The sequence below is a fragment of the Streptopelia decaocto genome, assembly GCF_964273445.1.
Source record: "Streptopelia decaocto genome assembly, chromosome: 19".
In the NCBI taxonomy this organism is placed as follows: Eukaryota; Metazoa; Chordata; class Aves; order Columbiformes; family Columbidae; genus Streptopelia; species Streptopelia decaocto.
In genome coordinates this window covers 2,034,297-2,097,835 of record NC_138674.1, presented here as the reverse complement: position 1 = coordinate 2,097,835, position 63,539 = coordinate 2,034,297, and the positions used below count along the sequence as shown (strand labels likewise).

Below are 63,539 nucleotides of genomic sequence, written 5' to 3'. Positions count from 1 at the left end.
ATCTCTCCCACCCCAGGGCACCATTCCCGGGAAGAGCAGGGACCTGATGCTCTTGTGACACCTAATGGCAGTTGCTGTTATCGGAGCGAGCGCTGTCCCAGGGAGGCTCAGCTTCCCGTGGAGCCACAGCTGGGGGGACACTGGGACCCAGCCCGGGTGGCCCCGCTGAGCCCGGACGGGGCTGCCAGAGGCGTTTGGGAGATGGAGATACTGGCCCTGGAAAGACGAGCCCAAGAGCTGTTTATTTATACCCTGTTACTTACAGAAACGCGACTGCGCTGGTTCACTCACCGCCCCCCAGGGACTGGGGAACCCGCCAGTCACAAAGCGAGGGGTGCGGAGAGCTGGGAATCATTTGGGTTGGAACAGACCCTCAAGATCATCGAGTCCAACCATTAACCCATGTGAGGTGGTTCTGAGCAGAACCAGGCGGGTTCAGAGACAGGAGAAACCCCAACTTTGCGCTTCCATCCCCCCCACGGGCAAGGGAAGGGGGAGGCGGCGGCAGAGTGCAGGTTTTGGGGAATTTAGCTACCAGACCACACACCACACTCACCGCTACTTCTGTTCCTGGGAAAAGAAGCAACGGGTGACACGGCGCAGACATGAGCAGCACCCACGGGTGGCTGCGGGAGGGATGGGGAAACTGAGGCACGGAGCAGGTACATGAGCGGCCCGGGGGACACCAGCCAGTGCCACCGCAGCTCTCGGGGGGAATCACGGGCACTGGAGGAGCCAGGCAAGCCCAGGAGCTGGGAGAGCATCCTCTGGGCTGGACCGGGCTCGGGGGACGCAGCCCCGGGGCCTCCTCGCTGCCCCCCCATTTCCATCCACCTTCAGGTCATTTTCCCTTCCCGAAGTGGCTCTTTGCAGGGCGGCTGGCAGGGGGGGCACCGGCTTTAAGTGTATGTGATGGATAATTCCTCATTACCTTAATGCATTTGCAAGCTGGGATAATTGATGGATGTTTAACAGGATGCGTTTCCGACAGTCGGCTGGAGAAATGGACTCCCATTACTCCGCAAATGTTTCTTTTTACCATTGAACTCCTTTGTTTCAATTGATCCTCGCCTTTCCCATCACTCGTTGCTCATTAATAATCCCCAAAGCAGCTGCTTCCCCCCCTTGCCAGCTCAACCTGCGATGCCGGAGGCTTCCGCGGGGGTTTGCAGGCAGATCTGGGCATCGCTGCAGGTCTCTGCTTTATAATAAACAAGATTTTTTCCTCCCAAAGTGTGGTTAAACCTGACTAAGAGCAGGGGAAGGACATAGCGGGGGTATCACCCGGGTCAATCAGAGCAATGGAAGCTGCTTATCCAGGGTGGGGGAGAAATTTGGGCTGAGCCAGGCCTAAGGGAGAGGTCACTCTTTGGGGCTGGTATCAGGCTAAGCCAGGCCTGGAGCTGAGCCCTGCTCTACCCACAGTGCTGTTATCTGCGGCTCCCTCTGCTCAGGAAGGGCAGCCAGGGGGGTTATCGGCGCTGCCCGTCCCCCCGGTGAGGGGTCCCTGTGTCCCCACCCTGCGGAGCCACAACGGGGGTCTGGGCTGGGGGAGCACCCCGGCTCCCCACCCGCTGCGCTGCTGGCCCGGAGCAACCTGACATCGAATTCCTCTGGGAGTCCTGCAGTAAAGCCCTTGGCACGGCTGGGGCAGATGGGGGGGCTCCTTCCTCGCTGGTGTCACCCCGGGGAGACTGCAGCCCCTGTGCCCTTTTCCTGACCGCCAGGGGGTCCCGGAGGGGCTGTTCTCCCCGTGATGCTGAGCTGTTCCCACTCCCCATCCTGGTGCACCCCAAACCCACCGGTTCCCTCAGTGCTCCCCCCACAAGCTCAGACTCACCAACCCCAAAACATCCCCATTCTTAGCCGCTCTCACCCCCAAACCTGGACTTGGGGCTCACCCCACCTCCTCTCCCCAGTAGCCTCAGGTCCTGCACGACCATTGCTCACCCCCTCACTTCTCCTTTGCATTCCCCGCCCCGAGCTGCAGACAAACCTCACAGCACACGGCAGGAGCCCCCACCGGTTACCCACAGCCATCTGACCCCCCCGCAGCATCCCTGGTCCTTCCGGCGCCGCTTTTCCATCTGCATCTCACCCGGGATGAAGCAGAAGAGCCCGTGGCACAGGAGATGAGCAGCTACAGGCCTGGTTTGAGATAGAATTACAAAGGAAAAAACAAAGCCCAGAGAAGGACAATCAGCTGGGGATGCTCAGGGTTAATATAGCCCCAGGGTGGGGGGATTGGGATGGATCCAGGACAGCTGGGATGGGGCAGGGCTGAGACCCACAGCTGGGGTGGGGGTGTGGAGATGGGGGGCCCAGAGGAGATGTCCTCGCTCTGGGGGGCGTTTGGGGCTTCGGGGTGCATGGACCAGCCCGGTGGAGCCATTGTCACCCAGATCAGAGCCCCGTCCAGCCTGGCCTGGGATGTCTCCAGTTCATCCACCGACTCTCTGGCCAACCTGGGCCAGGCTCTCACCGCCCTCAGGGCCAACAATTCCCTCCCGTAGCCGCCCCACGGCTGGTACTTGCCCACAAGGGGCATTTCCAAGCCAGGACCAGGCTGCACCGTGGGCAAACCCGGGGGGTCCCGCCGAGCCGCCAGCCGTGACTCTGATCCCCTCCTGAACTGCAAAGCTGGTCTTAAATCATCGCGGGAAGGCTGGTAAAAGCCTCGGTGCCTTCAAGCATGAAATACAAAGCACTCACCGCCCCTTTCAGCCTCTTCCCCGAGTGCCCGGCTCACCGCATGAAACCTTTTATACCCCCCTCCCCGTTTTTCCCCGGCAGCCCGGAGAGCGCCAGCGAACCACGAGCAGCACCATCCCCAATTGCTCCCTGCTTTTATTATTAAAAAAAAAAAGAGGAAAACCAAGGCTGCGTTTACCTTTCTCACCTCTGAAATAGCGTGGAGGGTGAGGAGGAGGGATGGGAGGACAAATCCTCCACCCTTGACCCTTCCCTGGTGTTTCACCCCAAAGCCAAACGTGCGGAAGGGTTTGATTTGAATGGGAAGGGCTCAGGGAGGCATTTTGCAACAAGGGAAGGACCAACTGATCATGGAATCGTAGAATCATTTTGGTTGGAAAAGCCCCTCAAGATCATGGAGTCCAACCATAACCCAGCCCCGGCACTGCCCCATGTCCTGAGAACCTCCTGTCCGTCTGTCCAGCCCTCCAGGGATGGTGACTCCAGCACTGCCCTGGGGAGCCTTCGGTGGGGGAGAGCAGGCGAGCTCCCTGCCCTCTGCCAGCATCTTTCATCCCAGCACAAACGTGCTCACATTTAAAGCGTAATTACCGCATGAGTCAGCCCTTTGAGCAAACACCCGATGGCTCCATCCCTGTGCACCCCAATTCCTCCTGCAGCTCCCCCTGTGCCCCCCAAATCCCAGGGATGTGGGGTTTGGGGGGTGCAGAGCATCGTGTCCAGCCCCTGGGGACGGTGATGCTGGCGAAGGGGCCGTGGTCCAGCATCCCGGGTTGGCGCTGCCGGCGAGCGCCCGGGAGCAGGGGAGGGCCGGGCGGCTGCGATTATTCAATCTGGAGCAACCCTGACCTGCTGACAAAGGCAGAGTTATTTTTAAAAAGCAGCCACTCAGCAAAATTCGCCTCCGCCGCCTGTCCTGTGCTGCCCGCGGGAGAAACCCGTCCCTGCAAACGCGCCTCCTGGATGCCCGAAACGAGGGGCCGGAGCGCGGGCCCTGCCCCGCACCCCCCGGCCCCCTCCCCGGGCTCTGCTGGTGTTTTGGGATGTGCCACAACCTGCTCCCAGCGCTGCTTCCAGCCCCGTGTGTGCGGTGAGCCCGGGGCTCCCGCTGGGGTGGAGAGGGGGGTCCCCCATGCATCCCCCCCGGGCTCCCCAAAGCATCGCCCGCTCCCTTCACCCCCCATTGGGTAGGACCTTGGCGCTCCCACCTTGCAGCCTCCCCCTTTCGGCCCAAAAAGACCCAGAGGGGGTTTAATTCCCACTTACTAGTGTGGGGGGGCCCATTCCTAAAGGTTGTGCTCCCCAGCCCCACTCACCTTCACTGCCCCAGCGCCCTCCATCCCTTTTATTGCCATGATGTGAATTAATACCCATTTCCTGATGCTTTTATGGTTTCCTCCCAAATGGCTCTTCCATCAGGGAGATATTGGGTTACAGCAAATAACCGCAGTGAGGAACCAGCCCCAGCTCTGCCCGCTGCTGATCCCACCGGTGCGTTTGGGCACCTCTGGTCCCGCTCTCCCCCGACCGGTCCCTTCCCCAGAGCCAAACAGACGCTGCCAGCAGCAAATGACTCGCTTGGGATGGTGGGAAACACCCAGGACCCTCCTGGACCCTTGCACGGGGGTGAGGGGCTGCCTGAGCCCCCGAGATGTGGGGATTCAGGGGTGGCCCCAGTTTCGGGGCGGTTTCGGGGTGCCTGGTTTGGCTGCTGGGGCTCCTGCCTCGTCTCGCTCCGAGCGCACACACCTCTCGGGCTGGTTACTGTAGAAACGAAATTAGTACAGGGAGGGAATGCAATCCCAGAGCTAATTAAGGTAATTACAGCTTCACACCAGCTGCTCACGAGGCCCAAGGACCTTCTGTAACTTGTGGAGGGGCTCAGCCACTTGGGGGGAATTTGAACTCCAGCTCCGGGGGCTACGAGACTTCGGTGGCGCTTGGGATGGGCTGTGTCACCCGCCACCGAGGGCGACGCGGAGCTGGGGTGATGGACGACCCCAGATGTCCCAGCCCCATTGCAGCAGCGGGCCCCAGGCTGGGTCTGGGGTCCCTGGGGATGTTTGGTGCCCAGGGCATCCCGACAGATGTTGCACTTCACGTGTCACTTCGGCTTTTCAACCGGGGACACGCTGACCCGGCGGGGAGGGAAAGCGCAGCCAGGTCGGGGTCACCCCTGTCCCACAGAGTCACCCTGCGTCCCCAGGGACTGAGGCTGGGGGTGCGGGGGGGGGCAGGACGCAGGGCTGGGGGTGCCAGGAGTGTTTGGGGGGGAACATGGTGCTGGAAAATGGGACATCTGCCCCCGCGCTGCATCAACACACTGGGACCAGTGCACACCGGGGACAACGCAGGGATGGGGTGACCATGGCACTCAGCGCGGGGCCACCCCGGCGTTTGGGGGACAGGAGCAGCCGTGAAATGTTACAACCTAGCGGGTGCCTTCCCACAAAACATGGGTTTTGGAGCCGATTCCCAGCAGCGGCCCGGGGCGGGAGCCAGGGGAATGTGGCCAAACACGTTTGTGCCATGGCCGAAACTGGCCGGTGTCCTGGCTGCGGCGTGGGGACACGACCGCCGTGTGCCGCGGTGGCGGTGCCGTGTCGGCGCCGGGAGCGGGCGGTGATTCACCGCTTACCAGCACGTTTGATATTTATGACCCAGCTTCACTACGGGGCCGACATGAAATGTGGCGCAGGGAGGGGGGGAAATAAATCCAGCGGCGGCGCGGGGGACGGCAGCATCCCCCGTGAAACCCGATGGGTTTCCCCAGCCGCCTCCCCCCGGCGCTTTCTCCGGCTGCTGGATTTTGATGGAGGAAAATAAACGCTTGCAAAAAAATCCCTCACTCTCTCCTGGCTTGTCCCCGTTTGCCCTGAGCTTTGGCAGCTCCGCCAGCACGGGCTGCGATGCGGCGAGAACGGGGAGGGAGCGGGGAGGGAGGGGGCTCCCCCGGGGTGCTCAGCATCAATGGGGCGATGGGACTGAACCATGACCCCCCTCCAGCAAGGGACCCCCCTCCAGCATCCCGCTGCCCATGGCCTCGGAGAGTCCGGCCGCGATGTGGAGCTGCCCGAGGTGCATGAGAACTGCCCCAGCTCGCTGTGTGTGAGAGGCGGGAGCGGGGGCTGTGCGGTGGGGAGGTGGGAGGGAAGGTGACAATCCCTGTCCCACCCCGGGGAGGGTGGTGTGGGAAGAGACACAGCGCTGGGCTGGGGCTGGACCGAGGGAGGGGGACGGATCCAAGGCAGGATGGATCCAAGGCAGGATGGATCCAAGGCAGGATGGATCCAGGCAGCAGAACGGATTCAAGGCAGTGGGATGGATCTGGTGCCAAGGGAAGGAGCCAAAGAAGGACGGAGTTGGTGCGAAGGGCCGGATCCAGCGCAGAGGGCGGGGTCGGCTGCGGGAGGCTGGTTCTGCCGCAGGGGATGGAGCTGCTGCAAAGGGACGGATCTGAGACAGATGGATGTGACTCACAGTGACACGAGCACAGGGGTTTGTCCTCCCCCAGCCCTGCCATCAGCACGGGCCCGATCCCCTCTCCATCAGCATCGCAGGCAAACGGGCCCATCGTCCCCCAGCAGAGCCCCACCTGTGCCTCAGTTTCCCTGCGCAGCCCGGGGGGCAGAGGCTGCTCCGTCCCCATTTCCCTGCACGATTCCATCTGTCCATCCACCCTCCGGCATCTCAGCGAGGACGGGGGCTCCGACCTCCTCCCACAGCAGCCGGAGTGATGTGGGGCCGGCGTGAGCCGCCCCCCCGGGTTATTTATAACCACCTCCAAGTGCCGGTGTGCGGCGGCAGCTCCCGGGGATATTTTTAGCTCGCTGCAGGGAATCACGGCGGCGGGAGCAGCGAGAGGGAGCGATGGAGAGGTGCCGCAGCACGGAGCCCTGCCAGCATCCCTGCTCTGAAAGCCCCTGCCTGCAACGCCCTCCCTTTTCGGGGAGGAACCCCCCCCCGGGATGGCTGCAGGGTCATGCTTGGCCTTGGCATCATCGCATCCCTTAACAGCCTCCTGGCCCCCGAGGGACCGCGTGTCCCTGCGGCACCCGCTGCAAAAGCCATCAGAGGCAGGGGGGCTGCGCCCCGCACGGGCACCCCGGGGGTGCGGAGGGGGGTGGCGGCGGGGGGGCCGCGGGGGCTGCGCTGGCGGTGCCAGACGGGAAGACACGAGGCGAGCGGCGCTGTCTGCATCCATAATGGCCTCGCTGCCGCCGCCACGTCAACCCCCAGCGCCGCCGCGGGGACCCGGGCGAGGGCACCCCGGGGTGCAGCTCTGCTCCCCAACACTCACCCCAGCGCCACCCCTGCCCCCCGCCCCGAAAGGGTGCTCTGCAGCACCCGTGCAGCCACACGCACGCACACACACACACATGTGAACACACACACACACACACGTGCATCACCGGCACAGCAAGGACAGGGCATCCCTCACCAGCTCAGGGGACAGAGGTGCCACCCAGGCCGTGCGGAGGGACCCCTTGTGCCACCCCCCCATGCACAGGGATACCAAATGCGCCACTGCGACCCCCCCTACAGCCAGTGCTGGCAAAACCCCAAATTTGGCAGCCCCCAAGGGCCACTGCAGAGCATCTGGTGTCACCCCAGGCCTCAGGCACCCGGAGATGGGCACCCAGGAGCAGAGCTGTGCACCCCAGTCCAGGGACAGACAGACACCCCAGGGACAGACAGACACCCCAGGGACAGACACCCATCCCCAGAAGCGGCGCGTGGGGCTGAGGTGTGAAGCGCCGCCCTCCCATTCCAACCAGTTTCCTGGTTTATTTTCTCCCCGATTAGATTCCAGCTGGCAGGAGGCGCCTATAAATATACATAAGGGCTCATTTACATGCCAGTTTATTCGGGAGCAAATTCCACAGCTGCCTGGCAGACGGCGCGGTGCAGCGGGCGGGAGTCGTGCCCGAAACCAGCCGTGCCTCAGTTTCCCCGTCTGCAACCCAGGCTGGGGTGGGAACGGCTTTCCCCGCATTTTTTGGCGATCTATTCCTGGAAAGCCCAGGCTGTCATTATCAGGGCTATTTATAGCATGGTAAATGGGTTATTAATATAATTATTTGCAGCGTGGCAATGGGTAATTGCCCTGGGTGGGGGTGACACGCCGTGTGTGAGAAGGGGACGGTCTGAGCCCCAATCTGTCACCAATCAGGGGAAAAACTCACCCCCAAACCCCGGGGGGCATTGGGCTGTGCCTGGCAGGCAACGGGGTCCTATGGCAGAGCTGGGGGGGTCGCAGCTGGTGTTGGGGGGGGTTGGTTTGGCGCTGCCGTGGCCCCGGTGCTGGAGTCCAGCTCTTGTTTCGATCATTCTGATGAGCTGAGTCACAGCTGGGGTGCTGCTAATTAAATGTATTTCTTAATTAACAAGATCACAGAGAAGGGCTGCCAGCCCGGCTTGGCTCTCAATCACGGCTGACAGAGGCAGCTGCGGCCACCGAGCCCTGTGGTGTCATGAGTGTCCCCGTGCTCAGCTCTGCCCCCCCAGCAGCCTGTTTCTCCGCACGCAGAGGCCTGAGGATGAGGAGGGTCACGCTCAGCATCCTCCCACCCTGGTGGGCTCAGCCCCAGGCTGTCGCAGACATGGGGTGCAGCGAGTGTGTGGGAGCTCAGCAGCCCCCGCTCCTGCCCTGTGACTCAGGGCTGCTCCACGTCCCTCCCCCCCGCCTGAGCCCCGCCCCAGCCTGCCTATTAATATTCATAATTAGCCCCCGTAGCTGCTACTCACTGACCTCAAAGCACAACCTGAAGTAACCCACGTCCCGATGGGGAAATCTCCGCTCCCCACTGGATGGGGAAACTGAGGCACGGGAACTGGGGCAGGAGCGGCACCAGCAGCTTTCCCTGCTGCCCCGTAGGGCCTGGGCAGCAAAAACCACTGAGGAGGTGCCTACAGCGTGATGGTGATGCACGGAGAGTGGGTGGAGAGGGTTTTCCTGGGAAAAAAGAAAAGAAGATTAAAATAAACGAATAAATAAATAAATAAAGATAAAATAAAAATAAAAGGAACAAAAAAAATAAATAAAAGAGCCCATTCTGGCCCCCCCAGCCTGAGCTCCACCCCACGGCGATGGGTCGATACCCCTGTGGGAAGCGGGGGGCTGCGCTCGGGGGGGGTTTCGCGTGGGCAGCCGTGGTGCTGGGGCTGCCGCGAGGTTTGGCAGTCTGGTCATGTCCTGCCGGCGAGAGCAGCAGGACTGAGTCACGTTCCAGCGGCAGCGGTGACTCACGGCCGCCCCAGCCTCCCGGGTGCAGCCGGCACATTGCAGAGATTCCTGGATGGAGGCAGGAAAATGAAATTAAATAATAACAACCGCCAGCTCAGCCCTCCCCAGCTCTCCCCCCAGCTTTTCCTTCCTCCAGCCTCCTGCAACACAGGCGCAAACAGCGAATTCCTGCGCCACCGGGAAACACCTCCCGCCTCGGCAGACACCGAGATGCACGACCTGGTTCTCAGCTGCACGAAACGCCCTTTGCCAGCAGCCTGCGGAGACCCCGAAAAAGAGGGGGAGCTGCACCCCCAAAAGCTCCCCCCAGCCTGGGGGCACCCTGGCAATGGTGTTTTCCCAGCATGGTGCAAAGGGGGTGCAGCTGCGTGGATCCTGGGGTCCCCCTCCTGCTTTTATTGCTCCTGGGGGGTTTGAGGGGGATGCAGAGCAGGATGGGGGCACGCCAGCCCTGAGCTGCCACAATCCTCACTGTGTTGTTTTTTGTTTGTTTGTTTGTTTTTTTGTTTTGAGGGGAGGATCATTACAGCTATTTTGCATCATTTAATATCCCATCCTTAAATCCCACACCCAGGGGTTGCCCCCAGCCTGGGGGAGATGGGGGTCCCTGGTGCCCCCCACAGCCCTGGGCATGGCAGGAGGAGGATGGTCCAGGGATGGTTCTGCCAGCCCAGCTCCTATAGAACCCCATCGCGGGTGTTATAGAGTATAAGCCCCTGCATCAGTGATGCAGTCCCTGGAAACCAGCCCCTATAGAGCAGGAAATCCCATCCCACAGCAGAGCGCAGCCCCTATAGGCACCTGCAATCAGCAAGCGAGAGAATATACCCAGTAGAGCCATCCCTATAGAGAAGGAATGCCTGCCCTATAGAGAAACCCCCATAGAACCTGTCCCTACAGATGAAGAGCCTCCAGCACACAGAGCAGTTCCCAGAGCAGCCCTGCATGTCAGGGGGTTCTATAGGGCCCATATGGGCCCCATGCTTGGGGGGCACATGAGGGACGTTCCTGGGGAGCAGGGGGTGACCAAGGGACATCAAAGCCTCAGCAAAGTGGCGGCTGCACCGGCGTCCGCTCCCCTTCCCCGCTGGCTTTTGTCACCAAAGGGTGGCCCAGCCGGCGCAGCTGCGGCGAGCGCCTTGCGCGAGGTTTTTTGGTCAGTGCTTACAAGAAGAGGCAGCGGGGGGGGTCTGTGGCCGGGGGGGATTCCGGTAAGTGGCCTCCGAGCCTTCCTCATTCTCGAGAATAGGAAACTGCGTGACTTCTCCACAGGGTTTCGCTTTCTGCGCGGGGAGGCGAGAGGCCAAACTGCTCCGCTTGACCATCACTGCGGCGCGGCCAGGGGACTGAAAAAGCACGGGAAGGGAAAAATCCATCAGTGGGTTTGCTGCAAGTTTTAGATGCAAAAATCCCTTTATTCTTTTTTTTTTTTTTCTAGGGGGGAATCTCAAAACCCCATGAGTTGGGTCTCACACCAACTTGTTTTGGGGATGCTCAGTACAGCCCTGGTGCCCCATGTCCCCTCCATCCCTGTCACACACACGGGTGCTGCAGCAGGATGGTGGTCCCTGAAAGGGGTGGGCAGGAGCCGGTAAAAATAGCACCCAGGTGCCCTCTGCCCCAGGAGCGATTTTTCGTTCAGTAAACAGGAAATCTATTCTTAGGCCCATTCATGAGCTGACGGCAGCTCCCGCTCCGGGCGTGTTTTGTTCCTCGGTGACACAGGGTGACGCCGAGGCGGCCGCTGCGCACAACCTGCCAGCCCCACGGGCTTCCCCGGCTTGCTCCTTCCCTCCAGCACCTCTTCCCAGGGGCGCTGGGGTTTCCCCTGAGCAGGAGGGGGTGGTGGGAGGTGAGGGCGGTTTTGGGGTGATGCTCTTTGCCTGTGGGCTCAGCCCCACGTTGGTGACACCCCAAGGGGCAGTTGCTTCGGCAAAGCTCTGCCCCCCACACCCAGCTCCTCTCCCCATTCCTTGATGATTTTCTTATGTTGCAGGAGGTAAAGCCACCAGGGTTTATCCTTCCCTGGGCTGAGCTGGGTAGGTCAGAAGGATGATGCTCACGGGTTTCTCCTGGCGCCACGAAGTGACAAAGGCTGTGGGTCACCTTTACTCGCCACCCCTTCCCCCAGTGCTGTCCCCATTTGCAGTATTTGGCCCCAACTCACTTCCCTTCCTGCTCATTAAGCCCAGTGACACCCCCGGGCTCAGCCTGAGGCTGCTGGGCTGGAGCCCTCTGTGCCTTCCGGGCCCCCCGCACAGGGCTCCCCCAGGCCATTTAGCCCCTGGCAGGCTCTGAAGTGGCATCTTCTGCTTGGGCAACATTTTTGAGGAGTTACAGGATGTGGAGAGAAAAATGTGGGGCTGCAGCATCTCCCAGCATCGCTGCCCTGCACCAACACCAGCTGTGGACCCAGCCTTGTCCCCAAGTGTCCCCTCCCTGGGAAATGGGTGACTGAGGGAAGTACAAGGGTAGAAGGTGCTTGTGAACAGGATGGGGTGCAGGGAAGGTCAGGGTGGGCAGGAGTGCAGGCTGGGGGTGTCTGTGGGTCAGGGTTACCCCCACACCATGGGACTGCAGCAACATGAGGCCAGGACTGGTGACAGGCTGGGACAGGGACACCCTATACCCAGGACTAGTGTCCTTGAGCTGGGTGAGTGACAAGCTGGGTCCCTATGGGGTGTCAGATTAGGGGATGTGGAGTCCCAGTGAGAATCCCAAAGCACGCTCCAGAAAATACACCCCCCAAAAAATGCTCATTGGACTGCACACGAGGGTTTCAAGGAGGATTTATCACTGCAAATCCAATTCCTCAAATGTTTTCACAACACCGAGCATCCCTCTGCACCATCCACCGCCCAGCCAGGCTCGGGAAGGCTGAGGTGTTGCTGCCCTCGGGCGGCAGCCAGCGGCAGGGCACGGTGGGGTGCGGGTTCCCCAAAACCCCCCGGCCCTCCCGTTCGGGTACCCTCATCATCTCCATCCAGTGCAGAGAGCAGGGAGGGAGGGGAACTGGGGGCCAGGCTTGTCCGTGTGGTGGCAAACGTGCCCCTTCCTCACCCTTTTTGTGATGAAAAAACAAAATGTAGAGAAGTTGGGATCTGCCGTGAGCAGGATGGGCCAGGGGAGTTTTGACACCAGAAAAATCATCTCCAGAGCCTCTACAATGAGAAGAGAAATGGAGGAGAGTTAAAGACTTGCTGGGGAGCTGTGAGAGAAAACCCCTGGGTCTGGCACCCACGGGGAAGCCACTTGTGCCGTGGCTGCTGCCCTCCCCTGGACACAACCCGAATGGCCCCAAATGCTGCATAAGTGCCTGTGACACGGTCGGGCCCTTGTGGGGACAGAGGGACAGCCAGCCGACTCCTTTATTGCTCCATGACAGCGGGACTGGGAGCTGCTGGGACCCGTAGGGATCTGACAGCTCCCCTGGTCACTGCAGGTCTCCCTGGGAGATGCTCTAGAGGGACCATCCTTATCCTGAACCACCTCCCACCGCCCCACTGACCTCCACAGACCCTGCAAGGGCAGATTAATCCCTCTCCTTGCTGGAGAAGGGTCAGTCCAAGAGGTTTATCCGAGGGCACAGGGCAGCTGGTGAAAGAACCCAGGTATCCTGATGCCCGTGTACAACATCAGGGGCTGAAATTTCCCCCCAAACCCACCCCTCAGTCCCTACAACCAGTCAGAGCTCTTACTCTGTGCATCGTCCCGGTACAGGGACTCAGGAGGTGGTTTTCAGATATAATCTTTCAGGAGGAGTTTGTAGCATGGGATCCTCTGCACAGGTTCCAGCATGTGGTGCTGCAGCGTCAGGTTAGTGCAGACCTTCCTCTTCTGGGGAGAGAGACAGAGACAGAAACAGTGACCATGGCAGCTCCCACTGCTTCCCCCTCGCAGGGAGATTTTGGGGAGTGCTGCTGCAATCCCCCAGCCTGACCTGGATGTCAGCAACGAGCTCCTGGACGGGAGGCATTTGAAAGAACGGAGGCATTTGAAGCTGAGCCCCCGCTGAGCCTGCTGTTCCTCCCTCTCGTGCTCCGCTTGGTGCCTGGCAGCCATCTGGGAGAGGCTGCTGGGGGATACTGGAGGCTGCTGGGCTGCCTGGTTGCAGGAGCAGTCTGGCCACGCAGATCCTGCTTGTGCCACGAAGAAAATTCCCAGCCCTGCCATGGGGCAATCAGTGCGATCACTCATCTGTTCGCCAGCGCTGATGCTGCTCTGCTCTGCTCCAGCCTGGGCGCTGAGAGCCCGCACGTCCTCCCAGGGGGGCAGGATCCAGCCCCTCTCCTCCAGTGCCCCCTGTTGATGTGGTGCATCCCCGTCCCACTCTAGAAAAGCACGGCTCTGCCGCTTATCCCACCCACAGGCGTTTATTTCCCTCTGCGGTGCTGGCACAGCTCAGGCTTTCCGCCTGCGGTCACCACGGAGCCAAAGCAGGGAGCCAGCGGCCTCGGGCATGAGGCTTTGAAAGCCAAACAGCCCAGAAGTGTCAGCCAAGGAGAGGGTTTGTGTACGTGGTTTTGCAGAGGAATAGGATTTTTTTGCTGGTTTTCCCTCTTCCCTTTTCTGGCAAAGACAAGGAAAATGGGTCCAGAGCGGGCACAAGGGAGAAGCCCACAGGGCACAGGCCATGAAGGTGACAGCGAGTTGTCACCCAAGAACTGGTCCCTGGGGTAAATGGCTCTGGGTAGAAACTGGGAAGACATCCACTGCCAGCTTAAACCCACTGCTGAGATCTGACAGGGAACTTCTCTCTTTCTATACGTGCTGACTTGAGCTAAACTGTTTTCTTTCCCAGAAAACTCATTTCCAGGTTCCTCAGCTTCCTCCAAAAGTCATTAAGTCACTTTTATTTCCTCTAAATCAAACTCCCGCTTCACAATAAACAACAGACACACCACGGTGGGGAAATGGAAGCAGATCAAATGCTGTAAATGGTTCCAAGGCAACATCATCACAGGCCAAATTTCAACTGTGGGACCATGGGGACAATTAATTTGCTCTGGAGCCACCCGGAGCACACAGCCCTGGGGCAAAGTGTGCAGTGGAGGTGCAGGAGAAGCTCACAGGGCACTAGGAAATCTTGTCCCTCTTTAGGAAGCGCTGCAAAACTCATCTGCCCAACCGCCCAGACTCACCCCAAACCTCAGAATTACTCCTGCACCAGGGCCAAGGCAGATCAGAGCGACCATGTTGTCTGCAGTGCTGTTTTATGGAGGTGCGAGGCAGTCCAAGGACCTTCTCTCACCCTCAACGCCATTCTTCCTCTTCCCTTTCCCAGGAGACATCGCTGCAAACACCCGGACAGCCCGTGGCTGGTGCTTGGAGCTCGGATCCTCCCAGCTGCTCAAGCAGCCGCTTCCAGTGAAGGCCCCTGCCCACACATCTGCAAACTGAACTCCTTTTCCCCAGCAGCAGGGGAATTTGCCCACGTTTTGGGGGGAATTCGGCATGTGCTCCAAGCAGCAGCACAACCAAGGGTGCGTGGGGCAGGAGGGGTGTGGGGGAGCCCAGACACGGGGCGCGCTGGCCCGGGGTCCCCTCAGGGCCACGGCTGGGCCGGGAGGGCCCTGCGGTGATGGCAGGAGGGCCGGGCAGGGGCTCGGCAGCCCTGCAGGCCCCACAGCCCGGGCCTCGGGTGCGTCCTGCTGCAGCCCGCCCTCCGAGGAGAGCCCTCGGGCAAGCAGAGCGCAGGGCCCGGCCCCGCACCGCTGCCCGCCCGCCTCCCCGTCCCGCCCTCGGCCATGGCCGCCGCGTCCCCTCCCTCACACCGCGCCTCCAGCCCCCCTCCCGCAATGGTTCCGCCCGCATCCCCCCCCGCCCTTCACGCAATGGTTCCGCCCAGCGCGGTGGCGCAAGGCGCCTGCGGGCAACGCATGCGCAGTGGCGGCGGGGCCATGGCGGCGGAGGCGCCGCTGCCCCCGGCGGCGCGGGCGCCCCCTGGCGGTGCCGCGGGGCGGGAGGCGGCGGCGGCCCCGGGCGGGGGGGCGGCCCGGGCCGAGGGCACCGAGGGGCTGTTCGTGGTGCTGGGAGCCGGGCTCACCGCCGCCAGCCACCCGCTGCTCTACGTCAAGCTGCTCATCCAGGTCCGAGGGGCCGGGGGGGGGTGGGGGGGGTCACCGGGAGGAACGGGAACCCCGTGTATAACGGGGGGTCGGGGCCCCGATACCATGAAGGGAGGGGGACATCTATATAGTGCCCCTCTGAAGGCCTCTCTGAGCCGGGGGCCGCTGTATGTACAGCCCCACCTGTTTATAACAGGATGCAATGGGGTCACCTGTATAATGGGGGGGAACACCCCTATATATTGGGGCAATGAAGACCCCCCTGCAAGAACCCCCATGTATAACGGGGGTGAGGTCACTCTGTATAATGGTATCACTGGGAGGGCGAAAGCAGCTGTAAAATGAGGAGATCTATAGGAGGAGAGGATACCCGCTACAGCAGAGACCCCCTATAGAATAGGAAGCCCTATGTGATGAAGGGATGAGCACCCTTGTACAACGGGGACTCCTTTAATACAGGGGCGTGTGACAGCAGACGGGGACACCCTGTAGAGTGGGGGGCCCCACAGGACAGGGGGTTGGGGATACCCTGTGCAATAGGGACTCTATATGATGAGGAACAGGAAACCCCTATAGAACAAGCATCCTGAGAACCCTTCCGTAACAGGGGCCCCTATAGGGATGTGGGGATGTGGGCAGGGACTTGCTTACCAGGTTTCTCTTGCAGGTTGGGCATGAGCCGCTGCCTCCAACCGTCGGCAGAAACGTGCTGGGAAGGAAAGTCCTGTACCTGCCCGGCTTCTTCACCTACGGTGAGTGACCATCCCAGCCCAAAAATGGGGCTGGGAGACTCCGGGCCAGCCAAGCCAACCTCCAGCAGTGCTCCTGCGCTCATCCTGTGAGACGTAAACCACTACAACCAGTTGAAAAACCATCAGATTTACCCACCTGTTGTTGGGGACAAGGAGGTGGTGGCCCCAGCGCTGGTTGCTCTGTGTTTGCCCCACAGCAGAGGGTCCGGGGTGGGGTGGGTTTGGGTGCTGTGGGTTTGTTGGTGGGGGGGTTTTGCATGTGTTGGAGAGGCTGTTTCCTCTCATCTATCCTTCCAGATTAGTTATGACAGGGAATACTTAAGGATTCTTTGCATCCTATATGAAATTTATTTAGGATTGTTCTAATAAATCACTTACGGTGGGACCGCGGAGCGGCTGCTGTGCGGCGCTGAGCTCCGGCACGGTTTTGGCTGAACACCGGAGGCGTTTGGGGCGCTCAGCCGGTTCCCCACTGACAGCAGCCTGGTTTTTTCTTCCCCAGCCAGACACATCGTGGAGGTGGATGGGAAAAGAGGCCTCTTCCGCGGCCTTACTCCTCGCCTCATCTCAAGCACTTTATCAACCATCACCAGGGGGAGCGTGAAGAAGGTAAAGGTCGGCTTCTCTCTCCATAAATCAGTTTGCTGGGCCGGCCAGTGCTACCGCAGCGGAGCCCGGGAGCCGTGGCTGCATGTGGAGGAATAATTTGCCCATCACCTCTCTCCATCTCCTACGGGCTTTGAATTCTCCTCCAGGACAGGAGGAAAAAGGTGCCCGTATCCCTAGAACTTATTTTTTAAACAGTTTTAATTTAATTTGAACAGTCAGTTTTATCTTCTGTAAGCAGTTTCATAACCCATCTCTTCCCCCGTTTTACTTGCCATCCTTCCTTCTCCTGTGTTCCTTCTTGCCTGTTTTTCTTCCCCTATCTCAAATGCAACTGCTCGTGGTTTCCTCCTGTCCTCAGACACTGAGGGTTTGTGGGTCAGCGTCTCCATCACTTTTGACTGTGTTCCTTCTCTCCCCACTCAGGCCTTTCCACTGGAAGACATGGAGCACGTTTCTAACAAGGATGATGTGAAGACCTCCCTTAGGAAAGTGGTGAAAGAGGTGAGAAGCAGATATTGAAAATCAGGGAGATCACATTGGGGATGTGCCTGGGGAGCAAAGGAACCTTAAACTGTAGGTGAAGTTACTTGGAGAGAAGCTCTGGGTGAACAGGCCATGTATTTAGTAGCCACTCTGTGTCCAGCTATGAAATCTTTTGTAGGAATAGAGGTTTACCGTGAGCAACAGATCTCAAAAGAGGGACCCGCGGTGTGTGTTGTTGCATGGAGGGAAGGGGCCTGACCTGCATGGCTGGAGAAACGCAGCTTTTCATCCAGTTGTGGTTTTCTTCTCCCCAGACCTCTCACGAGATGATGATGCAGTGCATGTCCCGGCTTGTCTCGCACCCGCTGCACGGTGAGTCCTGTCCCGCAGCTCCCTCCGGACTGAGGATCACCCCAAAACCCCTATTTACTCGATGCACTTCTGTCAGAAACAGCTTTGCACAAAGCTGCAGAGCAGACACAGGGCTGCGGGGTTGCTTGGGGAGACTGATGTTTGGGGTGGCCTTGGGGACCAACCCATTCGAGCGGTGCTCTCTTCCCATTCATTCAGAGCTTGTCCTAGAGATCCCACTGGGATTAGGGCCAGAAATCCTTCCCATCCCATACAAACTAGGGGAGGGCACCGTTTCCTAACGAGTCTCGCAGTGATAAGGACCACGGAGAGGAGCTGGAGATGAAGCCAGTCGAGGGGAGGGAGGGCAGAATGGACAGGTTGCGTTTTCCTTTGCCTCCATTACAACCCAAACTGGATTTGTTTCTTTGCCAGCCCTGTGTTTCTTTCCTCCTAGTGATCTCCATGCGCTGCATGGTCCAGTTTGTGGGCCGGGAAGTCAAATACAGGTGAGTGGCTGCAGTTCGGAAGGGTTTGGCGAGTTCCCAGAGCCGGGACAGGGTCCTTGGGCTGAGAATCAGCCTAATCAAACCTTTTTATGTGTCATGGTTGCGGCACGTGTATCCACTCACACAAAGCCAAGCAGAGCTCTTGTGGCTACAGCATTTAAACCATTCTCAGTGAGCTGAGCGTTGTCCCAGGCATTTTTGCAGACTGGGAGAGCACAGGCATGACCCTCCTTGAGGGGAAGGAGCAGGACGGAGCTGCCCGCTGCATCACTGGCACGACGGCTGGGGGCTGCAGAGCCCCGTGGGATGGAGATGGAGCGACCCCTGCACTTGTACAGCTCCTGTCCTTTCTTGCAGCGGCGTGTTCAGTGCCATCGGCAGGATATTTAAGGAAGAAGGGATCCTGGGATTCTTTGTGTACGTGAGTTGTTGTTTTGATACTTTCTCCTGTCATCCGAAGGCGCTGATCGCTCTGCCGGCCTCAGAGTTGCGCTGAGCTTACTCTTCTGAATAGTAAATAATAGTAAAGGCAGCTCCAAAGTTTCAGGAGGGATTATGAGGCCGGATGCCTTCAGCTCTGCAATCAGAAGATTTGGGCCTCCAGGTGGAATGTGAGCTCATCAAGAGGTGACCAACAATCACAGGAGGTCTCACCCTGTCCTTCCCTGAGGGGAAAGGCCCAGGGGTCTGCAGAGACCCCATCAACTGAGTGTCACCGCATCTTCCTTTTGCAGCCCACAGCTTCTCTGCAGCCCCAAATCTCCTCCGTTAAATACAGATTCCTCTGGGATGTTCCCTGTGCGCAGCGCCCGGCATCCCTCCCTGTCCTCCACCTCCTGAGGAAATAATGTGAAAGGAGCCACTGCATTCCCTTCCTCCATGTAAAATAAACACCGTTAGTGGCCTAATTAAACTTAATAGTTCACAGGAAAGGCTTTAACACAACCCGGAGCGTCTCAGGAGGGCTCTGAAGTTAAACATGCTCTACAACCCCAGTAGGAAATCACACATCTGTGAGGGGACCATAAACTGCATCTGTAGGACCAAACCACAGCAGTTCTTCTAATGCACCCAAACGCATCCACTCCCTAAAAATCATTGCACTGCGCTTGTTTTGCACGGCGTTCTAACCTCTACATGGCTATAACAGCGGCACACGCTCGCTCTGGGTGCACGTCTGGCTGGAGATAAAGATTCTCAGGGGCTGCACTTACCTCGCTGCCCCTTGTGTCTGCAGCAGTCAAGCCGGGCCAAGATTTGGGGTAGAACAAAGGGACATGGCTGAGTCGTGCCCAAACAACAGATCCCAAACTTCCTACTCCAGAGCATCCCTGGCCCAGAGTCGCTGGCAGCACAAGCAGGACCGTGTTTGAAGGCCAGGAGAGCTCTTCCCCAAAATCTCCCCTTTTCCCTTCAGCTCTTCACAAAGTAAAGATGCATTTTCGGGGGGTGAGGGCGGGCTGGACACCTTGGAAAGCAGCACGAGGACCCTTTTACACCTCACTCCCCTCTTTGCCATTGCAGCGGTTTGGTCCCTCACGTCCTGGGGGACGTCATCTTCCTCTGGTGCTGCAATCTCCTGGCTCACTTCATCAACACCTACGCGGTGGACGACAATGTGAGTGGGAGCGCCCGGTGCAGGGTTTGGGGGCTCGTACCGAACACCTGCAGCTAGAAGGAGTTAATGGGAAGCTGGTGGCTGATTTAATACAAAGGGACACTGGGATAAAACGCTGTAAAAGTGCTAAAGATGCCGCGTCTGCTCGGGGCTGCGTTTCAGCTGCGGTGTAGGGGATTGGGTTTGGTGGCAAGTGTTCTCCTCGATTCTCAGCTGGGATGCAGCACGGTTACCGTTGCTTCCTGCCCCACACCCATCGTCTTGGGCTCAGAGGGGTGTCGTGTAGTGACAGTGACAGGCTGCTGTCACCCACCTGCTCCACAGTGGCTTTGGTTTCTCTTTCCAGTTCAGCCAGGCATCGGTGATCCGGAGCTACACAAAATTTGTGATGGGGGTACGTAGAAAAACGTGATTTCCCCTCTTCCTGCTGCTGTGGGGCGAGAGCTCGTGGTCTGGGGACAAAAGCTGGTCTGTACTTTATAGTCAAATATAACTTTGCCGACATGCAAAGGCTGGAACTAGCTTTCTTGACACAATGAACACCGGTTTTCTGTGCTTCCAGATCGCCGTGAGCATGCTGACGTACCCATTCCTTCTTGTGGGAGATCTCATGGCAGTGAACAACTGTGGGTATGTCCGTTACATGGAGATCTAAGGCTTTCCCTTCCTTTCTTCCAGCCCCTTGTTGTCTGAGTCCTCTGCTAAGGATCGTAAAGCTTTCATACAGAACCATAAACTAGATGGCACCTCGCAGAGTTGGCTCATTTCCTGTCCCAGGTTGCTTATAATTCTAGATCAGAGGGCACAGACAGGAACAGCATAAAAGCTCAAGTGGAGAGAAATTGGGAGAGTTGTGTTGGTATGGTTGGATCCGAACTAGATGGGCGGCAGAAGGGATGACGGGGACCATGCTGGCTGTGGCACAGGACCGAGCTGGCTTTCCCAGTCCCACTGCTCCAGCAGTCTGCATTTGTGCTTGTGGGATTGTGTAACGTCTCGATATTTGCTGGCTCTCAAAGGTGTAGTTACAGCATAGAGTCCTGGGCTCTTAACATATCCAGGTAACGCTCCTTGTTTGTACACTCCAGGGGTAATTAAATTACACGATCTGTTGCATTGTAAATAACGAACTGGTCATTTGGCCTTCAGCCCGGCGCGGACACGGCTTTGTGTCCTGGTTTACACTTAGCGCTGCTCTTGTGTTACCTGTCTGGATAACATGACATCGGCACAGACCGCTCAGCTCTCTCTTGTTGCCGTGCAGGTTGCGCGCCGGCCTCCCCCCCTATGCTCCCGCGTTCACATCCTGGATCCAGTGCTGGAGGTACCTCAGTGCTCAGGTGAGCTCCGGGCTCCCTCTGCTCCGTCCCTCTGGTTCTGGCACCAGTGCCCGGCAGTACTGGTCACCCCATTACATACCCCGAGCTCGCAGCCTGGGAACTTTTGGCCAATGTATTTCCCAGAGCAAAGCGAGGTGGCTCTGCCCTCTCTACCAGTCACCCCGGGGAAGTGCCCAACCCCAGCCCTCGAAGGGCTGAACCCCTCATTTCTCCTCCGGGGCGCTGGGGCCTTCAGGGGGCACAGGTCGGTCTCTGCTAAGCCAGCTGCAGGTCCCGGCTGGGTTTTGGTGTCACGGTGACGCAGGACGGCTGCGCTGACGCTGCGCTCCCTTCTCCGCTCCTCAGGGGCAGCTGTTCCGCGGCTCCAGCCTCCTGTTCCGCAGAGCGCCCGTGCCCGCCGCCCGCTTCCCCATCGACTGACTCCTCGGCAGGGACCGCTGATGAACTTGGACTCCTCTAGAAACCCCAAGCTTGTTTCGATATATATATTTTTTTCTTTTTCAATCCAAAAATCCATGGTGCCAGAGCAAGACACCCCCTCTCCAGCAAGACCGGCGACAAATTGCCTTCTGGAGATCGGGCTCCAGGCTCCAGCTGGACCAAATCTCCATCCTCATGACTGTCTCGACCGGGATGTGTATCAGAGCAGAAGGACGTTGTCTTGTCTCTTTGATCCAGGTTGTAGCTCTGGAATCACTGGGGAGGTCCAGAAAACCAGAAGATGTCCAAACACTAAACGATCCAGCCGTGAGATATGGGGACAGAAGGTGGTTTTGTTCTGCCAGAGCTCAGAAGCAGCAGATCTGAGGTTGCCTCGCTGGGATGGCATCGCCAGCTGACCAACCTCAACCCTGCAACCCGTATTGAAGGTTTTGAGGGTTCCTGAACACTGGGGAGCTCCCAGTCTCCCACAGGCCTGAAAGGGAAATCACAGGATCAAACAGCAAAGGGAAACTGAGTCCCACCACAAAGAGGAGCGCAGTCACAAAGAGACGGGCACGGCTCGGCTCCCGAAGCCCGGCAGCACCCTGCCGATTATGGACAGAAGGGTTACCCTCACGGCGCTGATTGCCTGGTAAAAAGGGATAAACCTCAAGCTGGCCAAAGGCTTGCGAGGGGTTGAGGGCTCCTCGTGCACCTGGGAGCTTGGCCAGCCCTCGCGGAGCAGAGCTCAGCAGCGCAGGATTCATCCTCAGCTCCCCAGATGAAGATATTTGCACCAGTCTGTGCTGTGACAGCAGCCAGGCAGATGTTTTCCCCACTTCGGTTCCCCCGTCAAGCGGTGTTTGCACAGAGCGGTGTTGCTGCACCCCTTGGGAAGAGGTTTTGGGGTCCTGGAGCGGGTTCCCACGTGCTGCTGCAGCAGGAACTGGGGTCGCATCCCATCGTGGTCCTCTGGGGACCCCAACCTGCCATTGCACAGGGGTTTTCACCACCAGACGGGTTTGATCCGCACCTCCCAGCGGGGTCTGTTCCCACCCAGTCCCGTCGGTGTCGTGAAGTCGGTGCCCTCTGTCCTCCCCCCTTCCAGTTCATGTTAAATTAACAGAAGTTAAATAACGCATGACCCTGCTCCCTAACACCAGAGATTGTTTCAAAGAGGATTTAACTATGCTCCAAAATACAGGTGTAAAACAACAACTCTTGGCTGGTTCTTTTTAAAAGTTTTCATGCTCAGAAACATGCTTTTACCCTCAAAATTAAGGCCATCCCATGCCTGTAAAACCTCCCACACCCCGTGCACAGCCCAGCTGCAGCCTCTGCAGTGAAACGTGCTGTTTCCTTTGAGGAATTTACCTTGTTCTGCACCAGAACGAGCATCCTGCCTCCTATTTCTGCCCAGTATCACTAGGGGACACAAACTTTGCTGGGAACACAACACTTGAATATAGCTTTTGGTCAACTTAAATGAAAACCAGGTTTTAAAGCTTCCAGTTCGCAGCCTCAGCCTGAAGCAGGAGCTGCCATTCGTGGGATAATGAAATATTTCCTTACCTCCCCTGTTTCTAACCGTGGTTCTTGTCCTGTGCTTCACTGGAGATATCCCCACCATGGGGACAGCGTCTGCACCAGGAGCAGAGGAGGAAACAACCCAAACCCTGGCTGAGTGCCCCCTGCCCTTAAATTGCTGCCTCGTTAGCGGGTGCTCAGCCCCACAGCTGGTGGGGACAGGGCCTCCTCCCACAGGAGGGGAGATTCGGTGTGAAATCCACCCTCAGGATAACAAATGAAGGGGCATAGGGGGAGGTTTGGGCCCGACACCTGGAACACAGCCAGGGATTTCTCCAAATACACCCCTAGTGCTGCCCCATCTGCCCAGGAAACAAACCTGGGTTTAAATATTGACTCTCTCCTGCACAAGCCCGGGCTGGGTGGAGGTGGCGGCTGTTCCGCGCGGTTTATCAAACAGAGATTGCCGGGACTTTGGCCTCGTGTGCTCCCAGCTGCCGGGGGGAAGAGCGGCAGCGACCGCCGCCGGGAGAGGGAAACTCAGGACAAGGCTGCGCGGTGGCTCCGCAGGCTCTGGCAGGACTTGGGGAGCAATGAGGTGCTGCTAAAAGCCCTGTTCCCCAGGGAAGGGGAAAATCACAGCTGAGCTGGGACCGAGCGCATCGTCCTTCGCTTTCCCCCTGCAGAACCGTCCTGCTGAAAATCCTGATGTTAAAACACCCCCCACCCCGGCTTTTGGGAGGAGGGCAGCCCAGCAAACCCCTGCACGGTGCCCGTCACCCCCGTGTCTGGTCAGCGGGAGGGCTGGGGGCTGCCGGCCCCCGACAGCGATGGACGGGCCCCGTGTCGCGGCCGCGCTCCAGGACGTGGCCCCGCGGCACGGCTGCCCTCGATAAGGCTGTTTGCCCTGTTCCCCCGCAGCGCCGAGCTCCACGTAGGCACATAATTCAAATAAAAAGATAAAATAGTAAGTCTGGTAGAGGAGATCCCACCGCTGGGGTCGTGCTGGGAAGTGCTCATGGTAGGGCCTCGGTGCTGGCAGCGCGGTGGCCCCGGATGGGTCCCCTTGTCATCGCTCAGCCCCGTCCCCCGGGATGGGCTTCACCCGAAGTGGGAGGTGATGGAGCAGCCGCGTCCTGCTGGATTCCTCCCCATGGACAAGGGAAATCCTTGGGGGAAAACCCTCATGGAGCAAGGCCCTCAGGGGCAGAGCGGGAGAGCTCGGCGCCGTGGGCTGGCCTGCCGGCTGGCTCCAGCCATCGCCGGTGGTTTGTCAGAGCAGGGGCAGAGCCTGGGGACGCCGCTTTCCACGCTCCCCCTCGCCAGCCGCGGGCCCTTTTTGGGGGAGAACTCCCTCAAACCCCCCCAAGCCAAGCTGTCCCATCCCCTCCCGGGACGGCAGCGCTCTCCGGGGGAGCCGGCGGCGTTTTATCCCACCCCGAGGAGACCCTGGGCCTCGGGGGACAGCGGTGACGGCACAGCCTGGCCGGGACGCTTCCCCTTCCGTGGCTCCCACACGTCCCCCTTGACGCCCGCACGGCACTGGGCCCCCGTCCCGGGGGAGAAGCAGGAGGCCCAGCGAGCGGGGAGGGGGAAAAGTGTCCCCAGCTTTCGATTCGGCTCCTCTCCCCCCCGGCGCGGCGAGGGTCGCATCCGCCGCCATGGCGGCCGCTGTGCGAGGCGCCGTCCCTCGCTGAGAACGCGTTCATTCTCTCGTCTTTAGCAACGGAGTTTCTCCCTTAAAAGCGGCGGCGCGGCTCTTGTCAGGCTGCCAGAGGAGGCCGGAGCAGCGTCACATGCCGCAAAGTTTTACGAGACGAGCGAGCGTCTGGGGAGAGGGACGGGAGAGGGGACAGACGGACGCACGCGCTCGGACACGGAGAAACCTCCTCCGGGTCCCTCCGGCTCCGATCCCAACGTTTATTATTATTTTTTTTGCGGAAGAACAAAGACTTTGGGGTGGGTTGGCGTGTTTGTTTGTCTGGGGTTGGTGTTGGTGGATGGGGAGGGGGGAGCCGGCGGCTCGAACGCAAGAAGGTCCTGAATTTCCCTGGCCGAGTTGCTGAGATCGTCTCCATGAAACTTGGAGGAGGAGAGACCGGGTAGGGGGGAAAAAGAGGGGGGGAAATAATTAAAGAAATAAAATATGACGTCAGTTGGAGCCGGGGTGCCTTCCCCGCTGCCTGTCAGACGCGCCTGAAAAGAACAGGGCAATAAAACAACAGCCGCCTCTGTCTCCCTCGTTAAACACGGCGCTAATTGGATGTTAATTTTTCCTTGCTCTTCTCACTGCTCGATTGTGAGGGCTCTGCCGGGGTCCCACTCTCGCTCGCTTTCCTGCTCGTGGACTCTGGACCGTGCGTTCCCCTCCCGCTCGTCGACTGGAATAAATCAGGAGCCGGGAGTATTAAAAGAGACGAGGACGCGGGGGCGACCGGTTCGGGAACGGGGTGGGCGCGATGGGTTTCGAGAGCTCCGTTAATCTCCCCGCTTCCCGTGCATTGTCCTGCCGACTCGGAGCTGTTCTCTCTGCCCATTCGGTTCCTCTTCCCTTCCTCTCCCTTCGCGTTGGGTTCGGGCTGCCGGGCGAAAATATATGTTGTAAAAAAAAGGATAAAAAAAGGCCTTATAAGATAAAGAAAAAAGGGAAAAGGGGGGAAAAAAAGAGGAAAAAGAAAATAAAAAGGGGAAAAGGGTGGAAAAAAGGGGGAAAGGCAAAAAAAAAAGAAAAAAATGCAAAAGAAAAAGAGGAAAAAAAAAAAAAAGCATGGTTCAATGACGACAAACCCCCAAACCTCCTCCCCGCTCCCCCCGTCTCGCCGCGCCGCCTAACCCCTGCGTGGAAACAGGCGTTTTAGGGAGCCGAGCAGGAAGTTGTTGTTCTTGGTCTTGCCCAGGTCATCCATGACGGGTACGTGTGCCCCGGCACCGCTCGGCCGCCCCCCGCTTGACGGCGCCGGAGGAGGAGCGGGGGGCCGGGTGGTGGGTTTTCTTTTGGGGGGGACGCGAGAGGGGCCCAAGGGACAGGATGGGTGGGGGAGCGCAGGGGAGGGAGCGGGAGGCGGCGGCGGGGGGAGAGAGCGAGAGCCGGGGAGTAAAGTCCTACCTGGGATCGGTGCCAACTTCCTGCAAAGGGTTACAGCCCCGCGGCTCCGAGCCCACCCGAGGCAAGCGCGCTCTTGTCACGGTTCCAAGGCGAGATGAAGGCAGCGGGAACAGGTACAGCAGATGCCGAGCGGCCTCGTTTGCCCGCCGAGCGCCGCTTCGGCTGGGCTTGGCGGGGAGAAGCTTCGGCTCTCCCGCCGGCGGGGGCTTCGCCATCCCCGCACGAGGCCGGCGGGTGCCAAGGGTGGGGTGCGCGGGTCGGGGGGTGGGCGCATGGCTAAAGGAAGAGGGGGGGGGGTGTCTTTGTGGCTCGTTCGCCTTCTCGCCATTTGGATTAACATGCGGAAGATGCGCCTGTCACTTTGCTTACTGTCAGCGCCGGCTCGGGGCTGGGTGACGGCTTTGTTCGGCGCAGCCGGGGGAGCCGTGCCAACTCGGGCTTGGCAGGCGAGGCCGGGGCGGGCAGGGAGAGCGGCTGCGGGGCGGCCGCGCGGGGACGTGGCCGCAGGCCCGGCGGAGCGGGGCGGCTCTGCCGGCGGCGCGCGCGCCTCCCTCTCCCTCCCTCTCTCCCGCGCCCAGGCTGGTGCAGACAAAATGAAAACGTGTTTTGTTTTGTTTTTTTGGCATCTCCCCAGCAGCGCTACCAACCCTGCCTGCCTTCCCCCCCCTTCCTCTCCCCGGTCCCTTCCCCAACGCGCCGCGACTCCCTTCACAATCGCCACAACCCAGGTGCTTGGGCAGCCGAAGAAAAAAAGGCCGAAAATACCCTCTGGCACCCAAACCACCCTCAATCCGCCCCCCATGGCGGCGACCGCTCCCAACCTTCCGCCATGGCGAGCGGATCGCTGTTTGTATATATCTTTTTCGGTCCTTTTTTTCTCTTCCCCCCCATCGGATCCCTCGTGTTGAGCGTGTGTGTTCCTATTCAAGGACCCGCCACCTCCCGTCGTGCTAAAACCAGGAAGGAGGGGGCGCAGGGCTGGTTTCTGCCGGGACAGGGCGATGGAGGGCGCGAGGAGGGAGGAAGAGGACGGGCAGGCGGGAAAAGAGCCCGGGGGGGGCGGGAAAACATACAACCCACCTCCCTGGGCCTTTTGTTTAACCTGCGTTGATGCAAAGGAAGGTCTTGGCTTTATTTTTTTCCCCTCCCCTCGTCCTTTTTGATTTTTCCCACCCCCGGTTGGGATGTTTCCCAGCCCAACGGGGCAACTTTGCGGAGCGGGCGGTGGATTTTTCGGGAGGCGGCGGGCACGTCCCGCGGCCCCGAGTGCCGGAGCGGGTGCCAGCTCGCCTTTGTGCCAGCCTGCGCTGGCCTTGGGTGCCTGGTTGGGATGGAGCCTGGCATCCAGGCACCGCCCATTTCTTGGCGCTGAGCTGCGAGGAGAAGGAAAAGGGGAGAGAGCGAGCGAGAGAAGGGAAAAAAGAAATAAATAAGCCGTCTCACTCAAACTGGCCTTTCTCGGCAAAGGATCCGTCCCCGGTGACTGTCCGGATAAGCGGAGCTAAATCCAGCCACCACTCAACACCACCGCTCCCTTCCACGGTGCGTCTCTCTTGCTGCCTTGGTACGAAATCGAACCTCGCTCTTAATTTTGGGCTCTTGTTTTTCTTTTTCGTTCACGCGGTTGGGTGTTTTTTTTGCCTTTGATCTGAAATAACGTCGTGTTCCTCCACTTGCTCCGTCGCTTTGTTGTTGCTGTAACCTGCCTTCTCCTCAAAACCCCTTCCCATCGAGTCCTCTGACCCTTGGTGCTAAAGCATCCGGCTATAGAATCGGTCTCCTATAGAAAAGGATGTATAGGAGATAGGCTGGTCCTGATGTGCAGTGTTAGGAGCGGGACCGGAGGGGGATTTCTCTCCCTTCCCTCGCCCGGGACGTCCCCGAGAGCCACCCGGGTTGTCGCGTGTTGCGCGGGTGCTTCTCTAGTTCCCCACCGGGCGATACCGAGGGGGTGAACACGAAAATCTGTCGAATCATGTTGGATTTGCAATTCAACATGGCAGCCGCAGCCGAGGCGGCGGGAGCTGCCGGCGCCGGGCAGGACGCGGGCGCGCGTGGAGAGGGAGCGCGGGGGCACGCGCCGAGCCCAGGGCAGAGCGGGAGGGTAACTTCATTTCATTTTTGGGGGGGCGAGTTACACCAGGAGCAGTTCGGGAAGGAGGGAACTCAGGCGGCGTGGGTTTGCCAGCATTAACTGTTTAGAAGCTGGCTGGCTTTCTGCGCTGGCACGGCGTGCCGCGGGGCCGGGAGATGCCCGCGAGCGCGGCGGGAGGCCAAGCGCCCGAGGGGCGGTTTTCTCAGAGCCATGGAGGCCTTTAGGCTTTGGAATGGACGGAGCAGGGAGGAAGCAGCTTTGTGAAGGCATCGGGACGATGGCCGGGGCCGCCCGGTGCCTCCCACCTCGTGGAGGTTCGCGCCTCTCCCCTCGCACCCAGGCGAGATTTGGCACCGGCGTGCCAAAGCTCTGCAGGTCTGCCCGGCCGTAACCGAGCCCAGGGCTTGGCCCCAGCGTGTGTGAATCCGCTCTCTTTCTGTCAAACTTAATTTAGGCCCCTTTGGGACGCAACAAAAGCAGCTTGTTCGCAGGGCAGGGTCCTCCTTCCCGGCCGCCGTGCACTTTGCAGGCACTCGGGAGCCACGGACGCCTCCCCTCCTCCTTCACCAAATTTTTCCTCCTCCTTTTCCCCCGCCTGGCTTCCCCCTCCTCCCCCCTTCTCCAAAAATTCCCTGTTTCAGCGAGTGACGCGTAGCCCTACAGTAAAGCCTTCAAACTGGCCACAAAGCACCCGAATGGCCTGGCCCCACTTTGCATCTGTGACCTGTGCAGCGCTATGGGGACATCCCCAAAGCTGTCCTTGCTGTCCCCGGCCTCCCGGAGATGCTGTCCCTGCTGTTGTGCCTCATGCACCCAGATTTGGCAGCTGGGACGCCGGTGTCCGGCTCTGAACCTCGACGCTCAGCACAGCCGTAAGCAGGTTTTTATGATATCCCAAAGTTGATTTGGAAGCTGAAACTCCCACGTTGCAGGAGCTGGGGGCTGTTGGTTGTTCGTGGTCCCCAAAATACGTTGGGATGCTCTGTTCAGCAGAGCATGTTTACACGCCGGTTTACACCCAGACCCTTAATGCCGGTGAGAAAGCAGCACTCGTGTTTTGCTCATCAGTCCAGCTTTCCCCTTGCAGATTATTTACACCAACAGGTGGAACCAGACCTTCCCCAGTTTGTCCCCAGTCCCTCTTTCTTCCCTCAGAAAAGCTGGTGGAAGGCAAATGTAAAAAAACCCACCGAAACCGATGGCTCCGGTGGGTTCTGCAATGGGCAGCCCGAGAGGAGAGAAAGTCTGAACTCGAGCAAGACACTTCTGACGTGTCCTAAGCAAAACATCTGGCAGCCCTGGAAGAGCCGTCCAGCCAAGGGACGCAGCTGTTTTATTCCACACAGCTCGCAGCAAAATAGGGCTCATGCTTCCAGAACATGGCTCAGCAAAAAGGATGAATTCTTGAAACGAGTTGGATCTTTCTGCCGTTTGTTGCCGTTGAATCACAAGTTTGCTGTGGTGCAAGCTCTGCTCCATTTCCAGATGGGAGATCAGGAGGTTCCTCCGAGGTTTGGGCCTCGCTGCGTTAACCCCCCCCAGCCAGCGCAGCCATCGGGGATGTGCACCGACGGTCCTGCGAGCAGGATCGGGCCTCCAGGTTTGTCGAGGGTGGCTCTGGGAAATTTCCTTTCCTTAAAAGGGCCAGGATTGGCCAAGGCAGAGTTGGGATTGTGATTTCCTTTTTTAGTTCTTATATTTTTTAAAAAAGAAAACCTGGAGCAAAGTTTGCATTGGGGAAGATCGCCTGGTTTGCAGTTGCAGCCAGCGCTGTGCTCGGTGTCTCCACAGGCCAGGCCCATGGGGACCAGCTTCACCCCTCTAGTGACCACCTCTTGTAGGGAAAGAGGAGGTAAAAAGGCCTTTGTGGGCTCCATCCTCAGCCTTTCCGCTAATTGCCGACTTATTCCAGTGAATTTGGGGGCACAAGTTTAACGGCATCCTCGTAGAAACACATCCATGGGCGAGCTGATGCTACCAGCTTCATGCACCACGGGGAACATACAGTATCCAGAGGTACCCAGGTCCAATTCACCCTCTGTACCACCCCACAGAAGAATCAATATCATTTATTTTTCCTTCCTGCAGTTTTTTTCTCTCTGCACCTCTTTATTCCCTGATTTCCCTCCTCTTTTTCCTGTCGCACTGGTTTGTTATCGCGGAGTCACTCACGGCTACTGTTGATTTTCCTGTTACTTGGCTGCTGCAAAAGGTGAGGTCTGGGAGGACAAAGCGAGGCGGCCGGGTTGTTATTGCAGGGTTGCTCATGGGCACTGAGCTGTGCTGTCTGGATTTGCATTTGGAAAGCCGGTGAGATGCAGGGGCTGGCGCACGCTGGGTTTGCTGCGTTGCGGTGGCTCATGAGATAGTCCCGAACACAGAAAATGTAAGAGGAGAAGCAGCCCAGCAAAGGGCACGACAGATGCTGTATAAAGCAAGGCCTGTGGGGGCTCAAAGGTAGGTATTGTGTTATCGTGGCGACGACAACCAAAAATCACCCTGTGGTTTTGGGAGGTCCATAGGCTGGGGGGGGCAGTCATTGTGGCTGATGAGCACTGGGATGGACGCAGAGGGGTAGAGATGAAGGTATCTAGAAGGGTTTTACTCGTTCCTCCAAGCTGGCACCGCGCAGAACCTGAGCAGGTGATGAAACCCGACCACTCGGGGTGTCTCAGTCTCCTGGGAATAAGAACACAGATCAAGTGTCCAGCATCACCTCCCATCCGGTGTGGCCTCTACAACTTGCTGGGGGATCCCTCTGCGGTTTTAAATCTGCAAAAGCTCCTTCACTCCCTGGCTCCGTCAACCACACGCTGGTCAACACACACTGGATTCCACCCCAGAACCAACTGCATCTCAGCAGAGACACCCGATGTGCCCATCCCCAACACAGTCCTTGTTACAAGACTTGCTCTCGTTAGTCCTGAAATCTTCCTGGATTTTTGGAGAGGCAGCGGCAAAAGAGTCTGGGAACGAGCTCCCAAAGTTGGGAAACCTGAGGCGGTGGAGCCTGGCGGTGCTGGAGCTGATGGCCAGGCCAGGGCTGACCTGGGGCTGCATCCAGCCACACCTGGGAGTTCTCACCTGCATCCCAGCTTTGCTAGTCTGGGCCTTCCCAGGCTCAGGGGATTAGCTGAGCTGCGGTTCCCAGGGCGGGGGAAGGGGCTAATGAACAGAGACAGGATGATGAAGCAGGTAAGGGCTTCCCGTCCTTTAGGGCTCAGGAGGAAATCCTGCAGCTGGTGAATCTGGATACGATTAGCGTCCGTTTCTCCCTGTGTAATCAACCCATCTGTTCATCCTTGCGCACCAGCGGCGCACGCCCCGGCGCAGGCAGATGCCTCCCAGGCGCTGTGCCGATCCGTGTCTGCCACGGCCACTCCAGGCAGGATCAGAACTAGAGAGCTCTGAGCCCTGGATGCTGTGACGGCGGCTGCTCCCTCTCCCGGCGCAGGTCAGGCCAGAGGGAGCCCTGCGGCAACACCCTGCGATGGCTGCAAACAGCAGGACAGAGCCCAGGGAAATTATTGTGGCTTTAAGGGGCCGATAAGAAAGATGGGGACAGACTTCTAACAGGGGCTGTTGTGACAGGACAAGGGGTGATGGTTTGAAACTAGAAGAGCGGAGATTCAGGCTGGAGGTGAGGAAGGAATTGTTGGCCCTGAGGGTGGTGAGAGCCTGGCCCAGGTTGGCCAGAGAGGTGGTGGATGAACCATCCCTGGAGACATCCCAGGCCAGGCTGGACGGGGCTCTGAGCACCCTGAGCTGGTGAAGATGTCCCTGCTCATGGCAGGGGGGGCACTGGGAAGGTCCCTCCAACCCAAACTGTTCTGTGATTCTATGAAAGCCTCTTCAACAACGGGAAGGCAGGCATCTCCTCCAAAGAGCTTTGAACAAAAGTTCCAAGCGATCTTCGTAACACACTGATAAGCTCAGCTTACCAGATGCTGCCTGGTCATCTGAGCTCAGCTTTACCGCAAGCAGGTAAAGGTGGATTACGTTTGGCTGCCAGGCTTGTACAGTCTTGTTCATCACAAGGGATCCTGAGTGTGGGTTACACAGCCCCCACGTGCTTGTGGAAGGGACTGGGCTTTTGGTCCAGCTCTGTCGAACACTGGGTAAAGCTGGCGGTGCTGGTGCAGGATCCTGAGGGTTTGTTCCACCTTCTTTTCCTTGGCAATCTTGGCCAACAGTGCAAAAAGCACTTGGCAGCCCTGCATTAGTTTGCGAATGCCAGGCCAGCGTGTCAGCTTGGGCTGAAATGCAGTCAGAGGAGCTGATGTGCGGATCGATGCTTTTCCATAACGCAGTGGCTCAAGCTTACAATGGTCCTTTAGCACCTTCTGAAAGGTCAAGCGTGGTGCCAGAGGCAGGACAATACCTAAGTGGCACAATTCCCAGCCCTGTAAACTCGAACTGTGTGAACTTATGGTTATATTTGCTCTTGTGTTGCATTTGGTTGTTGGAGTGTCTTGAGGGATCTGTTGTACTTTGTGCTGGCCACATGCAGAAGATGATGATCTCTCCTGTATGTACTGTTAAGTGATCCAGGCACCTGAGCTCCTGCCATTTGCAACCCAGCGCCAAAATGTCACTCCTGGCCAGAAACAATTTGAGGGATGCATCACAGGTTAGGCATTTCATTTGCTTTCAAGGGGTACCTGTTGCTTAACTTCTAAATGCAACCTGTCTTCAGCCCCTGTTCTATTGCTGTGGACTGTTCTTTGGGTCCTAAACCTTCCGATTCTTGTTTGTTTTGGAATGCACTGATTTACCACTAAGGAATAAACGAAAAGCAAAAGAAAACAGCAGAACTTGTTTGCATAGGCCATACATTGTTCTGTGTTCTGCTGCTGCTGAAACAGAGGCAATAAATCCCATTCCCTCGACAGAAAGAGGGGTTTGGGTGGCGGCTGTGTGCAAACAAGGCCAGGGAAAATAAACAAGCAGGAAAACAGTGGGTTTAGCAGATGACAGCTGAGGATGGACAGTCAACTGATGGGTTAAAGCCAAAACAACACCATCAATTAGCAAAGATACATTGATATTATTTCTCCAAGGCATTTTTGCATCAACAAAGAGGAAAGAGAGATGGATCTGTGTTATGGTATCTGTGGTCAAACTTGGCTGCAAATAGGAATCTGTGCAGTTGCTGTGCTGGAAAAGGGGAGTTTTGTAAGGAACTCTGCCTGTGGAAAATATGTCCACGCTTCCAGAAGGGCTCAGCCAAAAGGGTGATGAAGATCTGTCTGGTGGTGCCATCGTCAGAACTGCTGGAGGTGGAACATTTACTGATCTTGCTGATTTTAGGGGGCCTGCTTTCAGCAGCGGGTCATTCTGAACACGCAGCTCTCAAAACTCAGCCCTCTACAGTCCAACACGACACGCACCTCAGACACACGCTCACACCAGCCAAGGAGAAAGAGCTAATGCCATTTCTCCCCATTCACAAAGAAAGCTCCTCTCATCAGTAAATTAATAAAATCCCATTGCTTCTTACTTGCCTTTTCATCCCCTCTACATTTTATGAGCCAGAGGCAAGATGGCCAGTGCAGGGAGAACACGATGACACCCGGGCTGCGTGTGTACCGGGGTGTGAACAGAGCAGAAGACCCAAAGAGACTCCAGCCAACAGCCGCTTTGATGCTGAGGAAAGCCCACAGACTCAAATGCATGATGATGAGCAGCTGATTCCAACAGCTTTACAACATGGTGGGAAAAAAACAGAGCTAAAGCACAAGGACAGAGCAGAAAGGACCATACGTGACCACGACCTGATCTACCACCAGTTCACTAAACCCACAGCAGCCCAGGTTGGAGGCTACAAAAATATCCCCCTGCTCAGCAGCTCCTCCCTTGTCCTTTGTGACGCTCCAGCGTTCTAATAGGATTCACACCTCTCTCTCATCACATAAACAGCTCTCTCAGTGACCCAGGTCCACAAAACCTGCGCATTCATGATCTCCTTTCCTTGCTTTGATACCTCCCCCTCCATGCTAATGAGCCTCCCAAGCACAAGAATCCTCTTGGCTATTCTTAAATCCTTATTGCTGCCTTTCATCCCATGCAGCCCTCCCATTTGAGATATATTGAATAAGCAACTAGTGCTGAGGGGATAGATGCAGTTTTGTGGGGCTATTAATACCTTCAGCAATCCCAGCCCCACACGTGTCCCTCACCCCCTATTGCTCCATCTCAGGATACTGGGAAAGGCAAAACACCCTGTCTGGTAAATGTACCTTGTCCTGCCTTGTTCACAACAGGTTTTCACTTAGAATAAGGATTGAAATAAAGTTTCTCACTTTGTCAGGGTTTTTCTAGAAGACAGTATTGGTGCCAGAGCAGTTGAAATTGTTCCTCATTCCCAGCTTCAAGCTGATGTACCACACATGGCCATTTCTTGATCTGTTGCTGTGGGCATCAAGAGCCCTTTGGTCTTTATTCTACAAGCTGCCTTGATGTTTTTCTTGGAAGAGAATTGCACAAGAAGTACAGTATTTTTTCAGTGCGATGGCTAGGGGTCTCAAGTGAGCATGGTCTTCCCAAACCTTATTAAAAATAAACCAGACTTGGATCTCTCAAAACCTTCAAAATTCCCAAACTACAGGTTAATTCAAGGGTACAAACCCACCACTGAGGTTCACGTGGCTCCCGACCAAGCCTGCATGAGAAGGTAGGAGGGGAAGGCACTTAATAGTTTATTACAGGTGATGCTTATTTTCAGGGCTGTTTTAATTAGAGTAATCAATCACAGCAAATTGTGAAGCAATAACTCCATAACAATTTTCACCTGGCCATCTCAGGTTACAGAAAAGTTGGTGAGGATCAGATAGCGAGGAATAGTGATTATTAAAATACCTTAAGATTTTAGGTTTCTTTACAGGATAATTCAAGACGTTGGCATTATATTTCTGCTCTGAATTACTCTGCAGAGAAACAGCCTCCCCACTGGCTAGATACAGCTTAGCAGGTCCAGCCTCCAGTGCTTAAATTTATCCCACAAAGTGCTTGTCCAATTAACAACCTTCCCTATAGGATTTTCCTACAAGATCTGTAACAGCTTCAAAACTGTGCTAGGTTTGGCATTTCCAGTTCCCCGCACCCTTAGCGGACAGGGCTTGTAACTGGGAACTAAACCATCCTAAATCGTGGGAATAGTCCTAATTATCGCTGCGTGTCTCTCCTACGGAAGCAGAAAGCCCAGGGGTGGTTTGATTTGGGTGCTCCTAAGGGTCTTCCCATGCTGGGTGCTCTCATACGAGGTCGCACGGTGCTTGTGTTGCTCTAAAAATCTTGTTTGGTTTTGGTCAGCACTTGAAGGGACTTACGATTATCACAACATCGTAGAATCATTTTGGTTGGAAGAAACCCATGAGACCATCGAGTCCACCTGTCCCCCAGCCCTGTCACTGCCCCATGTCCTGAGAACCTCATGTCCGTCTGTCCAGCCCTCCAGGGATGGTGACTCCAGCACTGCCCTGGGCAGCCTGTTCCAATGCCCCACGGCCCTTTGGGGAAGAAATTGTTCCTAAATCCAACCTCAACCTCCGCTGGCACTTTTTGTCCCTCCTGGTGTACCCAGAGGGATGGGGACAGCCCTGTGCCACAGCTGCCTGCGCTGTCCCTCCTCACCGCAGGTGCCAATAGGATCCAGGTCGCAGAGGCCATGTTGCCGTCCCCAAGGCCTCCTCGCCTGCGCTGGGTTGCTCTCCCCCTCCCCGCCGGTGTTATTTACACCGTTTCCTGCCCAGGGAAGTTGAGGAGTTTGACGTTACCGGGTTGGTTTCCGCTCTCCTGCCCGGCTCCCATCGGGAGCTCCTGCAGAGCCCAGAGCCGCAGCGATGGCGGCGGCCGGGGGCAGGACAGAGGTGCCAGCCAGGCCCGGGGAAGGGAACGAAACCCCCGTCCGGACGCACAACTCGAGCTCAACCAGCCCAGGATGGCTGGAAAAGCTGACCCCCGTGTCCACCCCTCGGCATCGGTTCTGCCGTGGGGCTGGACGGGGTCGCTCGGCCCCGGCGGGAGGAAGGGAGGACGTGCCCGGGCATCGCTGCGGAGCTTTTTGGGTTCCTGCCGAATCGACGCCCTCCCCTCTCCCTCCCTCCCCTCCTCATCCTTCCCACACGCTCCCTCCGGCCTGCGTCTCCCCTCCCTTCCCTTCTCCCTCCCATCCCGCAGCAAACAAAATGGCTGCTGCATGGCCATTTTGTTTTCTGCCTGGAAGGGGGAAGCCGGGACGCTGGGACTTGGCTCTTTTTGGGAGGCTGCGGCCATGTTCGAGCCCAAGTCTCCCGTCTCTACGTGGCACCGGCTGTAGCGAGAGAGGAAAAAAAAAGGACCTTCTGGAACGAGACCAAAGTCAGAGACAGAGAGTGGGTAGTTTTGGCGTATGTTGAGCACTGAAAATGCCTGGAATTGCCAAACTGAGCTTTTGTATTAGCAGCGTAAGGCTACTCGGTGCACACAGAGTCGCGGGGCTGCACGATGTAGCCGGACGGAAAGGTTTGTTCGCTATATTCAATAAAACAGCCCTCCTTTCTTCTGTATTTATAAAGTACCAGAGAGCACTGTTGTCTAATTTGTTTTTGGACAGGCGGATGGTTTTACACATCGGCTTGGTATGATTAGAGCCGGTCATTGCCGGACGGTAGCATTTTAACCTGTTGTGTGTCCTCTTGTTTTTGGTGAATACACGATCCGACCTTTCCACCGATCCAGCAGTGCCTGGATTCAGCCGATGCGATCTGGAGGATTGTTTTTTAATTTTTAATTATTTTTTTTTTTAGAGAGATTTTTGTTTCGTTTATTGCCGCCTTGCCTTGAAAGTTTCCACGCTGGGAATACAAAAATCTTCATTTAAATATTAAAAGAAATAGCCGTTGTTGGCTTTCTTAAGCCCTTGCTTTTCTTGCGAGGCTGGAGCTGTGCCGTGCCAACGAGCTGTTTACCGCACCGGCGTGTGTATCCTGCACACGTTTAGGTGTGATACGCGACGGAGACGCCATCAACAGCAACACGCCTTGAAAGTTTAAGGGAACTTGGTGGCGTTACCGCACAATTTTGCGCAGAAGCGTGGCCAAAACACCAGAACATGCGCTGAAATAAAAGCCTTTTTTTTTTTTTTTTTAAAGTGATTCTGCATTTCCTTCGGTAACCTGGATGTCTTGGAGTCAGGAGCCACGTCTCTTCGTGCACGGGCGCTCGGAGGAACGGATCTTTGTGCCGTGGCGTAGGGGGATCGAGCTTTGATAAGGCATCGCTTTCGGGGTGATGGTCCTACCTTTCCTTGAGGGGCTGCCCGGACATCTGGAGAGAAGAAGCCACGTCCAGAGAGGAGCTGGGAAGGAGAACAGAAAGAGGGAAACATCACTTTTCTTGCACAGAAAGGTATTTGCCTCTATATCTGCTAGGCTCGGTACAAACGGACACTATAGACAATCGCATGGGCAATGGTGGTGCTGGAGCTGGGGCTGCACGTGTGGGCGCTGGGCGGGCGGTTCACATTGCAAATTAGATATTTAGGTCTAAATCTACGTTAGGGGTGGACGTTACCTGCGCACCTTCCGTGAGCAGCTTTTGAACCGAACGTTGAGAAGGAAAACTGTATTAAGGGAAGAGTTTTGCAGAATATAACGGGGAAGCATCTTCATTCTTTAGATTTTTGAGTTAATACATATAATTGATCATGGAGCAGGTAAAAATAAACAAAAAGGTATTTTTTCCTCTTACATATCTTGATTTTTGGTATTTTAGAGAACTTACTCTGTGAAATATCAATAGCGTCTCTTTTAGCTTTATGACAAAAATTCCTGGATATTTTTTGCCTTCAGGAAAGCGTAAATTTTATGCTAATTCACAAGAAAAATACGTGAACATTTAGAAAAACCATTACCTTCAATAACGGGTTTATGAAGGGTTAATAAAAGATAAATCATGTAACAAGCAGGTTACAGATGCTTGTGTTATAGATAACAATACCAGATTCATTAATGATGATCCAGATGTTTATAAACATCTGAAAGGACTCCAACACATAACAGAGGAGTAGCTATTTATTAAGATACCTGCTAATTGTTTAATAACAAACAAACGCTCTGATCACGTTGATATGAAATACTACCTACGTCATTAAAAGAGCATGGAGGAGAAGCATTGCTGAGACACGGGGGCTGTCACAGGAATGAACTTCACATATATTTGCTTCCCTTTCCCTATTCACAGCACCTTTGATTAACTCTTTTGAAGCGTGATATTGTAATATGGACTCCAGGAGCAGGTATCTGGGAAGACAGTCGGCTTTGCTTTTCTGAGCGGTTCTCCTGGCCTGTGAGAGAGTTAAAAGCAAGTTGTCTTTGTGGCTAGTTTGGCAAATGTCATTTTTCGCTTTCCAGTTGCACGGGTTGCATCCAAGATGTGTTTTTTTGGGCTGTTTGCTGCTTTTTCTGTGAGCGGGCTCCCCGGCGGAGCCACACGGCTCTGAGCGGCGCCGTATGCGGATGTACGCCCTGACAACGTTGGGGAGCTATCAAAAATCTTCCCGCCTCTCTTTGTTTTCGCTTATTTTAGGCTTTTTTGGGATTTTTTTGGTCTGTTTGCTTGTTATTTTGCCGCTCCAGCAATGCGGCAAGGCGAGGACGTGAAGGCACTGCTGGCTTCCCTATGGGCAAAGCTCAGGAAACAAAATGGCCGACCGTCAGCCATTTTGAGCCCCAGCACACAGGGCTCTGCCCCAGCCCAAACCGGGCTCCTGGAGCCTGAAAAGCCTCTCGGAGACGCCAGGCCCTGATTTCCCACTGAGAAACCCTGCCTGTCCCCAGCACGTTTTGGCACCGACACACGGGACTGCAGCTATACAAAGGCTGAAAGCAGTGTCTGCTTTTAAAGGAGCGACTTTGTTGTTTTGCTGTTTCCTCCTCCCCCCACCTCCTCCTCCATTTCATTCAGTGCTCCTTAATAAACCAGAGCAGCTCCTCAAAGCTTCGCAGCCTTTCCAGTGGGCTCCATGCCTCCCTGTTTTAAAGGCAGAAACTTGGCCATGCTTGGGCATCTTTAGTCTGCAAATGCTTTGAAATTTGGGGGCCGATCAGCTCGGGTTCTGACCGGCTGCTCGTCATGAGCCACCCTGGGCCCTGCTAACTGCAAACCAGCCGTAGGTCACCTCTCCCTCCCCAAAATGAGTCTGAAAGTTGCACTGGAAATGCTATATTTCGTTTTTTTGCCAGCCTGGAGGATCTTGCTGTGAAGAAACATATTAATTCTTTACCTGCCAATTTCTCCCTGCATAGAAAATGGTGGTTTTCAAAGAGGTCCAGTTCTTAGCAGTCAAGTATCCAAAAATCTTCAAAAGCTGGGCTTAAATAACTCAGGAGAGGCTTTGGGGTACAAGCGTCTGACTCCTGCAGACCCCGTTGGCTATTTTATCCATTATTTTGCATAGCTACGTCATATTCGGGCACTTTTAAACCTAGTGCTTCAGCATCGATGTGCTGGAAGGGAAGGTTTTGTGTCTGAAAGGGCAGAGCTGGAACGCAGCTCACTTGGGCGATTGCTGTGAGATTTTTGCTGAGAATGTTGGTAGATGGGGAGTTTGCACGAATCTTGTGGCTGCACAGATATATGACAAACTCATAACGGCTCTTTCTGCAACCCCAGCAAGGTTTTACCACTGAGCTGTTACCCAGTATGCGTGTGATCTTCTCTCTCCCAGGATCTACGATTCTCCGGCAGATATTAAGCCAGAACGTCTCTTTTCTCTGTCAAACGCAGCCAGGAGAGGTGGATATTGTCCTGTTCTAACCTCGTTAGGCTGGCCTAGGCAAACCATTGCAACCAGAGACTGGAGCAGGGCTTCCCAAAGCTGGTTCCAGCCTCGGCTTTACCATGGACTTGCCGTCTGATCTTTTACAAACTGGGTCAACCGCTGTGCTGCTTCTTTCCTCATTTTTTGTCGCGATGGTTTAGACCACAAGCCATCGAGGAGAGGGGCGACTTGTCATTGCAATTCGTACAGCACCAACGCCAGCGAATGGGTGGGATGGTCGTGGTGATCCTTACTAGGAATGGTATTTCTAAACCCTCCCGTTTGTCTCCTTTCTTCACAGATCAGGATTGCAGAGTCAGCAGCTGGGTATTCCCGAAACCTACACTCATTAAGGCAATTATTGTAATTAACTCTCCTGTTTTCAGGATTACTTATAGAAGTCAGAAGGGATTTTTTTTTTCTCTCTTTCTGTGTATAATTAGATTTACGCGAACTAGGAGTTATTAAATATAATTTCCCACCCATAATTTGAGATTGGCCCAAACACCTGTTCTCTGCAATAGTATCACGAGTGACCTTTTAGGCGTCTGGCTTACACATCTTGCTTATGCGCTTAAAATAATACAAGCCACCAGACTGGGAACAAGAGTCTCTTCAGAGAAGATTGAGCATCCTCTGCTACATCAAGTCCTCTACCATTGCAGCAACCGCTGGCTTTCTTGCCACCACGATCCCTTCTGGTCCATGCCCGTTAGCTGTGGAAGCACAAGGTGTTAGGCGGCCTTTATCCCCTTGGGGACTCATTTCTCAGCCCAGCACAGCACTCAGCAGATGTTTTGGTGGCTGGGGACACGTCCCACGGGGAGTTCTCAGTCTCTGCTGAGCTGCACGTGAACTTCACGTGCTACCGGCAGCTCCCTTTTCCTTACGTCTTTCTTTAATCTTCAAGGGGAATTCTTTCTCACTGCAAAAGAAACCCTCACACCTTTCTTTTAAGCTGCCACCTTAATACCGTGCGTCTGTATTTGGGTGTAGAGAGAACAAAAAAGCCTCAGGAGGTGAGCCAAGGGCTGGGGGGGCAGCCAGGCTGTCTCAGATCCGCGCTAATAGTGCCTGGCTGTGCCGCAGCATTAAAGGGGCACCGAGCCTGCGTGTTGCGCTCATTTGTTTAGGAAACGAGATCTGCCTTGATGTACTCGATACCATTACATTTGCAGCCTAAAAGCTTCCTTGTACTCGGTTATTTCTAATCTGCTCAATTCCCCGGAGTGCCCCGCAGCTAAATGGATGGATTCTCTTATCTGGTCTGGCAGGTTTGTTGTAGATAGGCTGTGTGTTCGAGAGGTGAGGTCAGCCTGGCTGTGTGTGCCTTGGCGTTAGTGCGGTTTCAGGAGAACCGCGGTATCTGCGCGTCCGGCCCTGGGCTCAAAGGGAACGGCTGCTGCTTCCTGAGCCTTGGGGTGCAGAAAGTTTGCAGCCAGTGGGACTGTCAAGGATAAAGCGCAGCTCAGGTGGGCTGGAGGAGGTTTAAATGAGGAAAGGGATCTCCAGGACAAGGTTGGGGATGAGCCTCCGTTTCCCTAACATCGCAAAGTCTGATGGATTTTCACACATTTCTCTTCACAGCAGCCGCGGAACGGCCGATGCCTGGAAGGGGATCGTCTCATCGCCCGAGGCTGCCGCGATCTCAAGCTGTCCTTGAGGCTGAGGTAGTAGATTGAATAGTTGTGGAGTCCGATCCTCCCTTTGAGCAAACTATACAATCTACTGTCTTTCCTAAGGAGACAGTCAGGTCTTCAGTTGGCATCGTCCCCTCCTGCACCGAGCACAGAGGCGGGTGGTGCCAGCAATGCCAAGCCAGCGACGCAGCGGGGAATCGGGTGAGACCCCCATACTGCTCTGTGGAGGTGAGGTAGTAGGTTGTATAGTTTGGTGGGAGGGATTTGATCCCATTTCAGGTGATAACTATACAGTCTATTGCCTTCCTTAAAGAGCAGCAAACCCACCAGAGGACTGGCTCAGCCAAAGAGCTCCTTCTCTCTGCTAAGGAGCCCAAGATGCAGCATGGCGTTGTGTTATAGCCTCCAGGACTGCGTTCATCCAGGGACCGCTCCGTGACTCAGTTGTATGAGCCACCTACTCACGGAAAATCTCTCTCTCCATTTCATGGGTGCAAGAGAAACAATGAAATGAGTCGGTGCATCAGCTCCTGGTATACGGTTCTAATTTTTTTGTGTTTTTCCTTCAAGTTGTAAAGGGTTTAAGCAAGTGGTTCTTTTCTGTTCTATCCTCCATTCTAGAAGGGAGAGGATACTTTGGTACAAAGAGGACAGATCTGAGCTTGTGATTTAAGTTTGTGGCACCCAGTTCTGAAGTCTGGTTAAGAACCAGATCCAAGAGGAAGCTTAGACTGTGCCCTCCAAGCCCTGGTTGCTGGTCGGATGTGGCCGGTTGGCCCCTGCTCAGGAAGTACATTCTGGTTTGGACAAGTTCCCAGCTCTCCCATGCTTCGAGTTAGAGGGTGGTTCTTTCTGATTTGATAATCAGCACCAACATAACTCACTTCTAGGCAAACCCTGGTGAGGAGATTAGGGCTCCTGTGCATTCACACAGAATAAGCCAACAATTCAGACTAACACCCCGTCCTAGAGCAGAGACAGGTAAGGAAGAGACTGAACCAAAGGCAAGTCCTAATCCTTCTGGGTTCCCCAGGCAGGTGGCACCATGATCTGACACCAGACTCAGGAGCAGGCAGCGTGCTTCAGAGCTCTGGGAAGTGACAAGGGACAGGGAATCGCTATTTCTTCTCTTTTGTAGGAGCAGATGGGACTTTCCCTCTGCCGTATTCCAAAGTCGGGTCAAGACTGAGTGGACTTGTAACATGATCAGGGCTGTGTGGATTCTTCAAAGCCATCTCAGGCCATTGTCACTGCCAGGGAAACGCATGAGATCAACACACTGGGGGCACACAGGGGACACCTTCTCAGAGCTGCAAAAAGGAATTGGAGACGCCAAATTTCACCCCTAGCAATGCACAGGGAGACCCAGGTCTGACTGCGTGGACCACGAGGCTCCCCAGAATGAAACAATTTAAGGCTTCTCTTCTTTTTAGGATGGGGCGTAGCTGGGACTTGACTTCCCAGGCCGGGCGACAGCTGGTGGGTGGGATGCGGCCGTGTCTCGTGGTGAAGGAATGCAGTCCTCTCCCCGAAATCTGGCTCTTCAGCAGCCCTGGCGACTTGCTGTGCAAAACTACAGCGTGGTGCTCTGAGATGCATTATTATCCTCGAGCTGCTTGCGAAGGGGCAGGGCTCCTACCCGCAAATTGCTTGGAAGGTACCAAAATAGCACCACAAGCATGGGAACAGAGCGGCGGATCCACTCGGTGTTTAAGAGCTGTCCCCTAGAAAAGAACTAATCCTGCATGCCCCAAGTGGAATCGGTGCTGTCCCCCTCCATTGCACTGATGTTAACACGGAGAATCTTGAGCAGCGAAACTGCGTGAGCTGGAATCCATGAATAAAATATTACTGGAGATACTCTCCTGCGCAATTAAATTTGTCTTAACTTTTTTTTTGTTTCGAACAGTGTCTTTTTACTGCCTTGAAGCGAGTTGGGCTGGTGAACTGGGGCCTTTAGAGGGGTGTTCCTGTGCGTCACTGACCGAATTCTCCCTTTGGCCCGAATCCTGAGCGTGGAGGGGAAGCCACGGCCGGCACACGATGGGGATGTGGGGCACACGGCTTGGCCAAGCAGCTCAGACCACCCGTTTTTGCTTTCCTGGGCCAGCCCAAACCCCATCACCGAGCCCTAACCCGCCTCCTCGCCCTCGGTCAGCGCACGGGCTGCGCCGGGGCTGCTCTCTGCCTTGCACAGTCCTCGCTATTAACATGTTTATACCAGCAACAGGTGATTACAGGCACTACCAGGCTCCACCAACCCATCGTCTTGTCTCTGATAAACCACAACCAGGGCTCAGAAACCTGCCGAAGCAATATTTACTTTCTCGAATGCTTCTAATATATATAGGAAGGGCAGTGTCTGCCTAGGAGGAGGGTTAGCAGGATGTCTGAGCTTATAACTATGGATTTTGGGGACACTCAGCTGGCTTCCTGGCCGGGACCCCACAGCACATCTCCGCAGGGCAGCAACACCACCGCTGCCTTCAACCTCAGGGAGAAGCAGGTGCCTTCTTTTAGCAAAAAGTAGCCAGAAAACAAGAGGGAGAAAGGCGGGTCCCCACCAGCACCCCCAGGGACACTGCGGGATGAGAGTACCTGCAACCCAAATGCTCGGAGGGAATATTTTGCAGCTGGCAGGCCCCACCAGCATCACATCCCCACTGCAGGTCCCCGGGAAGGTGCACGTGCTTGTCCCAGCCCTTCCGACTCACCAGATCCAGGGAAGCTCAGGAACCGAAGCCAAGTGACCTTCCTCTTGCTCCTGTCCCTGCTGGGAAACAACCCCAGGGCTGGGGAGGAACCACGCAGGTGGGGTTGATGTAGCAGCCAGGCCTTATAAACACCACAAATCCTCTTCTTTTAACCCAACTGACCACAATTAAATGCCTCCTCCTTCCACACGTGGCTATAGGGCTGCCAGGAGCCGGCAGCATCTTTAATGGGCTCTTGGCTCCTTTCTGCTCTGTGGACTTGCCCACCGGGTCACCCTGATGCCAGAGCGTCCTTTGTGCCAACCAGCAGAGTGGAAATGCTGCGAGAGTCTCCTTGGAACGGTTTGTGTCCTCCCCTGTGCACCACACCATACCCTGCCCTTCCCTAAAACTCCTTCATTTGGGATTAAACCAAACCCCTGAACGCCTGTTCTGGCGGGGCCCAGCCCCACTGTCCTGGGGTACAGTGGGGAGAGAGAAGGGGATTTGCTTCTTATTTTGAATTTTATGTTACAAGGAACTCTGTAAATACATCCTTGCACAACTGCGTGACTCCAGAAGTCAAAACACTAAGGCAGACGAACCCCAACAGTTTTTACAAGAATAGCTAGCCCCAAATCATGACAAAATGTTTAAATCCTAGAATAGTTTTGATGGGCTTCTGCTAATGCTGTTAATCAGCAGCGTGTCGCTCCCACCTCCATCGTGGCTCTCAGCAGGTGGGGGATCCAGCACTGCAAAGAATCAGGTGCTGACTAAATGCCCTGATTTTGCTGGGAGGAGAAATGCTTTTCTGCTCTTTTACCTTTTCTAGGGAATTAATGCTACAGTCTCCTTCACCCAGACAGAAAAACAATCACGGTCTTGCAATGCTCTCCCAGCCCCATCCCTGCCTGGACCCCCCTCGCCCCTTAAAACCGGCGAACAGCAGCCGCTCTGCCTGTATCTATCATCCGTCTCTGAACCAAAGCTGAATTTTTTCCCCCAAAAGCAGCTCGGCAGCAGGAGCTCCACCTGCAATGAGAGCACGCAGCAAACCACGGCACCTGGGCAGCAGGTTATTTTTAATCTGGTTCTTAACTACATCTGACGGCTGTGATTAAATGAAGCACTGAAGTCCCCGCCGGGTTCCGTGCGGCGAGCGGGGAGCCGCGCGGTCTCCGCCCGTCCCTCCCGCCGCCATCTGCCGGTCACCGTCCCGCAGGGCCGGCAATGACCGTGACCTCAGAAAACCCCGCGGGCAGCTGGTTTCCTGTGGGAGAGCTGGGGCTGCCGCTCCTGCCGCGGGATTTCAGGGAAAGGCAGAGCAAAGCGGGGCGAGAACGACGGGGAAAAGCAAAAAGCAAAGGGCTGGTCGCAGCGTCGCGCTCGGACTGCGAGTTTATGCATCGCAAAGCCCTTTCCCCGTGTGCTGCTTGGAGCTGGGTGACAAGAGGATTGCGGGGACACGGGGCCTGGGGACATGCACCCCCATCTCCTTTCATTTAACTCCTTTCTTTGCTGCAACGATGAGAAGATGTGTGTGGGAGCAGCAGAGGCAGGCGGCTGGGCCGCTCCAAACGGGGAACTCGCAGCACTCCAGCCCCATTTTTGATCTCTTTTGTTGCTCCGAGCTCACATCCTCTGGCTTCCCTTGCCCAAAAATTCCTGGTGGGGACACATTTTTGCTTTGCACCCAGCTGGGTGCTCAGGGAATATTCCCCATGTCGTCCTCAATCTCCTCCTCCTGCTGCTTTTACACAACCTTAAAAACATTAAGTTTCAACCTTGCAGAAACCGGCACCTGGATGCTTTTGGAAAGAAAAAGGACCCAGGAGCCGCACTGGCTTTTAGCAATTCCACCTAAACACGCAATCAAGAGCATTTTACAGATATAATAAGCCCCCAGGCACCAGACCCGCCCAGGGAGACACTGCACGCCCCACAACAGCCTTTTACAACAGGATTTATTCAGTGCATGCTCTGGGGATGCACAGGACACAGCATCACGGGGGATGACACAGAAATTGGCCTCCTGGTCATTCTCCACCTCTTCTATTAAAGAAACCAAAGGATGCGACAGCCAGGGAAGGGGCTGTGCCTCCTTTCCACTGGTCTGCAAAGCTCGTCACGTATTTAACACACCTGACTGGGAATCCTCAGGTGAAGGGAGAGAAGACCTGGGGGAATAAAACACAGCGTCCCAGGCAACAAAAGTGGTCCTGCAACAAGTCCTGGAACCACCGGTACCTTCTAACATCATTCACTTGGCTCTCTCGAGCTCAAATTGTACCAGCGCACACGATGACTTGTTTCTCCTGGCCCAGGCTCCGCCACACACAAAATATATGTCAACTGGGATCTGTATCTAAACTCAAATACACTTAAGTTACGCAAAGAAGGAAGCCATGCAGAAGAAAGCTGAAGGTTTTTCTTCTGTGCTTGCACACGGCTGCAGGCACACGCGTAAAATGAAGTGGTGGCAATGGCTTAACTGGGGAACAGGGACGAGGGGCATGGAGCAGGAGAGAGGGAAGAGCTGCAGAGATGTGAGGAGCAGAATGAAGCCCATCCAAAAGCCGCAAGAGGTGACATTTCTCCAAAATTGAGACAAACAGACACATCAGGAGAGGAAAAAAAAGCAGTTTTTTTGGAAACTCCTCCTGACAACCACCAAACCCAACCACCAAACCCAACCACCACGTCTCATCTACCGACAAACACCAAAAGCCGTGACCACGTCTCGTCGTTTCCAAGTCATTGTGCCTCCCCGGGGACGCGGTGTGGCGGGGCCTGCCAGCCACACGGCCCGGTGGGACAGCTCACCGCCTCCAGCCGGGAAACGGACCAGAGGCCCAGGCTGGCTGGGGAGAAAGGAGAAGCGTCCAAGGTCACCAGCGTCATGGCAAACACCCTCCTGCCCTTGGGTCTCCTCAGGAAGGGGACCAGGTTCTCATGGGACCACCAGCTGCCCTTGGCTCGTCGGGGCTGGAGCGGATTAAGGCAGCGTAAGAAGAGAACGCGTCAACCTGGGTTGTCTGTGGTGTCTCCCAAGCCTACCAGGGTTGTGGAACAACCAGTGCTGAAGAAAGCCTTGCTGACTGGTGCAGGGACAGCTGAGAAAGACCATTCAAAGCAGAAGGCCCACCAGGATGACGCTGGGTAGGAGGAAGAGCGAAAGCCCCAAGCAGGTACCAGGGGCTCCAGCTGTGGGTTGATCCACGCTTGTCTGGTCTGAGTTTGTCTCTGGTTCTTCAGCATCCAAGGCACCTGCTGGCAGAAGAGAACATGGAATGAAAGGGGAAAATCTGGACAGAAGAGAAACTCCCGCTCATGCAGGTCCGTCAGTGACGTGCAGCAGGACACGGCGAGGCAGGACGCAGCGGTGGGTTAGGGGGAGCAGGCTGGGAACAAACCCACGCGTCACGGACAACACATCAACCAGCCCTGCGGGGTTAGGGAAAGAGTGAGGACAGGGGCTGGTGCCACATAACGAGAGGAGGATCCAGAGGACCAGGCTGCTGCTGGTTCCTCCCAAGCGGTCTCCATGCTGCTTGGGGATCACAGAACATCCGAGCATCCATGCCAGGACAGGCTCCACAGTCACCTTACCTGAGAGGGAGGTCTGGAAAGGGCTCTGCCCCTTTTTCTCTTTGGCAGATGACGTTAAGCGCAAGAAGGTGGGCTCCTCAGGGCTGAAGACCACTGACTTTGAGGGGGTTATGAGCTCAGCTTTATTGAAAGTTAACTTGATGTCTGGAACGCTTTGGCTGAGGGGTGGAGGTGGACTGGAGAAGGCTGATCCCTCTTTCCAGTCCTCTTTGACACCTCTGTTTGTTTCTGGGACTGATTTGGGGCTGAAGGCTGTGCCCATGCTGTCTAATAAGGCCGGATCCTCTGTGGTTAAGGGGCTAACAGGCTCTCCAGTGTCTGCCTCTGGAGATACTTTATAATCCAGATCTAACGCAGGCTCAACGGAAAGAGTTAGCCCAGTTGCCTCGGTAGGATTTGGTGTTTCTGGTTTGGTGGGTTCTGGCTTTGTGGTTGTGGCCGGTTTCGGTGGCGTCTTTGCTGCTGTGGTAGGGGCTGGGGTTGTAGTGGTGGGTTTTGGCTTTGCTGATGCTGTAGCAGCAGGTGTTGGCTTGGCTGTAGTGGTGGTAGGTGGTGTGGTGGGTGTTGGTTTGGCTGTAGCTGTGGCAGGTTTTGGCTTAGCCATGGTTGTGGTGGGTGTTTGCTTGGTTGTAGTTGTGGTGGGTTTTGGTGTGGTGGGTGCTGGCTTGGCTGTTGTGGTGGGTTTTGGTGTGGTGGGTGCTGGCTTGACTGTAGTTGTGGTGGGTTTTGGTGTGGTCAGTGCTGGCTTGACTGTAGTTGTGGTGGGTTTTGGTGTGGTGGGTGCTGGCTTGGCTGTTGTGGTGGGTTTTGGTGTGGTGGGTGCTGGTTTGACTGTAGTTGTGGTCGGTGTTGGCTTGGCTGTAGTTGTGGTGGTTGTGGTGGGTGTTGGCTTGACTGTAGTTGTGGTGGGTTTTGGTGTGGTCGGTGTTGGCTTGGCTGTAGTTGTGGTGGGTTTTGGTGTGGTGGGTGCTGGCTTGGCTGTTGTGGTGGGTTTTGGTGTGGTGGGTGCTGGCTTGACTGTAGTTGTGGTGGTTGTGGTCGGTGTTGGCTTGGCTGTAGTTGTGGTGGTTGTGGTGGGTGTTGGCTTGGCTGTAGTTGTGGTGGTTTTTGGTGTGGTAGGTGTTGGCTCAGTGGTAGTGGTGGTTGTAGTGGGTTTTGGTGTGGTGGTTGTTAGCACAGTGGGCTTTGGCTTGGCAGTAGCGGTAGCGGGTGCTGGCGCGGTGGGTTTTGGTTTGACCATGGCTGTGGTGGCTGCTGGTGTGGGTTTTAGCTTGGCTGGGATTGTTGTCGGGAGGGCAGTGGCAGGTTTTGGAGTGGCTGTGGTTGTGACGGGTGCTAGTGTGGTGGGTTTTGGCTTGGCTGTGGTGGGGAGCGTGGTTGTGGTTGATGGCTGGGCTGTGGTTGTGCTTGGAAGTGTGGTTTTGGGTGGTGGCTTGGCTGTGCTTGGAAGTGTGGGTGTGGGCCTTGGCTTGGTTGTGGTGGGTACTGGTGTGGTGGGTTCTGGTTTGGTTGTGGTGGGCACTGGTTTGGCTGTGGTGGGCTCTGGTTTGGCTGTGGTGGGCTCTGGTTTGGCTGTGGTGGGTTCTGTTTGGGCTGTGGTGGGCACTGGTTTGGCTGTGGTGGGCACTGGTTTGGCTGTGGTGGGTTCTGTTTGGGCTGTGGTGAGTACTGGTTTGGCTGTGGTGGGCACTGGTTTGGCTGTGGTGGGCACTGGTTTGGCTGTGGTGGGCACTGGTGTGGTGGGTTCTGTTTGGGCTGTGGTGAGCACTGGTTTGGTTGTGGTGGGCACCGGTTGGGCTGTGGTGGGCTCTGGTTGGGCTGTGGCTGTGGGCTCTGGTTGGGCTGTGGCTGTGGGCTCTGGTTGGGCTGTGGCTGTGGGCTCTGGTTGGGCTGTGGGTGGGGTGGATGGCCTTGCCTTTGTTGTCACAGGGGCTGGAGTGGTCTCTTCTACAATGGGTTCTGGTGAGAGATGAAAAGTGCCACGGGTTAGGGTTGGGCTCGCTGTCCTCAGCGTGTCCCCTGCGCCGAGCGGGGCCACCAGAAATCAGTGAGGGGTGAAACAGCAGCCGAGTCCTCTCAGGTCACTGTGGGGCATCCCCCATCCTGGGGTTCCCAACCTGGAGACACCTCATCTCCCTCACACAAGGGCCAAAAATTGCTGGCTAAGGGGGCATGAGGACCTTGTCCATCCTCGTCTTGAGGCAGCCGACCTGTCTTAGGGGCACCTCATGTCTCATGGTCCAGCCCTGGAACTGCTGGTCCAAGGGCTTCCTGGTATCTCCAGGAGGGTTCAGAGCTTGGACCTCACCCCAGGGGTCTGGGTCCCACCAGCCTGTCCAGGGACACGCGTTGTTTTGCGTCACTTACCGCACAAGGAGTCGACACAGACTCTGCCCTCGGGACACTGTGAGCACGAGGGTCCTTCCCTGTAGGGCTTTCGGCCTTTCATGTTGCCCCTGGAAGGAGAAGAGGCCAAGAAAAAGGCGGCGTGAGGAGAGGGGGAAACACCCGTCCCAGAGAGGGGCTCTGATTCAACGGGAGTATCCCGGCCAAGGCAAAACTCGGGATTAATGTGAAAAACAGGTCTTGGTCTCCTGCCACAGACTGTCAGGGCCGTTTACTCAGCAGCCTGACCCGGGGACACAGCTCCATGGACCAGATCCTTCACTGCCCCACAGAACGGAGCAGTCGATGGGGTTTGGACGTGTGACTTGGTCTCCCTTCTGCTCCAGACCCCCAAGAAGTTCTGCAGTGATCGGACACTCTTGTTGGTCCCACCATCTCCGATCAAAGGGTCCCCAAGGCCAGTCCTGGGGCTTTGCAAGCGGATGCCCACCTCTCCTCCCATGTCCAACCCTTCCTGCTGGTCCGAACGGTCGTCTCCACCCCAGGCGACCATTGTGGCTGGTGGGGAAGGACACGGCACAGAGCAGGGAGCTGCTGTTCGTACCCTCAGCTGTCACGGCGTCAGCCTTGGGCAGGTCTCGGGGGAAGGTCCCTCCCCGGGTCTGTGCCAGGAGCTGAACCAAACCTCAGCACTGCAATCACAGGCAGGGACCACCAGACACCCCTTCCTTCCTCTGAGACCAGCCCAAGATAACGAGGCCCTTTCTCAGAATCACTTTGCTGTTATTTCTGACCAAGGCCAGATCCTGCTCCGCTGTAGGCACCAAGGGAAGGGCATTTCCAGCACAGAAACCCCATCAAGATGCACCAGAGACGAGACTTACGGTGGGTAATAGTTGCAGACAAGCAGGTACATGTCCTCCGTGTCGATTCCTTCGATCTTCTCACAAAACTTTGCCCCACAGCCGATCTGGTGCGTGCTTGCCCAGACCACCTATGGCAAAGAGCAGGGGTGGAGGTGACGGGGGGAAGGCAGATGGCCTGTTGGCAACCTGTCCCCTGGCATTGACACACCGATGTTCCCCTTCATCTTGTAGGGAGTGTCCAGGTCCCACATCCCCACATTTGGCACTCAGGATCTTGTCCCTGGGCCCATCTTGGCCACCTCCCCACACATCCGAGAGCCACAGCTTTCCTCCCATATGGACCACCCAGGTAGAGCATCACCACCTCTGGTCCTGGAACCATCCACACCTCCATCCTCACATTTACCACCATCTCTGCTCCTCCACCCAGGTTGTGAAGAACCGTTCAGACCTCGAATCTCTGCCTAAAACAATCCAGCACCCAGGTCTGCTGAGCAGCCAACAAAGGGCTGCAGAGTTGGTTAAAAAAGGTCTTCTCCAAAGGGCTGGTCATGGCTGGCACCATACCCAGGTCCCCCTGGATCGCTGTGATTCCCACCTGGTTCCTCATTCCTTTGCAAAGGACAAAGCCTCCTTTCTCAACAGCCCTGTCCCTCCATGCCGGTACCTGCGTGTAGTGGCCACACATCTGCCCGGGGACACACGCGGAAGTTGACAAGTTGTAGTATTTCTCCTCCGCGTTCCAGTCTTCCACAGCGAATTCCAGGTCCAGGATCGGGGCCATGGCGAAGAGGTTCTCCCCCCGCCGCCCCCTCTCCTTGTTGTGGTCCCAGATGCACTTCTCTGCGTAGGCTTGAGCAAAGGCCTCCAGCTCTGCGTCCCAGCTCTGAAAGGAGCTCGGTGTCAGCACCCAGAGAGGGACACGGGGCTCTCTGGTGTATACAAGGACACGTACCAAGGATCCCTGGGGTCTACGGACACACTTTCACTATTCATGAGTACAATTCAAGTCCCTACCCAACACAGACCTCAGGAGAGGTGAGCGCCATGGTCGGTCCCAGCACAAACCAAACCTGAGCTTATGAGTTAAACAGGAGAAGATCAGTGCATCAGCACAACCCTCAGCCTTGCCTGGAGCATCTCTATCATCATCATGGAGCAGACCCTTCCATCATCATGGAAGAGACCCCCAAGACCATCGAGTCCACCCGTCCCCCACCCCTGTCCCTGCCCCATGTCCTGAGAACCTCATGTCCGTCTGTCCAACCCTCCAGGGATGGTGACTCCAGCACTGCCCTGGGCAGCCTGTTCCAATGCCCCACAGCCCTTTGGGGAAGAAATTGTTCCTAAATCCAACCTCAACCTCCCCTGGCGCAACTTGATGCTGTTTCCTCTCATCCTACCAACCTCAGTGCAGAGAAACTGTCAAGTCAGATGGAGAAAGGAAGAAAACTCACCCTGGGTCATGCAGGAGGGACCTGGGGACATCCCTCTGTGACCAGGGTGGGGAAGGGAGGACAGTGGGACACGTCCCCGAGCTGCACAGACCCTGGGTGCACATGCTCTGGGGAAACATCATCTGTTTGGCGGATCTGAGACGCGACCGGCTGCCAAGAGCCCCCTCTGGAGCGGCCCCACCGCCAGCTGAGCCCACCGGCCACTCCGGAATGCAGGAGGAGGAGAGGGGGGTTTCTCGCAGGGAGGGACACAGGGAACCCCACGCCGCAGCTGTTTGGACCGTCCTTTGCAGTGGGCTGGATGGCAGCCCAGCAACTGGCGCGTCCCAAGCGGGGGGACCTTCCCAGATGGAGCCGGGGCTGAGTGGATCCAAAGGGGGACAGAACGTGGCCATGATGCAGGAGGGGATGGGGACAGGCCCTGGCTAGGGGCACAGGACATTGTTTGACCTCCCCCCGTGGCCACAAGCCCGGCTGAGAGTGATGGCTGGAAACCCCATTTGGGGGGCGCTCATCCCTCTCCCTCTGGCTCCGTAAACAGAGACCCGCACCTGCAGGATTTGCCTCATTACAAAATGACTGTAGGCTCTGTGTCCCCCCCCCACCTATTTCCACAGCAACCAGCCCCGCGTCCCAAACAGCCGCGGGGAGCTGGGCCGGGCTCGGCGCCACCGCAGCAGGTGAGCTGGGAGCACGGGACAACCCCAAAGCGGCCGCAGGGAGGAGCGGCCGGCGCTTCCATGGGAAACCACAGGGCTGCTGTGAGCTCAACATTCGTTTAAGCAGAAATAAAGGGAGGGGAGCGTCTCAAAGCCCACGATTGGCAATCAAAGCTTCAGCAGAATTGCCACTGCCTTAAGGGCCTTGAGAGACTGTTTCCCCTGAGACTTTGGCTCCGAATCCCTTTCTCTCCCCGTTTTCCGCGCTTGGCTCTGGGGGTGTCCGTGGGATCACGGTGCTCAGGGTTCTGCCTCTGTCCCCTTGGAGTCTGGAGTCACTAGTCAGACCTCGGATGCCCGAATGCGGCTTTTTCTTCCCATTTACCAGCCCACAAAGGTTTAATGCAGCCTGGGCAACTTTGGGGCCAGACAGAGAGATCTCCCAGCACACTGAGAATGAAAGAGCGAAGATCTCCAGCTACCCGTGATAAACCGTTCTCTGTGCGCAGTGCGAACAGTGAGAAAAATCAATGTGGTGCAAGCTAAACCACAATAGCCAAATTTTAATCAAATCAAGGGTCCAAATAAGACAAAAAGCAGCACCAGCTCAAGAGCTCGTTCTGGCTGCCGCTGCAACCCCACAAAACAGTGGGGACCCGACTCAGTTTCCCCAAGAGAAATGGGGGATCCCTCACCCCCAGGCTGTGGTGGGATCAGGAGCAGGATGGGAAGCACGAATAACCGAATGACTGAACATTTGAGGTTGATGTTCCCTTCTATAGATATGCACCCATTCAGCTGCAAAGGCAAATGAAGTGCCCCAGGTGACCCTTACGGCAGGACTCCTGCTCCAGCCGGGGCACCCGCGCAGGGCCACGTGTCACCTGCCCGTGGCCACATCTCACCTGCCCGTGGCCACATCTCACCTGCCTCTCCTCCCCATCCCCGGGAGCTCCAGCGGGCACACACGGGAGCACCAGCTGCTTCGTGCTCACACCGAGCATCACACCACAGTTCAGAGCTTCCAGAAACAACCCAAACCAACTCCATAGGTGAAAGGAAACTCAGAGGCAACTGAAGGAACTCCCCTGTTGGTACCTCGTTGTAGCCCTACACAAGAATTGCTCTGCCTCCCCTAAAGAAAACCACAATCCCTCTTGGAATTGAGGCTTCGACTACACAAACACCCTCTAATATGTAATATTCCCCTGCAATAAAAGCCACTCACCATCTTGAGCATATCCATGGCAGGAGGAGAGACCTGGGAGCGGTATTTATTGTGCCCATCCAGGATGATCTTCCTTTCTTCATCGCTCAGGGAGCAGCTCAGCTCCAGCCCTGCGAGGAACAGGAGGACGGGAGGGAGCCCCGAGCTCAGCATCGCGCCGCAGCTGCTGCTCTCGCAGCCCACGGCTCTGGCACTCACATTTAAAGCACCTCCCAAAAGCAAGGAACACCCAACAGCTCCGAGATTGGGGAGGAAACGTATTTCTTTATTAGAGCAGCGTTTCGGAGCCACGGGGTACACACCCAGCTCACATATCGGCCTTGATGGAGAAGCAGCAGCGCAGTCAGTGCCAACAAGCGCGGGGTCGACACCCCAAAACAGACCCTGCGCATGAGCCGTGACCCCCGCATTGGCCTTTTTCACCCAAACCTCTGCTACTCCAAACCTCCAACATCCCTTTATGGGTCCTCTCTTCTACCTCTGTCCCTTTTCTCCTAAGCTATAATAATAATCCCTAAGCAACAAGCCCTGGTTTATATGAGGGTCCTCCCTTGTCCCTGGAACGCAGCTGCATCTGGAAACGGAGGCAACACGGAGGCTGAGAACAGTTTGGGGTGACAGAGCCCACCCCACGTGTGTGCACCGGCTGTGCCGGGGGGCAACAGCGGAGAAAAGGCCCCCCCGGGGCTCCCCCAGCTGCTGGAAATGGGGGTGAGCAGAGGGTGGTGCCCCAAGGGCCAGCAGGAGAGGAAGAACAGGAGATAGAGCTGAAATTCCTCCAAAAACGGTGAGTTGAGTCTGTAGCTGCCGTCAGAACCGGCTGGAACAACCAAGTGCAGACACTTGGGGGGCTCAACATGAGGTGTCCCGAGTCACCCCCCCGAGGAGACCGACCCACGCACCGCAGGCTCTTCCTCCCCACCTGCGATTGTGCAACGGCCGCGGCTCCGCTGCCCCCCGGCTCCCTGGCCGCGCGTTGCTGTTTCTCCTTTGCCTTTGGGCCGCGCTGGTCGAGCCGCAGCACCTCACTCCTGCCCCGGATCTCTTACCGCTCCGTATCACCTTCTTCAGCAGGGGCAGGGTCTCGACAGTCCACACATCTCTGCACGGCTGCTGGGCTCCAGAGCAGCACCAGAGCCTGGTCTTTACTGACTCAAATCTGCGTGTCTTGAGCCTGGCTTTACCGGGGTTTAACAAGGCCAATGCGTTGGCTTAGTGGTGGTAGGATCTTTCCTTGCCTGTATTTATGAACTCTGGAGGAGCTTTCCAACCTCCTGTCCCTCGAAGCCTGGCTGAAATAAGCTGAATTGTAAAGGAGGGACAGCGATTGTTACCGGGAAGAGAGACAAAGCTGTTGTATCAGCTCCTAAACCAGACAAAACATCACCCACAGTGTTTCTTCGGACAGTTTTCCAACAAAAGTGTCCCCAAAACAACATTTCCACTTAGAAAAAGTGCCCCAAAAAGGGGTAAGTAACCCCTCAATGGCTGACACACAACATGACAAGAAAGCCAATCAGGAAAGGGGAAAAGGTGCATTAACGCTTGGATTTAATTGCAAAAAGTAAAAACTTTTTTTTTTAATTCTCCTGACATACAAATCTCATTTATTTACACACTTTACAGGCTTTTTCCAAGTATTTACAAAGTTTGCAATATATTAAATTATGACCATCCATAAAATTCTGCATTAAGTGCATATTTACATTCTTTTTTGTTTTAATCCACCACTGAATTGATAGTGTTCAGCATTGAAACAGTCTCTATGTATCTATAGCTTTACTACCCAGCACCCCTGAGCCTTTATAAGGTGCCTCCCCTCCCTGCAGACAAAGAGATAATGCTACAAATCAATCACCTGTCATCTGTTTGAGTCTCCGAAGCAAAGGGGAAGCCCAGCATCGCCCTGGTCACCGCAGCACGACAGTAAATCTATCCCTCACGAGGAGTTTCCTGAAGAGGAGAATGTCTAGTCCTACATACAAAATATACCAAGAGGAGAAAGTTTGGTTTGCAGGAAGCAAAAGATCTTTGTGCACCCAAAGAAACGGCCTCACCCTGGAAAGCGTTTGGTTATCTTGACTATGGGACTAAACACAAACCACTGAGGCCGGGATGGAGCAGATCCGCAAACTTCATCCCCCTGGTGTGAGTTTGGATGTTCAAACGCAGGAGGAACGATCCCCCGATAAGCTGGAGTTTGCAAAGTTGGCACCTCTAGAAACAGGATCCTGTCCCGCTCCTCAATTCCGAGCGGGACTCGCTGCACAGGCCGTGCAAGGTTTGCTGCTAAAGCCAGGAAAGCTGCGATCCAGCCCAGTAAAACCAGCTTCTCCACCAGAGCGTTCCAGCGAGAGGATTAGTGGGAGAAGCCAAAGGGCCCAAGAATCCTGGGAAACCTGACCCTAGAGAGATCTCCAGGGTGATGCAAAGGGGGCTCGAGGCTGGGATGTGCGGAGCTGCCTCGGGGAGACTCGTGTGCAACGCCAGCGGGAGGGAAACAGAAGAAATAAAGAGAATCAATAGAAACTGGCAGCTTGGCTCCCGTAGGGGATGCTGATTTCCCGGTACTGAAGTAAATAATATACTCCTATCTCCTCCTTTCAGTTACCCTGAGAGCAACAGTCAATGGCCCCTGCCTTTGGAAACCAGCGTTAACCCGTGATGCTCCTGCGCGGCCCAGATCTCTGCGCCTCGCTGGGGCCGTGGGGCGGCGGGTGAGCAGGATTCCACCTCCAGCTCACCGGCAAAGCACTGGAGCACAGCAACAGGCTTCCCAAAGCTGAGACCCACCCGCTGAGCTGGGGGTGGGCAGCGGGACTGGCCAAACCAGCACGTGTGCCAAGTGACGCTGGAGGTGACGGAGACCAGGATGGGACACGCACACACCCTCTGCGACTTGTCCATCACGGCTGTGGCCATGATGCCTCAATGTCGCTGAGGAAACGGCCACATTCCCCCCAGTTCAGCACGGGCAGACCACCAGGAGCTCCAGGAACTCACAGCCTTGGTGAAGCTGAAGCCGCAGATGATGAAGGGCTCGCCTGCAGCCTTTGGCCAAGGTGCCAAAACTTCCTTTCGGTCACCTTAGTTTTGCCACTCTGGGCTCACCCCAAGGTTTCCACCGCGGCTCCTCAGCGCAGAGGGCGTTCGCACTACTTGTCTGGCAGCCGGAGCAGGAGCTGCTCTAGAAGCCGTCCTACAGCTCCGCTCTCAGCCGCGGCGAGGCCAAAATCAGCTCTTTATCAGCAGGAGAACTGCCCTCCTGTTTCGGTTTAGCAGCTAATTCCTTACAGCTTTTGGAAGAGGAAGAGAAAATATACTGGAAGTTTAAAAACAAATGACGTAAACTCCAAAGGGAGCAAGGTTGGGACATATGCAATGTATCGCCTAGACACAGACCTGGAAACTTATGCAGAGACCATAAAGTGCACTTGGAAAGCTGATCGGCTAACGCTCCAGATTCAGCATCTTCCATCCAACCAGCTGCAACTCTTTGAGGAGGGGAGAGGCAATAAACCAGAGCACTTCTGCTAAATAGGCACAAACCTGCCCCAGAGCCGCCCCGTCCCCCCCAATCTAAACAGCAACCGTGAACAGATCCAGTTTCTCTGTTTCTCCCCAAAGGAGCCAGACAGCCACAACAGCTCACAGAATTCAGGCATTTCACAGACACTTGAGAATTGTCTCTGCAGCTCTTTTACAAGTTACATTCAAGGACACTTAGAAATAACAGCATCACCAAACCACCCACAATCTCCGCGATAATGGGCCCGGCAGGTTCTCTCCTGCATCTCTAACCAAACGCTTTACAGAAACGGGTCAGGTACAAAACCAGTAAGAGGTGAAATCACCTTCTCAGCCCTTGAATTTGGCTCGAGAAGCTGCCAAAGTGTAAATAGCAACAGTCACTAATGAGGCCCTAATTCTGCCATCACCAAACTCCCCGATTTCCATGAACTAAGCGGAGGGAGAGGGGTGCTGTGTGTGTCTTGGCATGTACGGGATTGCACGTAGTGTCGCAAGTGTAAAACATACCCCAAGCATTAAAAATACTAATGGAGGTCTTATTAATCCAATTCCCTTTAATATTTTGCTACAAATTAAATTAGTCCTTTTCTGTCCTGAGAGAGTCAGGCTCTCCCGCTTTGGTTCTGCCTGATCTGGTGTGTTGGTCATGTCGAGGGCCAGGTGCACAGACTGACCAGGTGCTGGGATTGTTCTTACTCGTTTACAGGGGGAAAACAAGGGTTATGCATAGAAATATTCGTAGTGTCAAGGCCTCTGACTAAATCCTTTGGAGCAGGCACTGTCCTCTGCCTCATCCTTGTGCGGGAGCCAGACGTGGTCACCCCACTTGGCAGCTTCCATCAGACCCCAATAAGATTAGCACGATGTTTGCTCCCATCCTCCCGGTCTTGCTCAAAAACAAAGGCTGGACAGACATTCTTCCAATCTGTCATTTTACACGTACCTAAAATATGTACGGAGGGAAAGGTTCTCGCTCCTGAGAACAGAGTTAACTCGCTTTCAAACAAAACCCCTCCCAATTCCATATTAACAAGTGTGAGAGTATGTCCTGAACCACAGCCCTGGCCTATGAGTTCAGCCTAACACATCTGTAAATGATCTTCAACAGCAAGATCAGGCCCAGAGGATCAGACTTGGAAGGGCCGGCAGCGTCCGCAGCCTGCAAACACTGAACCCGAGCCTCTCTCAGGGATGAAACAAAAGGAAACATGCGAAGGCAGCTTGGGAAGGACTCGGGAAAAACCAACGTTCGTTTTGAGGACAGAGTTCCAGGTCTGGGAGGAGTCGGCGCAAGAAATGCCAGGGCTGAGGAAGCTTTCAGGTGCTGCCGTGGGTGCCCTGGGCTGGGAACGCAGGCAGCACCTCAAAAAGCAAGGAGTGAATGAGAACGGTTGTGCAGCCCTCGTGATTCAGGGCCACAATCAGAATACCTGACTCGTAGAGAGCTGCTCTGCACCCAGCCCCGTCTCCATCCAGAACCACGGCTCTCTCAGCACCGCTAAAACTTTCACCAGTATTTTTGTAGGAAAGGAGGGGGAGAGAAAAAAACCCCACCGTTACCATTTGACTCACAACCTGCTGATAGAGAACCACAGAACAGTGACCGCAAGACACAAAGAAGAGTCCTGAACAGGTTCTTTGGGTACAAGAGGGATGCAGAGGGCAAGGATGTGCAGGGCTGATCCCAGTGCTGGCACACGGAGCTGAGCTTGGCTTTGCGAGGCACACAACAGAGCACGGAGCCGCAAACGTGATGGAGAGACGGGGTGGAGCTGGGACACATCACCAATTCATTCCCTTCACAGAGCTGGCCTGACAAGACAGGCTCAAAGCCACCTCCTCCTCAGGAGGAACGTACCCGGAAATGTCACACACCCCCTCCGCTCCCAAAATCCCAAGGGAAGTGTCAGAAGTGCCATAATCCACAAAGGACACAAGGTGAATCTCATCCTGAGAAATCCCTCTGTTGCTCCTGGCAAAAAAAAAACCCTTTGCTGCAAACCCAGGGCTTACCTGAGGGGACAGGGAAGGTCATAAATAGCTTGCGCTTCTCCCAAAATACATTTGAGGAAAGGCAAAGAGTTACCTCAAGGGTCGGGAAAACAGTCATTTTAAACCACTGTAAACATGCAGGGCGGCAAAGCTGCCTGCCCCGGTTGCCCCAGCTCTATCGCTCTCAAGACATTGCCTCGGCCTCCAAGCTGAAAGTTGTTTTGTCCTGGACACAGCTCCGTTCCCACCGCACCGTCCTTAGCTGGCAGCTCCGTCACAAACCACCACCGGCTCTGTCCCTCTGGCCGTGAAGCTCATCGTCCAGTGATCTGCGCTGGCGTAACCTTTGGAAGATGCAACAAGGAGGCCAAGTTAGATGAATCCATGCCTAAAAACTGCTCATCTCCTGTAATGTGAGGGGTGTGTGCAGAAGCTCTATGGAAAGACGCTGCCCCCAGTAACACCCACAGAGCATTGTCTTGTGTAGCTCACACTGAGCATCTCATGGTATCCTGTGGTTTGTGTTCCACGCCACAAACTCCCAGCCCAGAATGATCTGTGCTGCTCCAAGCAGACACTCCCCAGTTTGGAGGTCGTAATGGTGTCTGACAGAACCTGTCTGACAGATACTAACTGGAAGCAGCCCCCCGAGTCCCAGGGATCCCCCAGACCCTACAGCACCAGTACTCACCCAAATCTCCAGCCTCCAGCTCCACCCTGAACATCTCACAGCGTCCTCTGCACTTGTCCAGGGGTACAACAGTCAGGGTGACCTGTCCGCTCCCGACAGCAAACAGGCTGTGCAAGCTGTAGCTCTAGGAGGAGAGGGCAACATTTCAAAAGCCTCGTTAGCTTTTCTTGGGTCTGCCTGATCAAATAATGTCTCTGGGCTGAATTTCTCACCTTATTCCCCAGATGTGGATGGCGGATGAGGAAGCAGCTCTCCAGGGACACTGTCCTGGGGAAGGACAGCAGAGAGGCAGCGGGGAAAAATTCCTGCAGAATCCGAGTTTTATTCACAGATTTGTTCCTAAACAAAACAAAACAACCCATATTGAAGAAATATCACACAATGATAACGCTTGTATTTAAAAGGCTACTTCCAAGATCAAAATTCTTCACAGATATTCATGCTTGATAAACAGCCTCTGCCAGACTAGCCCCTAGGAGCAAAATCTGATCTCTCAGCTTCTAAACCTCCTTCATATCTTCCCTTCAGTACCTGCAGAAGGACCACGTGAACCGGAAACAAGCAGGTCATCATGGATGCCTACACTTAATTTTCCTCCCCTCTTCCCTTAAAATGATCTGAGTCATTAATCAGATCCATTAATTACAAAAGATGCAGAGAGGTGGCATTGTAAGCAACCATAACCAAAACCACATGGCAAGGTGCGGGGAATCCAAGTCTGTTCTCCAGGCCAGGGAATGTAACTGGAAAAGGCAGGGTGGGGCTTGTTATTTTTACATCTTTTACATTTTGACATGATTAATCCTTCTGTGCCCTGATCATCCATCTACCAGCGCTGCGGTCGAGAAGAGCAGCAAGAAGATCCCATTTCAGCATTAGCCAAAGCGCAGACTCCAGCGGGGCCTTCTCCAAGTCCTTTGCTCGCACGGCTGTGCCAGGGAGCTGCTCCACAGCAGGAGGCACCTTCCCACGTTACTTGTCGCTCTTCTCCACACGAAAAGACTTGGCTAATACACTGGGTTGCTCTGCAGCCTTAGAGAGCTCTGAATTGTTCCAATGTAGTTAAGCTAAAGGCTTTAGCACAGTTCCCAGAGGGCCAGGATTAGGGGTGGGTCATTTTCCTGCATGAGACCAGACACAAAGTGCAGGATCCCTTCAGCTTTCTGTTAATTCTCTGTGTTTTGCAACAGTCACGGCACTAATAGTGGAGGATTTCCACTGAGCAGACAGACAGACGTGGTTAGAAATGTAAACCAGTTGCCTCGGGTGATGAGACCACAGCCCAGATGATTAACGTAGGGCCTGAAGAACAGGACCGAGCAATCACTGGGATATTTTTGTCTTGTAAGGTGAGCCGCAACATCCCGCTTTTAGCGCAGAAGTCTCCTACTTGGATCAGATCAGTGCCAGGAGGCACACAGAGCCACTCCTGTTCCCCTTCCCTGCAGTCAAGCACACCTTGCAAGCTCCTGGTAATTCACACCGTCAGAAAGCCCGGGCCGCCCTGCAGAAGGGACGTACGCACCTCCCACGGGTTTGAGCTTTGACTCACCAGGGAACGAAAAATGGGCAGCTCCACAATTCAGCTGCATTTTCTTCTATTATAACCTCCGCCAGCTCTGGATCCTGGGACTGAAAATGCTTCAGTTCTTCATAGGAGAGATGCTGCCCTGTCTTAAACGACACACAACAAGGATAAAAGCCGTGCACCTGGCGTTCTGCCCCTCTCCTATTTCCATCCCACCAAAGAATATTCAGAAGTAACTGCCATCTAGATTGCTAAGGTTCCAACCATAATGATAATTAGTCAGAGGAACAACTTGCTAAGGAGCTCCTCAGCCCAAACATCTTTAAACCGGGGCTAAATGTCTTCTCAGATATGTTCCACCTCAATCAGCAGTTTGAGTTTGTGGTTGAAAATAGCTGGTGCTATTCAAGAGTTTGGACTAATCCAGCCTTACAAATCCATGCATTACCTTGATTAGAAAAGGCTGAGACCTCTGGAGCTTCTCTGGTAGTTCTGCAAAGTCTGTCGCTACTTGAAGGCTTTTCACAGCAGAACAGAACGTGCAGTTTGCAGGAAGCGCAGAAACGTTCTGTCTGCAACCTGCTGCCCACCAGTCCTGGCATTCTTGGGAAGAGACAAGAGAGAAGTGTTTTATTAAACCAAAAATTAAATGGGAAGGAGACAGACTCGAGGATAAACTCGTTATCTCTAACATGGAACACTGAGATTTCTTATAGCTTCCGACGGCTGTAGTTACACAAAAAGAACAAGCTTCACGTGTCTATGCTGCTCCCACAGAAAGGGGTGAGAAGGCAGAACAGAGTGTAAAATCCTTATTGCAAGCACAAGTCCCACTCCCATGAGAAACTGCTCCAACCGACTTTCCCTCCCTGCTCACAAGAGCAAAAAGAAAATCTTTGTTCCGCTGCCTGTAGAAAGCTTCAATTTTACAACAACAAAAAACCTCAACTCACAAAACCCAGCTGGTCAGTGACAGGAAACAAAGGGCTGAAGGATCTCACCAGAGCAAGAGCAGTCGCCACGAGGAGAACAAGAAAACGCATCTTATGGTCTCTCGTCATACAGGGAGCAGCAACACTATCATTTCTTTCTGGGAAAAACTTCAAAATCTCATCCTGGAGCATTAAGCCCAGTTGTCCCCAAATTGTCTCTCCGGGCAGCACCCCCCGTACCAGGATGCTAATCAGCTTGGCAGCACAGAGCTCGACTCCTCTTTTGAGCCAGGCTGGGACATTTGCATTCTCAATTGCTCTGTTCAGGAGGTTATTTCTTTTCCCCATGAATAACCCGAGCGGAGCACGGTTGAGACGCATTTCAAATGCTGCGAGTGAGGTTGTGGGATTTTTTTTTGTGTGTAATTAATCTTTGAGATTTATTGTGGAGGGTGTTAGCCTGCGCACCAGCATGCGTGTGACTGGCATGACAAGTACGGGCAGCGAGGAGCTCCTGCCCTTCCCAGGGAGGGAAGGAGCACAGACCACGTGCATTACCGAGGATGCTTATTTTCTTTCGATTACCCTCCCTGCATTCCTTTCACATTATCGCCCTGCCCAGACACCCTGGGGGATTATTCTGGTCGAAGCCGTGCGCAGCGTCTGCGCGCATGCACGGTCTGCTCGGGGATTGAAAAGCAAGACGGTCTCTTCATCCCAGCGC

The 63,539-nt window shown here is 55.6% G+C and overlaps 3 protein-coding genes and 3 long non-coding RNA genes across 16 annotated transcripts in view; 2 read left to right on the top strand and 4 right to left on the bottom strand.

Annotated features, from left to right (window-relative positions):
* Positions 1 to 7,670: 7,670 nt before the first annotated feature.
* LOC309447994 lies at positions 7,671 to 9,061 on the bottom strand. Its single transcript, XR_014185703.1, has 3 exons — positions 8,815 to 9,061; positions 8,465 to 8,668; positions 7,671 to 8,071 (listed from the first exon to the last, which is right to left on the bottom strand). It is a non-coding gene; the product is annotated as an uncharacterized lncRNA (long non-coding RNA).
* Positions 9,062 to 11,739: 2,678 nt separating this feature from the next.
* Positions 11,740 to 14,677, bottom strand: LOC309448046. 3 transcript variants are annotated; one of them, XR_014185715.1, is made up of 4 exons: positions 14,101 to 14,677; positions 12,900 to 13,125; positions 12,658 to 12,796; positions 11,740 to 12,120 (listed from the first exon to the last, which is right to left on the bottom strand). It is a non-coding gene; the product is annotated as an uncharacterized lncRNA (long non-coding RNA). The 3 variants fall into 3 exon arrangements; XR_014185716.1 differs by lacking the exon at positions 12,900 to 13,125 and having other exon boundaries at positions 14,101 to 14,673; XR_014185717.1 differs by lacking the exon at positions 14,101 to 14,677 and having other exon boundaries at positions 12,900 to 14,052.
* A 133-nt stretch (positions 14,678 to 14,810) lies between these two features.
* MTCH1 (mitochondrial carrier 1) lies at positions 14,811 to 22,347 on the top strand. Its single transcript, XM_082068933.1, has 12 exons — positions 14,811 to 15,048; positions 15,695 to 15,779; positions 16,282 to 16,388; positions 16,812 to 16,889; positions 17,186 to 17,243; positions 17,680 to 17,731; positions 18,089 to 18,148; positions 19,256 to 19,349; positions 19,696 to 19,743; positions 19,912 to 19,979; positions 20,614 to 20,689; positions 21,035 to 22,347. Exons 1-12 carry the CDS (start codon positions 14,839 to 14,841, stop codon positions 21,107 to 21,109), a joined length of 1,011 nt encoding a protein of 336 aa, XP_081925059.1. The 5' UTR covers positions 14,811 to 14,838; the 3' UTR covers positions 21,110 to 22,347.
* A 4,571-nt stretch (positions 22,348 to 26,918) lies between these two features.
* On the top strand, positions 26,919 to 43,178 carry LOC309447909. 2 transcript variants are annotated; one of them, XR_014185690.1, is made up of 4 exons: positions 26,919 to 27,287; positions 36,972 to 37,227; positions 41,228 to 41,310; positions 41,383 to 43,178. It is a non-coding gene; the product is annotated as an uncharacterized lncRNA (long non-coding RNA). The 2 variants fall into 2 exon arrangements; XR_014185691.1 differs by having other exon boundaries at positions 27,173 to 27,309.
* A 3,424-nt stretch (positions 43,179 to 46,602) lies between these two features.
* PI16 (peptidase inhibitor 16) lies at positions 46,603 to 54,294 on the bottom strand (the record flags this gene model as incomplete). 3 transcript variants are annotated; one of them, XM_082068931.1, is made up of 6 exons in its annotated part: positions 46,603 to 47,246; positions 47,586 to 49,544; positions 49,953 to 50,041; positions 50,816 to 50,925; positions 51,465 to 51,683; positions 54,142 to 54,294. In XM_082068931.1, 6 exons carry the CDS (start codon positions 54,292 to 54,294, stop codon positions 47,104 to 47,106), a joined length of 2,673 nt encoding a protein of 890 aa, XP_081925057.1. In that variant the 3' UTR covers positions 46,603 to 47,103. The 3 variants fall into 3 exon arrangements, with proteins under 3 accessions (XP_081925057.1, XP_081925058.1, XP_081925056.1); XM_082068932.1 differs by having other exon boundaries at positions 46,603 to 47,243; XM_082068930.1 differs by lacking the exon at positions 46,603 to 47,246 and having other exon boundaries at positions 47,258 to 49,544.
* Positions 54,295 to 55,663: 1,369 nt separating this feature from the next.
* Positions 55,664 to 63,539, bottom strand: part of LOC309447866 (bombesin receptor-activated protein C6orf89 homolog) — a 19,137-nt gene continuing 11,261 nt past the window's right edge. For 5 of the 6 annotated variants that reach the window (XM_082068896.1, XM_082068898.1, XM_082068900.1 and 2 more), the window contains 5 exons: positions 62,332 to 62,486; positions 61,908 to 62,029; positions 60,568 to 60,694; positions 60,356 to 60,479; positions 55,664 to 60,008 (listed from right to left, as the gene is read on the bottom strand). In XM_082068896.1, coding sequence (XP_081925022.1) covers positions 59,923 to 60,008; positions 60,356 to 60,479; positions 60,568 to 60,694; positions 61,908 to 62,029; positions 62,332 to 62,486 — 614 coding nt within the window. In that variant the 3' untranslated portion in view covers positions 55,664 to 59,922. The remainder of the gene's footprint in view (positions 60,009 to 60,355; positions 60,480 to 60,567; positions 60,695 to 61,907; positions 62,030 to 62,331; positions 62,487 to 63,539) is intronic. The other variant, XR_014185680.1, reaches the window with a different exon arrangement.

Coding starts and splice junctions, on each gene's coding strand:
- MTCH1 (XM_082068933.1), top strand. CDS start 14,839: ATGCGCAGTGGCGGCGGGGCCATGGCGGCGGAGGCGCCGCTGCCCCCG. Junction 15,049..15,694: donor ACGTCAAGCTGCTCATCCAG/GTCCGAGGGGCC, acceptor TTTCTCTTGCAG/GTTGGGCATGAGCCGCTGCC. Junction 17,732..18,088: donor GGCCGGGAAGTCAAATACAG/GTGAGTGGCTGC, acceptor CCTTTCTTGCAG/CGGCGTGTTCAGTGCCATCG.